General features: G+C 40.1%; 1 protein-coding gene across 1 annotated transcript; it reads right to left on the minus strand.

The window, feature by feature from the left end:
* Nucleotides 1-47041: 47041 nt before the first annotated feature.
* On the minus strand, nt 47042-54067 carry Tollo (Toll-like receptor Tollo). Its single transcript, XM_017138534.3, has one exon. It carries the CDS (start codon nt 53597-53599, stop codon nt 49544-49546), a length of 4056 nt encoding a protein of 1351 aa, XP_016994023.2. The 5' UTR covers nt 53600-54067; the 3' UTR covers nt 47042-49543.
* Nucleotides 54068-72089: the final 18022 nt, after the last annotated feature.

Raw genomic sequence — 72089 nt, forward strand, 5'->3', positions numbered from 1 at the left:
TTCGCAAAGTGCGCGCTGGAAATTTGATTTCGACTGCTGCAGCAGCAGGACGAAGGATGTACGTCTGCCATGTGCCATCCAGTTGGCACACACACACAGATATCTGCACATCCGACGTCACAGACACGCCCCCTTCCGCCCACTCACCGCCCCCTTTTCTTGGCCTTTGTCCTGCCGCTGATGCACATTGTCATATGTGCAATGTCTGGAGACACAAATGGCGGCAAATAGCTTTGACTCTGATTTTGATTCCGATTCCGAATCGGATTCGGATTGGGGCACATCACATCTTAAGCTTCAATTATCAACGCCGCCTTATTGCATTTTCACACGGTAGTTGGGCGAGGAAGTGGGTGAATTGGAGCTGATGATCGCATTCGAGCCTGGTTTAGATAAATTAATTTTTTAATTCTTAAAGGTGCTTATATAAACTTTGAGAAAAATACCGTTTGTAAGAACGTAAAAAACTGAATAAAATGAAAAGTAAAGAAAAATGTGGTAAGCAGTTGATACATTTTATTAAATCATTTAATTCAAAGAAATAAAAATATTATAAACTATTTTACATTATAAGTTTTATTTATTTATTTTACTGATGTGTGAATTTTGTTGAGATTTTTTGGTGTTTTTGAAGTTGAATTATTAAATATTATATATTGTTATTTTTTAGTTTCTCTCAGTAGAAGACTCTTTGAAGTCAAACATTCAAGGCTAAGACAACTTATTTGGTTTGCATTTTTTTGAGAGCTATGCAGGCAAGAAAATATCTGTGCTCAGAAGTCTTTTGACTGTTCAAGACTTTAGTTTCTCACAATAAGACTTTATTTTCCGATTTAACTCCAACACATTCAGCTAATTCCGAAGCGCCAGCCGATTTCTCATTTACATTGCCACCCCATAACCCAACTCACCCCGCCCCCCTCTTTCTTGACACCTTGCCATGAAAAACAAAAGCCAAAATCCATTAACGTTTTGACGCCTGCTCAGCCCTTTTCCCCAGTTTTCCTTCGCTTCTCTCGGATTTCCGCACGCATCGCATTCACTGGCATCATAACTATAACTATAATGCTTATCACGCTCCACACTCCAGCACGCTTAGGACTTTCTTTCGTGCTTTTCCCCTCCCCTTTCCTCTTTTTCCTATCCCATTTTCCATTTCCACGATCCAGCCAATGGGGCGAGAACAAATGACAAACTTTTCAGCGCTCTGGATTCGAATTTAACTCGTTAACAAACCATAAAGTGAAATTTATGTCGACTACGTGTGTGGGCCAGGGAAATTCGTTTCTTCCCCCGAAAAGGATTTCCCCACCAGGTTGGCCGCTCTCTTAACCAGCTATCCTTCTAACTATCAGTATCTCAACGTGTATCTTTATATCTACAGTAAAATATCATTAGCGGGAAGTTTGAGCTTAAATTAATCAACATTGGAATTATATATTTAAATAATTTGTAGCATACAAATTTTGTTAAACTTTAAAATACAAATACATACTATTTCTATAATAATTTCAAATCTAATATAAATTCTTAGCAAGGTCGCCTTGTAGAAGTTGTACTGTTTCTTTATGCACCTTTATTCCATCTATTTGCTCGCAGTTGTCATTTAACTTGGCTGCTGAATTTTCACTTTGAAGTTGTTTTGCAGGGGGAGTGGGATGTGGGTTGTTAAGGGGTTAAACGGCGATCCAATGCCATGGAAAACGAAAGGATAAATCCCAGACAGGAAGGGAAAGGATAAAGTGGGCGTGGTAGGGGAGGCAAAAGCCCTGAACAGAACCAGAACCCATCTCTTTCTTAGTCATTGTTCAAGTTGCATTTGATGCTTTGACTGCGTCAGTGCACGTCCTATGCGAATATATGTTTATATATGTGTATATTCACATCTAGTGTGTAGTCTCCGTGTATAACTGATATTTTACGTGCCACACACGCATTTCCCCCTCTGTACGTGTGTGTGTGTAATGATTCGTTGTATGTTTTATGTCCTTGGGTAACATAAATTGAATTTCACAAAATTGTTCAAGCATAAAACCTGCTCCAAGTGAAATTTTAGCGTGTTCATTCTCGTATAAAATAATGTTTTTTTCTGTCTGTCATTCCAATCAACAAGAAGAAGCAGACAAAGCTAAAGTCGGAGGAAAACCCCTTTCCAGGACGAAAAAAAAAAAAATGCTGCGTCACAAAGCTTGGAAGAACAACAACAAGATGAAGCTAATTTACAAGGCGTCCCATGGACAACATTTAAGTCATGTCAAAGAAAATCCTGGACGGGGAAAGCGGAAAATGCAGGAAGGGAGATCGGGAAAAGGCCAAACTTTAGGCCTTGTGTTGTGTTGGCCACACATCCTGCACTTGGAGTAAAATTGGTAGACATAAGAGGGTTGGGATAATTATCCGTGTTATTTTTCTCATAAACGTCTGAAGATCATTTATATTTATTACTACAAAATATTGAAATATGTAAGTCAATTGTTTCAAATAAAATATTTAATTGTAAACATTGTTTACCAAATTTAAGCTTCTTATAAACTCACTGTATTTGTTTTCTCTGTACCTATTCATCCATCACATACACACGCATCCTGTACGCCGAGCCTCAAACGGCAATCGCCGCTTCCGCATCAATGCTCAAGTTTGATGCAAAGAGAAGAATCAAACCTAAAAGAGTAGTTGTAGAAACAGGAAGAGGGGAATCGAAAAATGGAAAATTACAGGATGGGTAAACAGGACTCGAACTTTCAAAATATAATAATGGAGGATTAGTTCACATATTGAAAGCCGAACATTTTCCAATTAAGCATAAGTATCGAATTACCCATATAATACAGAAAGCTTTTTAAAAAATTTTCTAAAACCAAATACATTTTTTAAAATAACCTCTTCTTTAAATATAACCCAAAACAGGGTATTTTACATCTCTTATCTTTAAACTTTTACTTCTCTCTTTTCTGTTTGTTATTGAATTTTTTGTCCAGTCATTTTGTAAATGTTTTTTTTTGGCAATTAACCAAGAAATCCGAGGAATGGGAAAAGCCAACGGAAGCGAAGGACACGTAATGAAGAGATTTATCATTTCATTGACTGCTGGTGACTCGAAGGTTTCGCATTTGGCCTTCCTCAGCTTTTGGCCTTATGTTACATATAGATTGCTCATTAGGAGCGTAACTCTATCCTTGCCATGAAAAAGGGGAAAATCATTTCGAAGCTTGATTTAATTTGTGCTTCGCTAAGCTTCACACTTAAATTGCTGCCCCCTTTTGTTAGCCCAGCACATATGTAAACTGCCACGCCCCGTCCTTGCGAAACAGGGGGAGTTGGCTTCAACTGATGACGTCAGCTTTAAGGACTCTCGAGGGTTAAGGCAAATGGAATATCTTGGGGTAGGTAAGCGAGTCGAGAGGGTTGAAGGAGTCTCGAGGAACTTCCCTTAAGGAACTCCGCCACTTTCCCCCACATTTCCAGCCATTAGAAGTGCATCTAATTGACACTTGAGTGCTGTTGCCTGACAAGTGTTTCAGCTGGAAGAAAGGTTCCTTTATTTCCGCTCCTCATTTGGGGAAACCCTTTTGTGTTGAGTCCCCTTCTCATATTGTAATTGCCATTTTGGGCGGCATTAAACGTTTGCCACACTCCAAACCCTGGCTGTTTATGGCAAACAATTTTCAAAAACCAAATGAGCGTAAAACAGCTGCTGAGAGGACCCCAAAAACCATGGATGACAGTGATCCTTGGACACAAGACATAACTCACAAAATGACCAGGGGAAGGGTTAAGAAACAGTGATGCCAATTATGATATTTAAGTTCTAAGAAGTGGAACCATATTTACTTAATATTTAATAAATATAAAAAATAACTTGACAATATTACTAAATAAAAATTTTAACGATGATACTTTCAAAATTGAACGGGACTGCCATGCAATTGGAGGGAAAAACCATCAGGTCATGAGATCCCTTTAAATTCTTATTTTTTTGAAAAGATATTTTGCAAACCCTTTACAAACATTACCCTCTAATTAAAAAAATTTATATTTTACTCTTCATCTGAAAAATGTAATATAATATTTCTTTAATTAGAGGCTAGAAAAAAAAGTGAAAAATGTTAAATTGCTCGCCATCCATTAGAAATCTACCAAAATTCATAATCATAAAAAGCCCAAACTGTCATCTCTGCTAAGAAAAATAGGTAGGTGGTTAGGAGAAAAGCATTTTGGGCAGCTTCAAGCAAGCAGAAAAAGGGGCAGCAAATGAGGTGGATAATTTCATAAGCAAATGAGCAGATTACAGACCAACAAAATGGCATATTCCTTGGTCCAAAGGACCCATCACATTCGACCCCCTCCCCGCAAAACAACCCCTCTTAAGTTTTCTCCCTGGTGGTGACCCCAAAAAACAAGGTCGTCGGGCATTTTGTTGTCAAACCAATAAATGTAAAATTTCCTTTAAGTACATATCAAAAAGGATCATAAAATAAACCAATAAATATTGTAGTAGAGCTTCCCACCCTGTCCCCTCGGCTCTTTAAACGCATTTCGGTATTTTATTGTGCAGTTTTTGCTCCTTGAGGCTTCGCCTTCGGCTTCGGCATTGTTGTTATTATTGTTTGGCCGCCATAAACTGAAGGCAAACATCGTCATTCGTACATATGGACAAACATATAATAGAGGAGACATAAAATAAATAAATTCATGCAAATGTGAGTCTCTGAGAGGGTGAGATATGAGCATTGTTTGCTCGAGAAGTGTTTACCTTTCTGCTGATGCTGATGCGTCTTCAGCTTCAATTGAGTTGAGGAATGGCAACTGCATATTAAGCAGGTCCTGAACTCCGAACCCCAATCAATAAACGATGAATGCTCAAGAGGAGTTAAATACTTTGCAACCCTTAAATAAGTTCGAGATTTATGTATTGATTTCTATAGCCTGTGTGGTATTTATATGGGCTAATTATTGTGATTGACTCATATAAATTGGCCAATTAAAAACACATTTAAGCTTAAACTAAAGACAAGGAACAGCTGTATTTAAAACTTGTAGGATATGTACGCCTTTAAAAATGAATTTATTATTTTTACTGCATTTATTAATTTTTTTAAGACTGGTAAACATTTTTTCCCATTTTTCTGAGTGCTTAAAATCGTATTTCATCTGAAGAGTGAGCGTTAATGATATGTTAAGCAGCTTTCCGCGCATCTTGAAGCCTTTATCTTTATCGGTGGAAAAGGATTCAGTTACTTTATATCGCCTCCGTTTGCTTTCCCCCTTTGCTTGCATTAAATTTCAATTTCATTTTATATGCAATTGCTTACCCATTTTAATGACTGCCAAATTGTTTTCCACTTGTGCTGCTACTTTTAAATTTAACATGTCCTGTCCGTGGGTTTTTATGCGTGGGTGTGTTTCTCCTTCGCCTGTCAAATGGCAGTTTAACAGCTTTAACTGCCTCCTTGGCTTTTCGGCATGCACGTGCCCCGTTTGTTGTCTTTGTTCCGGGTCTTTTCCTTATCCCCGTTGGATAATATAACCGGGCTAAATGAGAAAAAAAATGCGATGCCATATATGTGTAGGCCCGAAGCTGCTTAACATTCATTTGGTCAACTGACCAGCCCTCGAAAGCACCCCTCTTCCCTAATTTTTTCGGTTACCACCCCTTCTTCCTCCCAGCTTTCTTATCGCTCGGCCATGCGACGCGTTTTAAGTAGCCGCCAATGCGTTAAATTGTGTTTTGTTATTATCAGAGACTTTGTGGGTCTCACTCCATTTGAGTTCGTCCATATGACACTTTCTCCGGGAAGGGGGTTGAAGGGAGTGGAGTTTAGGGATTGGATTGGTGGTGCACTGAAAGTAAGGCTTGCCTATCAAATGCTATATTTAGTTGGCTTATCGTAAAAAGGCTACATATCTAGGTTTTTTTTATTTTAGAATTTAACTTTTAAACTTTTTCAATATGGACAATTTTAAATGGGCTTCTATAGAAGCGAAAAGAGCATCTTTAACAAATTAGGAAATAATAAAAATTAATTTGTTTTCCAGAATTCAGACTATTTTCAAAGATCAGTTTGTAAATTAAATTTAAAATTGAATATATTTTTTGTTAGTTTAATTTAAGGTTATGGCAATTTTGGTTCTATGACTTAAATAATTTAAATTTTAATAATATTTCCCTTTTTTACAGCCCAAAAAATATAATACAATTGTTTTGTTTTGTGCACTGGTTGTCCGTGAACGGCGTTAAAAGCGTTTACACCTGCGCCTGCAGGGGGTGGCCGCTCCCCATCCCCACCCCCTCGTTGCCGCCCACCGCCCATCACCCAACCTCATCCCTCACTTTTGCAATATGTGTGTGCAAGTGTGCGTGTATTGTGCAATTTATTTTAACGGCTCACGCTTTTGGACCCTGAAAACCGCTTTTAATGCCCCAAACGCGTCGAGCTAATTTTGTGGCATTTTTATGCCACCCCCCAGGAATCGGGCCCCCTGAACATATATCCTTATGCCAAGGTCCCAGCTGTGCGATCGCTTCTCATTTGTGTATATACGTGTGTGCGGGTGTTTTGTTCCCATTTTTCGTTTTTGGACGATATTACGCGGTAATTAGATTATAAAATATCCCATAAAATATGCATGTGTCATGCATTGTGTCTTTTTATGGCACTAAAACACATGTAACCGCATAAATTTTGCACTTGCCGCCGAAAAAAACGTCTCTAAGTGCGATTCCTTTTTATTTGACTCGTTTTTTGTTTTTCGCTTTGGTCAATTTGATGGCAGCGAAAGCGTTTAAAAGCCATGAAAAAGCATATAAAACGCAGATGGGGAGAGAAGTGGCCACCCAACAAATTTACAAATTAAGCAAATCAAAGGCGGTGAAAAGGTGGAAGGGGAAGAGGAGCAGGTGGCAGGGTCAGAGGGCAAAACATAACGCAGTCAGCGCTAAAAGCGTGGCAAATGAATAAGTAATCAGGAAGCAGCGAGTCACTTTTTTAGGACGCCATTACAGGGTACTTTTTGAGCAAGAGCTTTGGGGCAAGCAGGAAATATCTTTTAATTGCAGTAAAAAACTAAAGTGCCTGAATACATTTTTATGTTGGAAAAGTTAACCTATCTTATTTTTATACTTTTGTGTTTTTAGGCAAATAAAAGCCGTTTATATTTATTTACTTACTTATTTACTTTTATTTATTTATACACTTTATTCTAAGCAATTTTGTTATTATTAGATAGCAAAACATTTTGTAAATTAAACAAACAAATTTAATGTACCTTACTGTTAAAAAAATTACTATTTTTATTTATTTTCAAAAATATTGCATCAATCATACATTTTTAGCACTTAATTTTAATGTTTCCTACAAAAATTACAAAACATATTAAAATATTTTTTTTTAATATTTATCTTCTTTTTTAATTCAAAATAAAGTTGAGGGGGTCCTATTGCCTGTCTCGATTTTTTCAATCCTTTTTCTTCACTTGGGAGTTGTGAGAGTCAGATCCAATTGGAGTTTCAAGCTTTGCTGCTCCTTACAGGATATCGTAGAGTCCTTCATAATTTCAGTGCTTCTTTACTTGGCATTCCGTTATACCCGAAAAAACCTTTGATGTATTTGTGTGTCTGGGTGGAAGGTCCATCTGGTGCCCGTTTGGTTTTTCGTCTGGCCTGTCTCTCCATTTGCCAAAAGGCGAATGGCGGCGGCAGCATTAGGACTCATATAATATGGTTATATTCATAAAATATGAACTCACTGCTTGACTCCGGGTGACAACTACCGAGCTCTCCGCTGGCTGCTAATAGCTTTGTATTTCAGTGGCGTTTTGAAGCGTCTTGCGGGCCAACGAAATGCTGGTTGGGGTTTTTGGTGGGAGGCGAAATGGGTTTTTCCGGAGGGTCCGAGGGGTGCTAGCCACATAAGTGTTTGTGTGTGCGGCAAATTATATTTGTACATTAAGTTTTCCCATCCGCGGCAGTTGACTTTGTTCAGCATCCTTGTGGCTGCTTTCTGGCCCCGATTCTCCCGCTCCTCCGTTGTCCTTGCTTGCCACAAAAATTCCTAAGAGCTCATTAATTATTGAGATACTATAAACAAGCCGGAGCGCCTTCTCGCAGGGCTCTGGAAACGAAGTCAAGCTCGTTTGCGGCTGCCTACAGCCCAGACACATTTGCAACGTGCCCCACTGCCCCACCACCACAGCCACCCCTCCAACCCACCAAAAGGCACCCCCCATGGGCACCACCCACCCACTCCTTCGTCACAATTCGAATGAAAGTGGACAGCTTTTCTTTTGAATGCCCTTTCTCTGTTGGCGGAGAGAATGCGATTTCATATTTGAGATTTCTTGAGAAATGTGAATAAATTTTAGATCCTAAATATATGAAATATTCGTTGTTGTCATAAAATACCGATCTAGTTTTGATTATTAAAAGAAAATATTAGGATTCTAAAATTCTGATTAGAAATTTCACATATTACTCCACTTGGAATCATATAGGAGCTATGAAGTTTTCGTAGCATACTTTTTGGGTAGCCAAAATACACATTAAATTAAAGGAAGGGAAAACTTTTAAATTCCTGTTTTTATTGTCAAAATCTAAAGTTATTGTCAGTTAAATGTTATCTGAAATGGTTATTTATATAAAATGAAAAAATATTTTAATTTTCAAATAAAAAATTAAGTTTGAAAAATTAAATTATATATTATAAATACAAATTCAGATCAATTGCTATTTAAACTATAATTTAGTATTTGTCAGAAAATAACTTTATACCTTCTTTTAAACCATTTTCTGCCCTGCAGGAAATCTTTGAAATGCTTGTTAGTGAATTTTTGACTTCGTCTTTCCTTTGATAGTTTTTCAAAGCCTCCTTAAGGCACTTGCTTTCATTTCATTCCCGTTGCCGCTTTTACTTCATTTTACTCACCACAAGCTCACTTACACACACTCATACGGGCGGGCATACAAAACATTCTTCCACACACGCACACTCACACTGGCACACACACACGTGCGCCGCTCGCTTTATTCATAATTTATGCCAAAAGCACATTGGGCTTCACTCTCTTCTTCCCAAGCGCTTCCCTTTCCTCTAACGAACACCGGAAATGCCACCACACACACACGAGTAAGTGTGTGTGAGTGCTGGGGATTCCTTGGGGCATCCATTGTGGAAGGGGCGTGGCAGGAAGGGGGAGTGGCTGGGGCAGACGACAATGCGTGACAATAAGAGGCCACGGCTGACACTTGAACTGCGCTCTTATTGTCATTTATTGTTGTTGTTTGTGCACTGCTAAAAATATCAATGAAAGTGTGTAAAATATAATATAAAAAATAACTCCTAAGCCTTACCATTTTTTTGTACCCACACGTTCGCTTTGAAAAGCTTTGAAAATTACACTCTTGTCGGAAAATGTTTATTTATTCAATCCTATTTATTTTGATACCTTGCAAAAAGCTGCTAATTTAATTTTTGAATAAATGGTTTAAAATAAGATCTATAAAGTGCAAAATATTATACTTTTAAATTGAAGTCAGCTTTATTTTGTATCAAATCAATTAGACATTTTTCTTTTATATATAATGGTAAATTAAAAACAATGAAAATTCTGAAGCCCTTAAAGATTTATTATCCTTGATCATGACTTTGGAATAAACGAACTATTTATTGCAGTGATACATATCTAAAAAATAAAATATATACATAAATATTTTTTCTGGCAGTGTGTCAACGCAACCCCAATTTGCACGCTCTTTTCCATAACGGCGAATGCAGTTAGCCACCCCACCGTCAAACTCCTGCCCCCTGCTGTTTTTTTACTTTTGGGTGTGCTGGGTGGCACCATAATTTTTTTCATCTTCCCTTTTCTTGAATGCCGCAGAGTGCTAAATTGCACACACACACCCAACCCCCAAACACATGTGTTCCCCCCTGGGAGGTCACCAAAAAGGGTGGGGTTCTTGGGGCGGAGAGTTGTGTAGCATTAGTAATAATATTTGACCCATGCACTGCAATTAACGTCGCACACAAAATAGACAACAAACTAAATTGGGACACACAGACATATACGTTCGTACACCCAAACCCCGAGGCTTCCAACTGTATAATTGTTATTACAGGGGTGGGGAGCGGTTAAGTTGGGGGAAATGGCACATAACTTACACGAAATGTTCCTTAAACTATTTGATAACATTTTATTCATACGTATATGATGGGGCTAGCGTTTGGTATAACAAAACTTTCAGTGTTTATGTATGCCAAGCAATTCCAAAACACAAAAGTTTATCTTTCGAGAGGAATTTGACAGAAATTTGGATATAGTATTATAAATAAAGCAAATTAAAGGGAAAAATTGCTGGTCCAATTAGAAACACATTTCAGAAATCAATGTTTGACTAAGTAACATTACATAGTAGTTACTACTAAATAAGTCAACCAAACTTAAAGATATTTTCTTAATTATAAAAAAATTAGGCAAATAAATAAACATGTTTATTAAGTCAAAAATATAAGTACGTCTTTATTTGAATATTTTGCTACTAAAATACACCTTTTTTCCTGCATATAGTAAAATCAATGTATAAATTTTATTACACTTCTATTAAAAAGAAAGTTACATTAAATTTTCCTGATATGCCTTTCACCTGCAGTTTTCCATTAATTTGATATCTTTTTACCGGTATTTCCCAAAGTAATCGCTGTTGTTGATCTTTGGTAGCATTTTCTGCATTTACCAACGAAATCTTAGAATCACAAAGTGTTTTTCCTTACACTTTCCCTATCGCTTTCTCTTTCTGAGCATCACTTTTCCATCTGCAGCTGTTGTTGTATTTGGGCAATAGTTTTCCCCAGACTCCATTTTCCAGGGTGCCATTCAAATCGCCAATCGATTTCGTTTGCTTTTGTTCCTGCATTTCCAGACCTCAGTTTCCGATTCCGTACTAATTCCGATCCTAACTCTCCTCAGCCGTCCCTTTCTGACTCTCGAAGGCCATCTCTTTCGCCCATTAGACTGCCTGTGTAATTTGAGTGCAAACACTTTTTTCGGACTGGGGAAATGTATGCGATTTCCTCTGTGCCGAAACTCACTCGCAAAAATTTCTTTTGATTTGTATGCCTGCCTGAACATCCCACTTTCCCCGCCCTAGGTACACTCGAAAAAACTGACGAAATACGAGGAACATACATATTTTTATATTGTTTGGATTACAAACGAAACCCAAACTCAATTAAAGTCTCTTTAAAACCTTATATATTTTTATATATATTTTTCTTGCTTCAAAACAAATTAATAATTATAAGAAGTGATTGCTATTAAATTTAATGGCAAACGGTACTGCAGTTAATATCCCCTAACAGCTGAAATGAAGATTAAAACAAAGTGGATTAGGAATATGTTAATTTTTAATCCCTGTGTAAACCCACTTCCCTCGCTAACTCTCCTTTCTTCCTGCAATTTTGTAGGTCAATCGTGCTGGTTCTTTTCCCTTTTTTTGCGTATGTGCGTTCTTCGCACACACGTCACTACAATTGGGTTGATGGAGAATCAAGGGGAAAGTGCTGGGAAAGGGGGCGGTGGAAATGTGATTGTGACAGTGGGCGTGCCAGTCAGCCACGCCTACCCACAGTTGTCATGCCAAATGCAGTCCAATCTCCTCTATGGTCCGTTCACCATTTCCCTTTGCAGTGGTCACTCGATAACAACACTGATAAAATCTTTAACAATTCTAATCACATTTTGTAAAACTATTAATTCGTGATCTTCATTAAAAACAGGTTAACTGTTTATTTTTCGATATTTCTAAAAATAGTCTATAGTTTTAAGTATTTGTACGAATCTTTTTTCGTATTCCTTCAAATACTGTAAGACAGCGAAATTATGAACATGGTTAAAATAAGAAAGGTATTTTATCGTAGTGAGTGGCTTACCTATATTTTATAATACTATATTTTTCTTTAACTTTTCAGTAATTCCTTTCTGTAAACATTATTATAAAATCACTAGAGCTAAAATCCTTTGGCGCCTCACTGTATTTCAGTACCGCATCCTCTCTTTGTTTGTTTTGCACGCAAACGTCTCAAACTATAAATTCGGTTGCATTTTTCGAACTAAAAATTTGTGGCTGGTCACCCTGGTGTTGTGCCACCCCCCTTCCGCCGCCTTTCTCAACCTTCGCCCCAGCCCCGCCCCCTGGAACCTCCCCGAAAACGCGCCTGTCGCCTGCTGCCACCGCAGGACATAGTGCATATTTGATTTTATCTGTTAACTCTTTTAGCCACAAATCTACACAACTGGCCCAATGCAGGCCGAAATGCGTTCTGTTGGCTTTGGTTTTGGGCTAAGCCCACTGCCACTTCCTCTTCCCCTACCCCCCAGACCGGCCACCACCCACTCTTCTAGGATACAAGGACTGTCACATCCAGAAGGCCTGCTGCCTGGGTTCCGTTCCTGTTTTCTCATCCGATGATGCCAATGTCCAATGTCCAGCGAACGCTTTTGGCATAACTGCATGCATCCAATCCGTACCGCCACCCACATGCCATATCTATATATATCTATATATATATGGGGCATATACCACAGGACCATGCGTCAGATCTCCCCGATGGTTGGAAATGGCAGTTGCGGCCACCCAATTTGTTTTATGACACACAGAATGCGGCCTCTCATTGTTATACCCCAGAGAAGTGCCGAAGAACGATATGGGGGTCACTCTTCAGGGGAGTCAAATGGATACGTGATGGGGTTTGCCGGCATTTCTCGCAAGGGTTAGTTTCTTGATAAGAACTTAATGGTTCGGGTTCTGCATAGGTGGGATGAATATGTCAGTGCAAATGGGGATGCTCATGAATGGGATTGCCTTAAAAGATTAATAAAGGAGTGTTCGGGGGTGTTGCCAAGACCTCTGGAGATTTAGAAATAATCGTAAAGGTTTCCGAAGGTAAGCATTGAATTCATTTATGCCAGTAATATATTGAAAAAGTTTATTTTATTTTTTGCTCAGTTATTGAATTGCTTGAAAGCCTCTCGGGACTAAAAGAAATGTTTAAAGGATATCCAAGGAGAGAAATAGGTATATTGAAAGAGTTATATATTTAATATTTAATCCACAGAAGCACATAAATATTTATATATATTTTACTCTTTGAGCTAAAATTCCGAATTGCCAACTTTTGCACTATCAACATTGCCTTATCACAATTAAAAGTGCTCTTATCTCTGCTTGTTATTATTAGACATTATTTCCTCTGCGTTCGCTTATTTTAAGAGTGTTTCCCAGTCGTTCACTATCTTTCCCTTTCACTGTTGTTTTTGCTCTGGATTTTTGCGTGTGCGGGTCACTCGGAAATTTATTGTTTATTGTGCAATGTGCAATTCATATTTTGTCATATTTTGCGGCCCAGCGTCGGCGGGCCCTGAGTTTGATTTTGATTTGTTGTTCCTTCGGCGTTGTTGTGTTTGATTCATCCCGCATAAAATGTTGTTCGTGTTCATCAGCATTTGAGCGGACTCGAATATGGCAGCGATTGTTTTTGGGAATTTTCAATTTGCATGGCATGATTTGGCAAAGGATATTAGAAATTTCCGCTTTGTCAAAATGCAATATTGAAATGTTTCAAACGGGACTTGATGCGTTGAAATGAGGCCAACATTGTCAAAGAATAAGCGAAATAATAACAGAAATGAAAATTGTGGCTATCACGATCGCAATGTGCAACGTTTAAAATGAGTGTTGATTTTTCCTTATTAATACATTTTGAAATATTTGTAAGACCTATCAGATTTATTTAAATAATAGAGATTCTTAGATCTCCAACGCTCAGCAGCTCTATATTTTGTATTTTATTTAGAATTCATTTATTTTGCATGCACGTTTTAAACGATTTCGGCAGAAGAGTTGTTTGGAATGCAATAAACCTTAATACTGTGAACCAAATAAATTTAAAAACTCTCTTCTTTTATATTTATTTGTATTGCTTTATATATTTTGTATATATTTATTCTCTTTTGAGTGCCCCATAAAATATAGTTCAACTGCATCAAGTTTCCAGTGGCCGTCATTGTTTGATTTTCAATATGAACGCTTAAAACAAAGAGTAACTACAAAAATAGAGCAAAATAGTGAAATTGTTTTCCCCCAAATGCCACGCCCCCCTTGGGCAGCTGTCCGCTTGTTGTCCTTTGTTTGCAATTTTCTTGCAAATATTTTAGACAAACAGCCGGAGAATGTTTTTTGCTCCAAACCCGAGAAATAAAGTCAATGCAAAGCAAAGAAAAACATAAACAAAACCAACGACCTACACTCGCACTCACACTCCCCTCAATGATTTGTTTGCCTTTTCTTCCAGTCTATCATGTTACAAATTGTTCAAGTGCGCCAGATATTGGCAAAAGAGCCGAAACGAAAGGAGGGGCCAGCGGGGCTTTGACTTGGCCACGTTTGTTCCACTCGCCTTTGTCCACATGCCACGCCCACAGTTGTGTGCGAAATACTAGATCTAAACAACAGTTGGTTTGATAACTAAATATGAAGAAATTACATTTAATTATGTCCATAATTTTATACAGTTTTGGTTTAATTGGAAATAAGACAATATATGAAATCATTTTTGGGATTGAATAAGGGTTGAAAGAAAAATAACGTATTATTTTTAAAAGTGAATTTATAATACCTACATTTTTAATAAGTAAATATTTTTAGAAGAATATTAAATGTTTTAAAAAATATAATGTAATTAAACTGTTTATATTTTTAGAAGATTTATTGTATCATTATAGGAGATATCTTTGAAAAGTAGAACTAATTAAAAATATTAGCTTACTAAATATATAAAAATTTAAAATTGTTTAGTCTAACATTTCCATCTTAAGCACCCACTACTATTATTTTGCATACATCTGTCAGAACTACCACCTCCTCACACACATTCTTTCCTTTGAAATCATTCAAGTGTGTGTATGTGTGGGACTTGAGGTGGGAGGAAAAGCGAAGGGAGGCGGGAACAAAAGTTTTCCAAAGACAAATAAAACTGTTAAGTGAACTCTTGAATATTTGTTGCTGGCATCGTCAAACGAAGAACCTTGCTTAGAAGACAGTAAGGGGTAAAAAGAGGATAGAATGGCTAAGGGGCTACTGGAAAGTGGGGAGCTGCTGTCGAAGGGCTTGTAAATATCAAATTTGTAAATACATATACAAAATACGGGCATGTTTAGCATTTGCAAACATTTGTGCGCTTCAATCGGCTGACCTCCCACCATTTCCACGGTTTTCCACCCTACCTGTCATGTCATCCCATCGGAAAAAGCCGGTAGTTACGTTCAATTCAATTGAAGACTCTTTATGCCTCATCCAAGGGGATAAGATCTTACCAGGTGGAGTTTATGGGGAAAAGAAATATGGACGACTTTCTATAAAAAAGATTAAAAAACAGGGTTTATTAAAATTTATTTTGTTTTTTTCCTAATAGTGAAGTATAAATATTTATTAAAACCGTTCTTTGAATAATATTAATCTATACTTATACTTATTTAAAAACTTAATTGTTTATAGATCTATATTCTATGTAAATAAAAGCCATACATTATAGCCATCCAAAGTATTTTATCAGCGAAGAAATTGCAATTATTCAAGAAGATCTTGTTTCGAATTCAATGAATTTACATATGCTTCTAGTTTCCAGCTTTCCGGGATTAATTCGATTATTTATATGGGCATACGGCCCCACTCGAACCGTTGATATCAGAACATTTCCGCAGGAGTCTATAAATCCCCAGTTCCCGCTGGCTTCCTTGCGTTACCTTCCCGAAACCCTTACCTGTAGCCTGGGCCCTGCCTTTTCCACCTTCCTTCCTTTTCGGCTCACTTCGGTTGCGGAAATAAACTCTCCCTTGACCCGACTTCTTCCGCCTTGGGGTCCTTTGTCCTTGTGACTCGCCATCCTCCCGGTTGCTTATTCTCCTACCTCTTCCGGTTGCTATGACAATGTCCGTATTTTCCGTTGAGTCAATATATTATACATTGTCGTCTCTGTTTCTTGCTGGAATTGAAAGTGGGTGAGGGGTGTGGTGGGTGGGGTGGGGAGGGGAAGGGGACAATAGGGGCCGGGGAAAGTGGACCGCTTAGAGCTTTGTTAGCAGTTTTTCAAGTGAACAATTTGGCCAGTGAGCGGGTTGTGGGGGGAAAAGTGCACAAGTAGCACAAAATGTCAATGTAAATAAATAAATTTTGAAATGTATATCTTTTGGTCTCCCTCCTGCACAGAAAAAAATAGTTTCCTAGAGAAAAATCTAAAGTAATAATTTTATTGTAATTCTGAATCATCTTAATTTTAGCTGTTTACAGATTTCCGTTTAATTAATGTTGTGCTAACTCAAAATAAAATAATAAATTAATCAAATATTTTAAAACTCTTTATTTTAATAAGGGATTTTTGTAACGATTAAGTAAAGATCATATAAATTACCTACCATTTTTATTACAGCCAGAAATACTAGGAAAATAAATTTTAATTGTTTGTAAATAATTAACTAAACTTAACTTTTTTTTTTAATAAATGGTGATCCATTGATCGCAAATAGGGTATGATATTCTTTCTCTGTACACTCAAACTGCCCTGTATCTTTTTCGATATCTCTGACATCTACTACATGCGTTTGCCTTTGTTGTTGTTGGTTCTATTGCTGTGTTTTGCATGTGTTGCCCCTGTCCCCGCCCCTCACGGCCCCCTTACCACCCCCTCTCGCAGTTACAGATAGCTACACATGTTCAGGTTGGCAAACAAACAGGAGCACACACATTGCGCATACGTACCGTTGGGCTGTGGGGAAAGGGAAATTGCTGCTGTTATTGTTGCGGGTGGGTTTTTATATGTTATAGCTTGGGCTATTGGGAAAAGTCGTACATTTCGTCCGCGTGTGCCATTGTGTGTGTCCTTGTGTGGCAGCTTTGTGATATCATTTGTTGCTTTTTTCTCCTTTGTTTTATTGGTTAATTTTTGGTCATGAAATATGGAGCAATTGAGGAACTGACTGCTCTGCGAAAAGGAAGTCAATTAGACTGATGGCCACGTGAGACTCTGGCCAGCGAAATATGTGCTCTTAAATATTCATATTTAAATGTCGGGGCTTTGTTTCCGAATTTATTTGATATTTAAGTTGAATTCATATATTCTGATGGAAGGTTGAAGCTTTGATCGAGTGAAGTGAATTTAAAAGAAAAACGGTTCTGGTCCATGCTAAATATTGAGATTTGTGTACCACAGTTTTAGAGTCATGTTATCGAGGATAAGGATCGTGACACGTGACCGAGAAGGACATGAATTTCGTTTAATATTTATTCTCCTTTAGAAATGAATTTAATAAACAACTTAAATCTATTCTTTCTTATATCTTTACATTTATAACTATGATTTTATTGTATCTTTTTACTATTTTAATGTACATATTCTCTAAAACTTTTATATACCTTGAAATGTCAATAATCCGAATAAAGTTTGGAAAGCATTGCGCATTTTTCGTACCTAAGTGAAGTGTTGACAAGATCCCGATTATAGGTACGGTACAACAGATTTATTTAAACATCGTAGTTTCGTTAAAAATAAAATACAGTTTTAGACTCCTTTACAAAAAATACTGCCTCATTCAAATTAAATACACCGCCACCTATTATTTGGTAGTCAATTTAATAAACCCTTTAGTTTTGCCAGACAACCAAAACTATGCAACACTATTATGGAAATAAAAAAAATTTAAAATTTAATTAAATCGTCGAATATCAACGAAAATGTGATTAGCCCCTATGTTTTTGTTTCAGTGCGCATAAAAAACGACATAAGTTCGCGGACCAAATGTACTGCGCGGAATTATGTCCGCGGAATTATGACGCTATGCCCTAAATACCGTTTTATGCCCTCTGCTCATTATGGACGCGTCGCGTTTGTATCCATTTACCGTTTAACGCGCCCAAATCCCATACAAAATTTGTAGGCGAGGGGTGAGGAGGGGAGGGTGGAAATTTGTCGCGTTACAGGGCTGGAAAGTGAAATTTGTGGTATATTTAAGCAGTATTAACCAGGCATGAACATTTTTCTGGACCCGAAACTGATAAGAGGCTGATAAGAAGCGGGAAATATTAAAACCATTCATTGTTGATATTTACATGAACTTTATTTCGTATAGATTGGTATTTGATATATGATATATGCCAAATGATCTGGCAATAGTTCAGAATTCCGAGGATGATCCAAGCGCATAAAGAGCAGTAGCAGTTCGTTTATCCAATGGAATGGCTCGACTAGAAAGGATCGGAAGCGAAATATTGGTCGTTGCAGCGCAGCCACATGGGCTTTCCCGTCTCCATGATCTTGACGTTTGCTTCGCGTGCGCCTTTCGTCCATTAAGGCGACCTCCTGATTAGACCGTAGATGGCCATTCCATATTCAAATGACACACGTTGACAGGCGACTGCTGGAAAAGGGCACATCTCCCTCTTTCTTGCGCACAATGTTCTTGTAGGACTTCTGCCCCGTATCAGATTCTGTTCAGTGACGTGCCGCCGCAGAAGCTACTGCTGTCGCGGGTCGTGTCAAAGAATTAATTAAATGACTGTTCAAATCTATATATATGAACGCCTTCTGCAGCAGATCCTTTTGCTTTCTGCCGTAATAAATGCTCAAGCAGCGTAACGTGGGATGTTGTTGCTTTCATCATTGCAGCAATGTTTCCACGTTCAAATGCTGTTCTGCGATTACAATTAAATTACAAACTTCAGCTCGCAAATGACAATAGCACAACAGCTGTTTTCAGACGCGTTTGCCAATGGAAACATTTCACGTCCGCCTATCGCGTTGCCAATCGAAAATACACAAAAATACCGAAAAAACCGCATAGTGGAAAAATGCCTTTAGACTCCATGACAATAAACTAAAACAAGAGAGAACGCTATAGTCGGGTGCCCCGACTATCAGATACCCGTTACTCAGCTAAAGGGACTGCGAAAGAGATGGAGAAAAACTTTGATCCGCCGTAACTTTTTAACGAATGGTCCGATTTAAAAAATTTCTTCTACATTTCGATAGGTATTGATAAACACAATAAAACTGCATTTTTACTTTTCCAAAATATTGAAATTTTTAAAATCGTATATTAGCGATTGTGGGCGTTAGAGGGGGCGTGGCACCCTTTTGAAACAAACTTGCGCTGCGTAGGAACTTCTAGAATCTGCATGCAAAATGTCAATCTTCTAGCTTTTATAGTTTCCGAGATCTCAGCGTTCATACAGACAGACAGACAGACAGACAGACAGACAGACAGACAGACAGACGGACAGACAGACAGACAGACAGACAGACAGACGGACAGACAGACGGACAGACGGACATGGCTAGATCGACTCGGCTAGTGATCCCGATCAGGAATATATATAGTTTATAGGGTCGGAAACGCTTCCTTCTACCTGTTACATACTTTTGCACGAATCTAATATACCCTTTTACTCTACGAGTAACGGGTATAAATACTGCCACAGTCAAACTGAATACGGCGCCACCTGTTATTTGATAGCGGAATTAATAAACTTTATGTTTTGACAAACAACTAAAAGTAGGCAACACTACTTGGGAAATTAATATTCGGAATATTAAATACTTAATTCTAAAACAAATCTAATATAGAGTTTTAAAGTATTTATAAATATTTAACGAAATAATTCAAAGATAGTTATATTCGTTTCCGACATATACTATTAGGCACGTACCACAATATTTATCTTTGATAAATTATTCAAAAGCTGTGGCCCACAAATTACAATATTTAGCATGTTTCAACTTATTAAATCGCGAGGGAAGGGAGATAATATAATTATATATAATAATTATCCAAGTCCTCCTTATGGTATGCTACTATTTTATTCTGTTTCAGGATAAATATCTCAATTTATAAACGTCCTTAGCCGAAACCAATATCAAACATCCCCTGATTGAAAGCCTGGCAATTTTACAGTTTAAGAGTCGTTGTCCGATTCATATCTATGTCTATTCAATAAGGCTTATTGTCGTTATAAAGAATTAAAGGTCAAGTATTTGTCGCAATAACTTGTGACTGTCGAGAAATTCTTCCTGACCCTATTCAACAACTTGATATGTAAGTTTATACAATACTAGTTTATCATGTATATGCATAGTTTAATTCAGTTACATTTTATATCATAAGTGGGTGGAAAATTTCACATTATTACATTGAAATCTGATTGATTTTTCTCGCCAAGAAGTTTGTCTAATTTATCATTTACCTACCATTTAATTCGAAATTGCCGTCTGCATCGATTTGATCCACGAGCAGCGAACAGAATCCTGAAAAGTTCCCCGCTCGGCTGCTCGCCCAGGCATCTGCAATCGATGATGATCGGGCATATTTTCCATCTTGTGCAACTCTCCTACGGCCTTGTCGGCAAACCACTTGTTATGGCTACCGTTTTGCAGGCAAGTATTTACTTATCGGCATTGCAGCTGCCCCGGAGTCAGAAGATCTTTGGGCCTCGTTAACGACCGACACACGCAGCAGAAATCGTCAAATGTTTTCCTTAAAATTGATGCTATCATAGTGAAATGATAATTATCAAAAGACAAATGGTTCGCCGTTTGCCGCTCGTTCTCCTTTCCATCTCAGCGGCAGTCCCAAGACAGGATGGATGCTAAAAACCCAAGCCGACTTGAGGGTCCACACTTAGGGAAATAAAAGAAAATTACTATAAAATTATTTAGTAAAAAAAGACGCAATGTTTAATTATGAAATACAAGTATATTGAGTTTATGAAAAAAAATTATCAAAATATTTTAGTAAAAAAATCCAAGAAAATAATTAGATAACTAAATTAAAGTATGATTACAAATGTTATAAGAAAACAAAAATAATACGATTTTAAAGAAAAAATAAATTAGCTTTTTATCGGTATATGCAGTATAAAATCCAAAGAGTTTTCATCAATAAAATTATAATTATTATAACCACAATAAGGAGCAACCAATTTAACCACTTTTTTTTGTTGCTGATTGTTTCTCGTGGTGCAGAATCGAGTCAGGTACCCACAGCACGGGCTCGCTGGAGAGGAATCCATCAACATGTGTACATATTTCAAATCCAATTTATGTACTTGCATAGCCGAAACGCAATTACTTCGCAGTTAACGCCCAGTCTCGGTACCAGTCTTCAGTCTTCCGTCTTCGGCCGTTGCGTTGAAAGTCCTCACTCGCCGCAAGTCAGAGCATAAAAATCAGCGCCCATGCAACAGCAAACGAACAGCCAGCAACAACTAGCAACAGCGAAGACGAAGAGTAACAAACAACAACCACATATAACTGGCCAAGAGTGCCGCCGGTTTGTGTTACCAACTCGTTGGCTTGTAAGCGATCCTGCGCCTATAAATTGCAACCAATACAGCAGAAGCCGCAGCGACAGACCCGCGGCTGCTTGTTATACACCTGATATGTTGATGGGGTATATTGATTATACCAGAACAGTTGATCGTAAAGTTCAGCCAGCGCTGGGATAATGCGAATCGGGGGCAGAAAGAGGGCGAGGGGGGACTTTGAGGGGCATTTTGAGGGATTCCGCCTGGGCAGTGTAAATTAAAGAGAAAGAGAACAGATGCTGGTGGCACTGGCACTGGTTAACTCGATAATTGGCTGGCCCCGCATTTGATGGTTCATTTCAGGGATCCTTTCGCAGGTATGTGGGATAAACGGCTCCGGTGGGATAAACGTGGAGCATAAAACGAGATATAGGAAGTTCTCGAGTTCTAGCTTAATAAAAACACCAGCAAAGGTACCGCTAACCCGCCGAATGGCTAATCAACATTCCTTCTAAGCTCCGGTCAATCGTAGTCATGGAGACCTAAACAATACTATAAAATCAGCTAAGTTTAAATATAAATGTAATAAAAAGAAAAACCTTTGCCATTGTTAAGATCACTGCAGGTGTTCTTTTTACAAGAACCTTAATATAAAAGGATCTATATTTAAATGGTTTAATGGCTAATTAAACAATTTGTCTGAATAAAAACTTTTTTAGTTAGTAATAAATTCATAATATCATTAACGACATATCCAACAATGTAAAAAAGGATTGACTATTTCTGTTGATATATGTTCTTTAATTTGAATTTACAATATGATTTTAAGTAAAAGTTAGCATAAAACGTTACATTATTTAATTTTATATACAAACCTTTTTTAGGATGCCCAAGCATCTAACTATCATATATATATTTTTCCATTTGAATTGGAACTCTAATTTAATTTAATTAATTTAATTAATTTTCAGAATTTTCGTTTTACTGTGTGGTTTAAGTTAGCTTACTTCAATTTAAAGACACATTTAGTATGCTTGTATCTATCAACATTCTTCTTTCGTTTTTTATATGATCCTATATATTACAAATGTGTCATTAGTTTCCAACAAAGTGCCATCTCACTTGCATTTCCGAGGGCATTTCGAATTCGCCAACTTGCCCCCATTTTTTTGCCTGCGTTGCATGCATATGTTGTGCGCACACACACTCTTTTCGCACCGTCTCTTTCTCGCACTGTCGCCCCGTCTCTTTCTGCGTCTCCTGCTGGCCAGGCTTGCATGATGACCATCCATGCCAAGAAGTTAACAAGTTTGCGCCAAATGGGAGAAAGGCCAGCGATGAATACCGACAACGATGATGACGAGGACGGCGCAGACGAAGGCAAAAATGCTGCAGTTGCTGATGTTGCTGTTGCTGTTGCAGTTGCTGCTGCAGTGAAGTTGCTGCTGCTGCTGCGATGCCTGTGTAAATTTTAATGGCTATGGCAGTTGCTGCATCCGCGCTGCGCCTTCCCACTCCGCAACTCCCCCTTTTCCATCCCCCATACTAATTTTCTAGCCAAGATCGTTGCGTAGGGCTCTCATGCACAGAGAAAAATTAATATGCTAGGTTGGTTATTAAAAGTGAGAATTTGTAAAAGTTTATATTAAGTCCCATTTAACAATAATTTTAATATACAATTTATTAAAACAACTACTTTTCAGTGAATAGGTATAACAAATTTTGGAACTATTTAATAATATATTAATCATTTAAATCTGACAACAGTGTAATGCGCCCGTTATATTTATTTGCAATTTATTATGAAACTATGTTCACAAATAGGCAGGACAATATTATTTTTCCCAGTGCACGTCTCTGCTACTTCTTCGGCCGCCTCAGCTGGCGTTGCTGCGTAATTGTAGGCCGCTGTTTTAGCTTGTTGTCGATAATTAGCGCTTGTTACCGCTGCCGCGCCCCTCGAGCCTCGGCTCCCCGAGGAATCCCAATCCCGCAACTAACGCAGCTGAGCTCAGCCTGGTTATTATTTATTATGATCTTGTTGTTTTTCATCCTAGCTCATTGGCCATGACCATGACCATGCCCATGCGCGTAGGTAAAAAGGAAGCAGCTCCCCCGATCACTCACTCACTCCACTCCCCCTGCCAGTTTTCCTCATTTAACTTGGCATTTTCCATAATTATTTTAAGTAAAACGCTGCGCTTTAGCCGAGACACACACCCCGTGGCACACTTCCAAAAAGGAATGTCTATTGGGAAAGTTAAGTTGAATAATTAAAAATTCATTTTTGTAATGAATTTAAAATATATCTATACCAAATAATACTCATTATTAGACATCGGATTTTAGGTGAAATCGTTTTTTTTAAACATGATTTAAAGCCACATTTGATTGGTTAAAATTTTTTTTACAAAAACCTCAATTAAGTTTGACCTAAATCTAATTATAACTTAATAAATAAAATTTGTAACTAATCAAATGTGGCTTTAAATCGTATTTACAAAAAACGATTTCACCTAAAATCCGATGTCTACTCATTATCTTTCCTAGGTTTGAAAAAAGGTGCTTAGCTTATACATTACCTTTCTTATAAACAAACTAATTTCAAAATATTTATTTAAAAAATTTTAAAAATAATTCGATAACTAACCAAAAGCTGTCAGCAATATTATTAATATTAAGTAAAAGTAATTTAAAATTATTAATTATGAAAAGAAGTAATCTAAAAGAAAATAGTTGTTCATATTTTAAAAAGCGGATTTTATATGATCATGCTCACATTGAAAATATTTTTTTTCGAGTGGAGAACCCTGATGATCACCGAGAAATGTAATATTATAAGCGAACAGCAGCAGTTAGTTTTCAATCATGTTCTCTCTTTCTCTTTGGCAGTCTCATCCCCTTCTTCTGGATTTTTTCCCCATGCGCAGGCTTAGTACTTTGTTTTTTTTTTTTCGATTCATGCCCCGCAGTTGTTTGAGCACTGAAAGCCGTTAAGGATGCCAGTCGTTTACACCCAGCTATGACTCCAAATCGAAAGGAGCCCCTGCCCCTGAGAAAGCGAAGAGCTCGTGGGGTTGTGTATTATAGTAATTACAAAATTAAAGCCGACGAGCAGAGAGGATCCATAAAATCTTGCCAACACGATCTGTTTCACTATGTGGCGCAATATCTTATCGAAATCGGATCATTCCAGATGAGATTCGAATCGCTTTTGGCTTGCATGGAGCTACAGAATGCGATGGCTAAAATGGGGAAAAGATTGGAAAATTCTAATAAAGGTGCTTGTTTGGGCATATAAAAAGTTTTCTATGGGCCTTATAAAAATTGATGAGTGACGTGATATATAAACCATTTTGGAAATTTTTTAAGCTTAAACTGGTTAAGATAAGTGTGTTTAATAATTTGATTCAGGCTGTAAGAAAATCAAGCTTAATTTATAGTAGTGTTACAAGTTTGCACATCGTTAGGATTAATGTAATTTTACCTTTTACAAATATTTCGATAGCCCGAATAAAAAATCCCACAATATTTCGTAGAAAGTATTTAGATAGCTTCACATATTTTTAGAATTTTAATCCCTTTTCAGAGGTGTAGGTCATATTTACTCTCCGTTTCTAACCTCGTTCCCACATATTGTTTACCATTATACACATAAAATTCTAATTAATTTCCCGACCTATGGGAACATTCGTTTCCTGCACTCATGTGGGTGTTCCACTCGGACCTTTCCCTTCCGCTCCTCAATTGCGTGTCAGGGAACAATCAAAACAGATGCAGCCACATCCTTCCACTTTACTGAATTCAGTTCTGGCCAAGTGGGCCACAGTAGTTGGCCATTTAGCTTGTCAGCAATAGCTCAGCCCACCTGGATTGTCATGAGAACTCCAGAACTCGGAGCTCGGAATAATATTCAAAAGCAGTCCTTGGGCCATTTTCTCCGTGTCTCCGTGTGTGGACATGTGCAATTTTGTGGAACTATTTGTGAGGTATTTATCCCCTTAGAAAGTAAACGACCAATATTAAGACTGTCTCCGGATAAACAAGAGAAAGGCAGCATAAAGAGTTCTTAAGCCTTAGAAACGATCGATCAAAATAAATCTCAAATGCGTACAAAACACAAACACACGGCCAAGGAAATGAAAGACGAAAAACGAAAGCCTTACAATTGCACAGACAATTTTCCAATTTTCCAAACACTTTGTGTGTGTTTTGGGTAAACAAACGTTTTCTCCTCTGCTATTTTTTGCGTAACAAAAGAGGGAAATGCAGGCCAAGAAAATTGCCTCCGCTGAAAGGTTTTTGTACCTTTTTGAGGCAGCTGTCAAGGCGAGAAGGTCACGTTAACCCAGTCCAGTGTATGGATGGCAAAAAGGAGGAAAAAAGGACAACATCTGCCGCCGTGCTGTGACTTTGACTATATACCTATACGTAGACGTGTAGCGGGGACCCATTTCGAAATGCCCGGCAGGATTCTTTAGTTTTTTCCTTAGGGCGAGACAACATGGGACGAGAAGGCCATTGGGCCATTGTTAGGCACGGCCAATTGCTTGGAAATTTGTGGTGTCCTTTAGGGCCAGGTAAAAAGGACTTGCGGCCAAGATCGATGGCGGAACAAAAAAAATTATAAACATCGGGGATAAACACGAAATTGTGCGGTCGCGGTCGAAAAACGAAGAACGAAGAACGGGAATCGGCCATATATCAATGGCCAGAACCTGCGGTTGACCCGGCCCAAAACCCAAAACTCGGCTTGACACTAATCATAGATCAGGCGTAAAGGCGTTGATTTGTTGCCTTCAGGAAGGTTCTCTTCCACTCTTAGACTTTTCAACTTAACTCATTAGAGCCAGCCGAAGTCAGCGCTTTCCGCCACGAAGAAAATCTTAATAAATTCATCAAAAATCAGCGACCAGCATCTCACGAACGGAGGGGCCGCAAAAAGCTGCAAAAATCAATGCCAGTTGATCGTCAAACAGAGAACTTACAAATATATTTAGCATTTTGTCGCTGCAGCTGGACACGTTTCTGTTTCGCCGTTTTGCTGTTTGCTGTTCGCTTTTTTGGTTTCTTGGTTTCTGGGCTCTGTGCATTCTGGCTCTCCGATTTTCGAGCTCCATCCGAAGCGCGGGCCAACTCGAGTTAGCCGGTTTCTTCCTCTGGTTTTTGGTGGCGGAGGCGTCTTTACACATTTGCATGCTCAAACAGCAATCGATCACAACAGCAACAGCACCGAGGAGCACACACTCGCCGAGGAGAAAAAAGGCCAGCAGTTGGGCAGCAAACGCGATCAACCGTTCACCAAGTTGGCCACAGTGAAAACGGCTTAAGCTGCATTTTGTTGAGCATATTTTCAGGATTATATCTTTTTAAAGTACCTTAATTTCGTGATTATTTAACTACTACTCTATATATAATGTTCATTAAATATATTCATAAATTAAGAATAATAATTTATCTCAATTCTTTACTATTTTATATACCAAAAATATGCTATGGTAATTATTTAAATTCACATTTTAGAAATAATAGAGCGCTTTATATATTAAATGGTTATTTTTATAACAATATTATTATTCTTAAATAAAAGAATTTTAAAATTTATATTAACTTCTTGTTTAGTATTCACTGTACCGGGTGAATGAGGAGCTGGTTAGCTGCAAACTGGTTTAGTCTGCGTACACATGCAATGGATGATGGTGGCGACCCAGGCTGAGATTTTGTTTTGTTTTTTTTTTTTAAAGCTTCTCTTTGCAACGATCGTTGTACGTACGTTTTTGGTAGTGTTGCATGCCACAGTCCCCTCCCGCTACACCGCACCCTCCCCCGCAGGAGCTGGCCAAGTGGAGGTTAAAAAAATTTGCAAAAATATTAACGAAACGTAGGCAGAGAGCCAACGGCGGCTGCTGTTCCTGTTGCCATTTTACAGGGGAAAAAGTTGCAAGAAAGTAATATTAAACTTGAACTAAAAATTAAATTATGTAATTTAAAAATAATCATTTAATTAATATAAATTATTACTAATAATTTACTAGTCTTAAAATTATTTTTTTATCTTCCTACATAGTATTGATTTACTATTTAAGGCTATTATTCTTAAAGTAGTAAGTTGTTATCAAATATTGCTAAAAACAGTTTTTATACATCTTGTAAATGTCTATACTTATGAAAAGCAATATCATTTTCCAAAACATAACTAAATTCATTTAAGGAAAGTATATATATTTTATAAACAAACTGCATATCCTAAAATCAATTAAGGCATAGCATACTTAAGGCTCAAAGCTGGTAATATTTCTCAGTGCAGCTCCTGCTGCAGATCTCCAGCAGAGGCTGAATCTGAATCTTAGCCCGATCCATGGGCTGCTGCTCGCCTTTTTCCACTCGCACACATGCAGGCTGCAATTATAGTGAGCTGGGTTTCAGCTTTTTTGTCGGTTTGCCGGGGCGGTTTGTTGAACTTTGACAGGAAGTCGAGAGGCCCAGAGAGACAGGCGCAACTCAAGTTGAGGAGATGCCTTTTCGGATGCGATGGGACTGGGAGGGAATGGATCGGATTCGGATTGGGATTGGGATGCCTTTGTTGGTCGAAGGCGAAGGTTGTGAGACATGCAGAGTGGCCAGAAGACAATTGACAATGTGAAAACGATGTCGATTAAGTTGCTGCCGTTGCTGCCAGTCGAAATCAGAAATCCGAAAAACGAGAGACGAAAGGGAGATCCAGCCAAAAGGGACGACGATCGTTAAGCGGATCGAAGAGTTATGCGAAAACTCGGGGATGGTCCGCGGGGGGAGGTGTAAATTGTTTTAACAGCCTTGAAGGACGAGCCGTCGGGAGTTGTCGGTTTCTTGGTTCTCTTTTTTTCGGTTAAGTGTGAACAATGCCAGCGGAGGTCACCGAAAGTTGATTGAGGAAATACCTCAAATTAGCAGGGGGTCGAGGTATCAAGCTGAATTAAATTAAATTATGTGTGGTTGGGCAGCTCGTTGGTAGTACATAAAGAAATTAAATCATACAAATCGACGATTGAGTGTTTAAAAACATTCTACAAAATTAATCTGAGGTAGCATCACTCAAGGAAAAAATGAATTCATTTTTAAGCAAATTTGGCAGTAAAATTATTAACATGACAAGGCAAGTTTGGTGCCTGCAAAAAGTTAAGTTAAGGAGTCAAATTATTATTTTGTTTTGCCTTGGAATGCCTGGGTTAATGATGCAGTTACAATCGAATCATAACCTTTCAAATTGAATAATCTTTTGTAAAAGTTAAATCTGTGGGTTGTCAATCACTCCATACCACTTGTCTTCCGATGTATCGACCAGTTTAAGGCATTAAAAGCCCGCTGAATAATTCTCAAGTTGCTCAGCAGAGTGTGAATTAAAGTTCTGAAATCAATAGCAAAATATCCAGACTCCCACCTTATCCACTTAACTTGGAGACCAAGGCGATCTTCAGATTCTTAATGATCCTTTCCTTTGCCACCTCCAACTTAATCCTTTGCTCACTTTTCATAACCATCTCGATCCTTACTCCAAATCAATATCAGATTCTTCCTCTTCTTGACCATTATCCACTTGAAGTCGGAATGGCAAACAAATAAAATTTTTAGCTAAACACTTGAAGGCACTCGAGGTAAAGGACTTTGTCTCATCAACTCCACTTATATCCATCGACTTGAGATTTGCCCCTGCCGAAACCCCCATTCCCTCAATCACTCAATCAATCAGCAGCTGGCTAAACCAATTGTAATCAACCAAAAGGAAACTTAAATCCAACTTATTGAACGGCAAAATGCATTAGGCGGATACCTGCTGGCCCCTCGCATTTTCCCCTTCACGGCTGACAAATCATTTTCCCAGCATTCTCCTCAGTTGGTTAAATAGCTCTCTGGAATCGGAATCCAATAATGCTGTCACATGTGACCAACTCCAGGCGGAGAAACGTTGGATGAAAAAAGCAGCCCAGCTTTTGTGGCACATTTTGTTGTTTTGGTGTGAAAATCGAAAAGAAACTTCACATGTACACGCTGGTTATGTCCCCCATCCCTTGCCCCTATATAACACCCCCCTCATCGCCACCATTCCCAAAAAGTTTCGTGCAAATCTTGTTTGTCTGTATGCAGAACTTAACAAATTTCCATAACATTCACACCACACAATGAAAACCGAAGAGCAGAAAGAAATCCCCAGCTTGGGTGCGGATCTCAATGTCCAGTTTGCTTTTACACAGCGAGAAAAACTCACTTAGCTTTGTATTTATTTATTTTCGGTATCTATTATATGAGGCGATAGACCTGACAAGATACTTTTATTTATTTATATTATTTAACTTATCTACATACAATATTTATACCCGTTACTCGTAGAGTAAAAGGGTATATTAGATTCGTGCAAAAGTATGTAACAGGTAGAAGGAAGCGTTTCCGACCCTATAAACTATATATATTCTTGATCGGGATCACTAGCCGAGTCGATCTAGCCATGTCCGTCTGTCCGTCTGTCTGTCCGTCTGTCTGTCTGTCTGTCTGTCTGTCTGTCTGTCTGTCTGTATGAACGCTGAGATCTCGGAAACTATAAAAGCTAGAAGATTGACATTTTGCATGCAGATTCTAGGAGTTCCTACGCAGCGCAAGTTTGTTTCAAAAGGGTGCCACGCCCCCTCTAACGCCCACAATCGCTTATATACGATTTTAAAAATTTCAATATTTTGGAAAAGTAAAAATGCAGTTTTATTGTGTTTATCAATACCTATCGAAATGTAGAAGAAATTTTTTAAATCGGACCATTCGTTAAAAAGTTACGGCGGATCAAAGTTTTTCTCCATCTCTTTCGCACTCCCTTTAGCTGAGTAACGGGTATCTGATAGTCGGGGCACCCGACTATAGCGTTCTCTCTTGTTTTAATCTTGAACCTTTAAAACAACTAGAATTGGCGGTTTTTAAATAGTACTCCATATACTTATTTAATGGAAGGACTTAATATAGTATTTAAAATATTTTAAATTAAAAAATATTAAAAAAACTTTAAAATTGGAAAAATGAATAATTTTAGATACATTTTTTTTTATTAAAAGAATTAAGAGATTAATAAATATATTTCTGAAACAAATGAACTAGTTTGATTTCTGTCCCTGAATTTAAAACTGAAGAACAGCCGTTCTTAAATATACACAGTTTTTATTTTCAGTGTATCCCTTTCCACATTTCAGGCTTCGCTCTGTTTTATTTGCCACGTCATTTTTTTCGGTTAACTTGCGGTTTATAGTCAGATGCCAGTATGCCAGCCTGTCTTGGAGTTGTATAACTTTTTGATGATTTCTTCCAAGCATTTTTATAGTTGTTGTTATTCGTGTTGTATTTTACCATATTTCTTGCTGTTGTTGCCCCGTTGATTTCTTGCTTAAGTAGACACCTAAATGTGAATAGCGCAGCGAATCGTAGCAAGTATGCGCATCGCATCTGTCAGATATATATTTTTCTGCCTGCTTAGCGGTCCGAGTGTGTAGTTAGGATCGATGGACGGTTCAGGATCGTGAAACTGGAGGGGGCGGAAACGGGGTAAGTCGGGGTAAGGCGATGGGACGGGTCTGCCTTGTTTTCACCTTAACCTAGCGACGGATCATAAAAGGGGGTGGCGGGACCGACTGCCAATAATGCAATGGAGAGGCGTGATAATGCAGTTTAGTCACTGCTGCCGCTATCGAAAGGGGGAGGGGCCGCTCGGCGGAGGGGGCGGGAGCCTTGAGTTGGGGGTGCTGGATGCAGAGTGAGGCGCTCTTCGACTGTCGTTAGTCAGCGCAGAGGCAAAAATTTACAAAAAATGATCGTTAGACGGGGAGAGCTGGTACACTTGAACAAGTAATGTGCAACAAATACCTTTAATATATTTTAATATATATATAAATAAGATAACCATTAAATCTTACATTTAAAAAATAAATATTTCCATGATAAACAAAGTAAAGCTTTATTGTATTTTATTTATTCATAAATATTTAGAAGCTTTCTGTAATCAAATTTATTTTAAAGAATTTTTTAAAGTAAAAAAATATATAAAAACGAATGTCCTTGTTATCAATATATTTGTATTATCTCTTCAAAAAACAAAATTTTAATTTGATCAACATGTATATAAATTTGGGGCTTTCGCCTCACGTTTTAGTTGTCTATATCCAACATTTGTCAAGCATTCTAAATATTAAAGAATATTTGTACAAAGTACTCAGGTTCAAATATTTATTTCCTATTATGTAACCAAAAGTTATTAATTAATTAAAATTACTTCCCAGGGCTTTTCAATGGCTATTGTCAACTTTTCCGCTAACTATCCACTTTTGTCAATGACAGATCGCAGCGGTGCCTCAAATCAATCAAAATCAATCGAACCTGCGCCGAGTTATGGCCATGGAGAGTAACTAAATAGGGTTCTGCTGGCCATTTCTGGTTAATGGGCCGCCAGCAGCTGCCTGTCTGTCTGTCTGGCGGGCTCTACGTAATTCTCCCCCTTTTTTCTCCCGGTGCAATCGATAGTCGGCAATCAGCGCAGTCACAGCTACGTGGCCTCCGCCGTCTAACGGATTGAGTGACTGACTGCCGCCGCCTCAGCTGCAGATTTTAGGGGGCCACGAGGGGCCGAGAGGGGAAAAAATGGGTAAAAGGGGGAAGAACGGCTTAGATCTACGTGCAATATGCAGCACTTGGCACGATATTTTTCGCTGTTGGTTTTAAATCATTTAACTTGGCTAGGAGACGACGACGACGATGACGAGACTGCAAACTCCAAACTCCCAACTCCAAACTACGACTCCGAGGAAGGCGCAAGACACTTAAAACGTGATCGAAAAATGATGTTGCCCCAACCGCAAGCCAGCTCCCCAAACACCCCAGCATCCCATCATCTTGCACGGAGAGAAAAAGATGTCAAAATTCGATCGAAATGGCCTTCTTCTGATTAAATATAAACTACCTTTCTATAATATCATTTTTAACATTTTTATTAAATTTAACAATTAATTCATTGACTAATAGGTAATTGGCTTAAATTTAAAGACAACCTGTATCTTTATAATTTGTTTCTGTAATATTCATAGTAATAACTTAAAAAATAGTTTTTAAGTTCTTTAATATGCATTTAATTTTTATACATTTATAATTTATATTTTTATTTAATTTTTTATATTTTATAATTATTTTTAACACACTTACAATTCTGGCTGAGATCCCCTTACTTTTTCCAGGCTATATTGTTCTCTCTGCAGCATCGAGCTCCCAAAGCTTTTCTAACTCTGAGCCAGGGTCTTGAGTCTTGAGTCCTGAGTCCGCATCTGCATCTGAGCAATTCTGACAGTGCGGGGGAAATAAGGTCACGTGCAAAATATGTTCGTGGTGGTTTCGGCTTGCTTCTCTTCTCCCCAGAGATGTTAATGATTTGCAGCTCTCGACTGCAGACGCTGGACGGTCAGCAATTTTGCATATTTCTCCCGCTCGGCAAGATAGTAGGTAATATGCTCGTTAATGTGCCCAGTGCTCCCTCGACCGGGTTCAAAAACCAGGAAGTGACTCAACAACAGAAACGAACACAACAGTGGAGGTGAAAAATATGACTTGGTTATTTATTGTTGAAGTGTTGCAGTGCAAAAAAGTTGAAGTGAAAATAAAGGAAAAAGAAAAGCACAACAAACACGAGCGGAAAGGGGCCTAAACTTCAGCTTTGGGTATTTAGACTGTGATTTATTTTGCCCGACGCGGCGGGCGGTGCGAACAAATTCAACACCACCGCCGCAAATTGTACTGGACTGCAGCGAAAACGGGGAAACCACATACCACATGCATTCCCCGGCCCCAATCGAACCAAAAAAAACCACCGCATCCATCCATTCTGGCGACTACAATAAGCCATAATTATCAAATGCCAAACCGATCAGATTCCGAGTGGTTCTCTTCTGGGAACTTTAATTCGTTGAGAGCCAATTGCCAATGTCAGAGGGATCATAATTCATTAAAATTAGAGAAGATTTGGGTGCACACCGAATATTAATTGGGGTATAAGGAAAAGGTTGCTCAACGCTCATATCCAACTGGAGCTTTAAAAAGGTGGAGCGGATTAAGATATACGGCCTTAAATTCCCCAATCAGCATAAGAACGATAATTAAGCGAGATTACCTAAGCTGGTCGTAATTCATAAAGATAACCAAATGCGAAAATGAGATGATAAAAAACATTTAGTTTGATTTTATTTAACAAAAAAATGAATGAGATCATTTTTATTAACTTTCAATACCGGAAATAAAGGTAAAAACTTTTCGAAAATGGCTCATATTCATTTTGAGCGGCTCTTTTTCTATAATGTCTATTTAAGCGGTTATTAAAATGTTGGTGGTCTGTATGCGATTTGAATAAACAATTAAAGCTGCCCCCAATTTTAATTAGAAATCGTGATGAATATTTTGAATGTCGTGTAACCAAGCTGAAATCGGTATGGCGCTTTTATTTTAATGAATAAAATTAATGTAACTGAGAAATTAGGTGAGTTTCCTTCTCAGTGAAATTTCAATAATTGGGAAATCAATGAAAAAAGTTATTTACGATAATAATTTCTATGATAATTTGAAAGTTAGACCCAACTTTTTTTGGGAAAATTTTCAGCAAATCTTGGCGTTCATTAGCCTATCTCCTGAGACGGATATCCCGATTACAGCGTTCATTACTAATGCGCTTCGAAAGACCAATCAAAGCTGACCCCAAATCGCATTAAATATTTGAATTGATGTCCCGTTTTCTAGTCGTGTAACCTGGAAGTCCTCGGCAGCCAGAAATCGGATCTCAATAGATAATCTCTCATGCTAATGCCTTCTCACGCCTCCCGTCTTCCCCTGCGATCCGCCGGGATCCTCGAATATATATTCACTGTCACATACGGCATAGACCCTTCTCAATCAAATTCGATTGGTAACATAACTGCAGGCAAACACAAATCGAATGAGCGAGCAAACATCTAAGGTGCTCCGGAGCACCGACATTTTCACGGGGGCAGAGACCGGGAATCGGGGACGGGAGATGGGGGTTCCTGCTCCAAATGCTGATCGCTGTCCGAATCGATAAAATGCACCGCGATCCGTGCGGCACACATCAAATTAGTTATTAATTGAAGTGGAAAGTTCTCAGAATGAACGCTCAGCGGGCGGTCAACGCGCATGCGTCTTGCTCTTGGTAGTGGACTTGGAATCGGACTGCGACTGCGACTTTGTCTGGGACTCGGAGCCGGGTTTTCGGGGAGGAGGATGCCCAACTACCAGGCTAACTCTCCACTACACCGTACCAATACCATGGCGTACCTGCCTGTTAGCCGGGGTCCTCGGTCTCGTTTGTTCGCTGCCTTGTTAACCATTTAACCTGTTTTACCCCTACACTCAGACAAATGTTCTGTTCTAAGGAAATAACAGAGTTATTCATTTTAGTATTCATTTTATAAATAACGTTTTATAGTTATACTTTGCGGAAAAAACTCGCACAATTATTGGAGAATACCTAAAATGTCCATACATATTTAAGTCTATTTACTTTAAATTTTGTAATAAACAATAAGTATTAATAAGTAGAAATTAGAAAAATCAACTAAATAATGAAGAATTATAAAAGATCTATAATTAAATGCTTTAAAAAAATTTCCTTAAAATGTAGTATTTAAATAATAAGTTAAATAAGGCTTATGGTTCTACAAAATACCTTTTTTTTAGCTATTTACATTCAGGATAAAAAAATAGTTTACTAAATGAAAGCTTATGTTTGTTGGAAATTTTAATAACTTTAATAAATTTAAGGTTTCAGGTTCAACCATCTAAACTAGCACATTATGCCACATTTTCGCCGAGTGCATCTTTCCTCCTTCACCCTCATTCGCTAACCATTTCTCTCGTTGTGTGCGCGCATTTAAATTTTCATTTATTATGGAAAATGCCAGGCGCATTTCTAATTTGAGTCATGTGACCAAAAACAGTTTTGTCCTAGTTGTCGCCCGTGTGCCAATAGCTCCTGCAACCACAAAACGTTTTTGAACAATTGGTGAATGGCTGGCCATAAATCTTTTATTTCTTTTGGGGCCCCCTCTCGACTAAATCCATGAGAAAGTATGTGGGGAGCAGTAGCCGCTGTCTGCGGATCTGCAGGTCTGTTTGTTTGCCTGTCATTAGAAAGAGCCGAGTCGCGTTGAGTTGAGTTGAGAAAAGAAAAGATCCCAATCCGAGCCTCGGATGGGGAGACACTAGACCGAAAGTCTACGCTCACTTGTGCTTCTTTAGATTGGACTCGAAACTCGGCTCAAGTGCACTTGTATGCCAAAACAAGCCACGTCACTTTGGCCACTCCACCGCTTCACCGCTCCACCACTCCACCGCTCCACTACTCCACCAGTGGCGCAGCACCACCGCACCACTCGAATCCACTCCATGCAACTCACATGCGGCGTCATCATCGGCGAATGGCCATCACATCAAATCGCGAGGAGATCCCAAGCCACACGGTGGAAAACGAGATTAAAAATCAGCACTAAATAATCTATAGCATCTCACATAGTCCAGAAAATGTTACTTCCATTATAGAAAAATATCTGAATAAAACGATATTTATTTTGTACATCAGATCATAAATAACCAATCTATACGAGTTTCATTATGAAATATTTTGTAAATCATAATTATTATTAGTTATTGTATAGTATATAGTATAGTAGTATACAATTTTGTTTTTAAATTATACTAAATTAGCTGTATAGTTTGCATGTCCTTCAAAACGTTATTTTTATATTTTAGGAGCAGGGAAAACTGAACCCATTGATAAGCTTTTGCTAGCTTATTTTCTCAGTGCAGCTTCCATCTCTGCGCCGGCTGAAAACAGTAACAACGAACGGACAGCTTTTGGCTTTCACTCGACATCTCGTTAAGTGTCTTGTAAATGGCATTGTTTTCGTTTTTCATTCAAAAATGTGTGTGCGTCTGCCAAGTCGGACAATGGCAATGTTTTTCAGTTTCGAAGACGTTTAACAAAGTGCTGGCCAGCATTGCCCTAGACCGTCATCATATTTGTCATAAACTTCATAAATTTCCCCTTCATCGCTTCGCAGCGGAAAAGAGCAGCCAGCAAAAAGTGGGGACCTCGAACCTCGAACCTGGAACCTGTAACCTGGTATCTGGTATCAGGTGTTCCATCTGCACCGCATCATCGGCGTGTGGGGATGCCATTGCATTAGCATCTGGATTTACATAATTATGTTTATCTATATGGCCGGCCTACATATATCAGCGAGCGGTTTGCCCAACAGTTCAAATCAAAATTTTATGCTAAATTATCATAAAACGGCTGTATTAAGATACCAGCGAAGATCACTTGGCCATTATCATACAAATGGTGCACAATATTGACCAGCCAGGGATTTCACCAGAAATATGTAATGGCCAAATCTTATCTCTGATTACGGTGATCTTTGGGCAGAAAGCGTGGCGTGAAATCGAATGCAAAAGGTTATTTAAGAAATTGGAACTAATAAAAAGAAACCATATGCCCATATTTAAATTGAGCGACTGGTAGAGTTTGATACATATAAATTAGCTATTTTATATTACTATGAAACTGCATATGATCAAGACTTTAATTAAATATTTGAAGCTCACTTTAATATGAACAAGCAAATGATCATCTGCTAAATATATTCACCCATTTTTGATTAATAGATTTTTGTACCTTCATTACGACGGTAAATCGAAATCATTTAAAAACCAACTGCACCTTATCTCAGATGAAGGCAGCCGCTGGGAAAGGAAACTGTGAAATCAAGTGCAAAACCTTCGACTGATTGTGATTGATCTTGATTGATCGATCGCCTAGGCACAGATCATTTATATCGCCGGTCTGTCGGCTCCTGAAAGTTCATGACTCAAGGATCATCTGTAATTTGCTTTCTAAAATGATTCTCAGCCGGCCAAATTTTCCCCTGTGATCGATGACAAGGAGTGGATCGCTGTGATCGTCGTCGGTCGTGTGTTGTGCGCTGTTTGCTGTTTGCTGTGTGCTGTGCCATTCATTGAGGCATTTAATTGTCATACGACAAAATGCAAAAATCTTACAAGTAACTGCAGCCGGTGATCTGCGGTTCAAAAGACCACGGACATGACTCCCCGCTCCTCTGATCTTGAACATGACCGTGATCGAGGATCGGCATCGGCATCGGAATCGGCATCGACATCGCGATTTTGGTGATCGGTGATCGGTGCCTTGGCCTCCTTCATGACTTCCACTTTAAATGAGCTCGCATGTTGCAGTCCCCCTTTTTAAAATACCCTTGCGGGGGTATTATAATTTTAATAATGATTTTGTTACACACAAGCCCTATTACTAAAATCTGAAACTTTTAACGGGACCTTCCATTGATTATTCACAAGAAGTAAAAATATAGTTTCTTTTCTTTTTTTAGGTGTTTGGCTAAAATGATTCCACATCTTTAAATTAATTTCTAAAGTATAAGAGAAAGTGATAATTTTTAAAACCTTGTCTGTAATCTTGGTTATACGAATACCATATTGAATATTGAGTTTTATTAGGTGTCAAATATTTCCTGATATCGTTACTCCTTTACCTTACAAGCCCGCCAAAGGTAGTGTAATCCCAGCTCCGACCTCCAAAGCCAGCCTTTCTTTCGTGTCTTATTTTTTATACTTTAGTTAACCCAGACTCTAATTCGAATTGGCGAACTGCATTGACTTGTCCGCTGACTTTTCATACATTCAATTCAATTAAACAAATTTCTGGTCGGTGGCCCGCTCTCTCGCGCGCCAAACTTTTCTATTTGGCCCCAAAAAAATAAAAGAGCGGGGAAACAAAGAAAAACAAACAAGACCCAGGCAACAAAGTGTTAAGACAAACGTGCAACGGTTTGGGGTCAGTACCATTCACTTTTGGCTCGTTTTAAACTGGAGTTAAGTGCTATTTGAGGTAAGAATTTCATTACGTACTCCGTACGTGTGCGCTTTGCGCTTTGGATTTTTGTGACTGTGTTCCGCTGCATCCCCACTTTTCGGGGGGTGGGGCGTAGACTTTCGGGGACTTCCCATAAGTAACCCAACTGAGAAATGCAGGCACTGGGAAAAAATGAGGAGTCAAGAGAATTTAATCTAGTTGAAATATAATTATAGGAATTGTATTAAATCTCTTAAAAGTTATCGATGTCTGTCCTTTGAGACACTAAAATTATGTCATAAAAATGGATTGCTTGTTTTAATATAACTATTATTTGTTAGGTATTTTAAGATCTATGTTCAAAATAAGTTTAACAAATATTAAGAATACAAAGTTTAAGTTGCAATAAAAAGAAAGTCTGGTATGTACTACTATTCTATTCACTGTAAAGTAGTTTCTTAAATGTTAAATCTACAGATTATTTGGTGTAATGACTTTAGAATATTTTTAACTGTCATTTTTTTAGAACTGTCATTTCTTATCAAAAGTACTCTTCCTTAATAAACTTTTCCCTCAGTGGCCGATGGCAGAGATGCAACTCGGACTGCGACTGCGACTTCGACGACGACACGTTTGCATTTTGAAAAGTCACGACCCACTTAGCCAGCCATGAGTAACGTAACGGACGGCAAATGGCCAGCGTCTAGTACCCGGCCAAGTGTTTGTTTTTCTATAAACAAATCGAACCGAACCGAATCGGATCGAATGGACTGGAATCGGAACGCGACGATCTGCTAACGAACCAACGCACCTCATTCCAATCCAAAGGCAAAAAAAAAGCAACAGACCCCAAGACAATCCAATCCAATCCGATCCAATAAGATCTCTGAGTCACCTGGCGGAGATGCGTTGATTAATTGCCCGGCTGACATCACTCTGGAACCGCAAAAAGCTCTAAAAGCACGGAGAAGACTCCCAGGGACGGCTAAAGTGAAATCTCTTATGCTTTATGTTTGTTCGTTTTCAACAAACATTTTTCTTCTCTCGGGGAGCGTGTGAAGAAGAAAGTGAAGTTCACAAGCATCGACACAAAACCAAAGCTGAAAACTGAATACTGAAAAAAAAACCGAAAATAAACCTTTTGGTAACAACAATAGCTGATAAAACAAATACATTTGTCGCCTCGTCTTCGCGGAGAAATGTAAAGATGGTTATTCAAAACCGAAAGCCCCAGTCTGTGATTTATTTGCTTGTCCCCAGAAAACATTGGCTGGGTTTAAACGATGCGGGAAATTCTAACAACAAAGCACAACAATTTGACGTTTAACCACAGACAAAGCCAGAGTTAAAGTTAAAGCCAAAGCCAAGCCAAGCCAAGATTCAAAGCCAAAGCCAAAATGCTCGTGACCGTTAGACAAATAATATTAAAAATCAGCCACGATGGCGGGGCCAAAATTAGAGAAATAGAGACATTGTCGCCGCGGCACAACATCATCAACAGCTATTGAAAGACCCCGAAAGCGAGTTCATTTACATAAACCCAGCCGATCCAAGCGATCCAGCCCCAAGACACCGACGACGACGATGATGATGGCCAAAAAGAAACCCATCAGCCGCGAAAGACTGGGAAGAGTCGGTTCCTAAAACGCATTTTTTCTCTGTCGCTGCTGCACGCACGCGCTCATAAATCAAAAGCCAACTTGTTTATAACTGAAAGCGATCAATTAAAACGTTAACGCAAAAAAGCCACAGAAGAGAATCGGAGGGAAAAAAAGCACACAGCACCGCACAGAAAAATAAAAATTCAGCTGGGAAGATGAGAGCGTTGATCGCTGATCGCGATGCTTGATCGTGCCGAATTTGAAAACTGGCCAACGGATCTCTGAGCCATCTGAGCCAGGTTTCTGTGCATTCCGCCGGCCCAATTCTCTGTAAGAGCCAACAAAAAACCCACAAACGAATCGAATCGAAGCGAAACCCAACAAAACAACACCGAAATTGAGGCGAAATGGGACGGGGACACATTTAAGTAAATTCCACTTAAAAGTTAAAGCTGTTAACTGCATTTCGGTGTCAACATTATGGCTAAATGAATTGGGTTTTATGGTCAGCATCGAAAGCTAATCAATTGTTCGGCCCGAATGAGTCAACACTGCCGGCGAAAAGGTGATGGAATCGGACAATTAAATTGGGGAAAAGTTTGACATGTTGATTTTATGATAATTCACTGGAAGGATGATTAAGATGAAAGTAAGTTTTTAAAAGAAAGGTTCTCTTTCCGCGAAACCAACAAAAAACAAAGCATAGAAAGCCCAGAGAACTATTTAATCCTAAACCCACTTTTAAAAAGCCATTCATTTTATTTTAAATATTTTTACATCAGTGATAAGCCTGCTCAAAAATGATCCATAATTATCACGGCGATCTAACGGAATAAAATGTGGAAAACATTTAAAATGGGCTTCACCCAGAACAAAATCATTCCTTATCGGTCACCGCGCTCTTGACCATCTGAAGATGGGGCTAACAAGAAGAAGCCGAGAACCTTGAAGGAAGATCTCTGCGCACGATCACAAATTCCAGTTGCCCAATCGAGCGCTAAAACGTCGGGACACAAAAGCGCCTCCTGTCGCAGCTTTCTCTTTGCCATTTACCACCATTCGATGCTTATCGGCCCAAACTTGCAACACCCCAAAAACAATGTTGCCTTATCATCTGGTGGGGTGGGGTGGGGGCTTTTCCTGGAGGGGAAAGGCCTGGAGCTGCCTTGACAACACCCCTGCAAAGGCCGCGCAAATATCAGCCGGCACTCATATCGCGCATTATCAATAATGTGCAATGCTACAGCTCATAAAATGCAGCCAGCAAAAATATTAAATATTTTACGCTGACTGAAGACCAAAGTCAAAGTCGAATGGGTTCGGATCGGCTTGGATCGGATCGGATGGGATCGGATCTCCTTTTGCCTTGCCTTGATCAGGTGCCGCCAAGGTAGATCCCCAGTGAACACTTAGCGAAGCAAAGCTCAGACAGCAGATGAGGCTCCTGCCGATGCACTGAGCGAAACCATAATTTAATCATTGTGTCAAATAAATCTTGCAAAAATTAAAAATGTATACGCTTTGTCAACACGCATTCACGCTTGTTAAAGATTGATGCTGTTTAACATAAATATGGTTTCTATTGGTTGTTTGAAAATCCGTTTAAATAACTTTAATCTTGTATATATTTGCATACAGAATTGGCGATGAAAAGAAACGACGATCTTAAATTCAGAGAAAATCAATCAATATGTCAAGCAATATTTAAATATACAAATAATTCATTAAGAAGAAAAATAAATTAAGATCGAATTGTTAAGCATTATTTGCCGCGATATTTGGATTTAAATATTCCCAACATTTTAATTTAAAACTTGAATGTTTTTAGTTTTTAATGGCTAGTGAAAGAAAATTGATTCTCCAACCTTTTTTCATAAAAATTTAAAACCATATTTAATTGTAAAAATATCCGAATTATTATTTTAATATTGATTTCTTAAATATTTAAGTTATCTTATACTTTAGTTAACTACTTCACTTTAAATAGAGATTCTATATTTCCAATACCGTACAGTTTCTACAAGTGCACTGATGATGCTCAGGGAGATTCCCCTGCCCTCTTTCGATGACCAGGACGAAGACGATCCCGATGCGTGCGGTGCGATAAGCAGCCGATGCAAAACCATTAATTAGGAGCTGCAGATACCTGGTACATCTCTCTCTCTCGCTTTATATGTACACGAGGGTATATCCCATCCCGCTCTCCGTTCGGTCGAAATTAAGGCTTTAATCGTGCATGAAAATACGTGAAACTTACGCGTCTTCGGCGACTTCCCCTCCTCTGCGCTGCAGCATCGTCCTCAGATGCAACGTGATCGCGATAAGATAAACTGCATACAAATTTGCTTTTATGCGGAGTCAGCGTTCAAGGGGCCTGCAACTTTGGGGCGAAGTGAAAATGATTATTATTTATGCAGGGTATCAAATATTCCCTCAACGCGTGTGTCAACAGTCCGGTGTCTGTCATTTATTTCAATGAAAACAATCAGCACTGCTCAGGTCCAGGGCCGCTCTTGTGGGCTCATTAATCGGCCGGCAATATGTCAATGTCTCCACTCCGTCGTATATATATCCATATACCTTCCAATTCCAGCCCGCCCGATTTGCCCCACTCGATTCTCTTTCGGTTTTCGATGTGGTCGATGCTGATGCTGATGATGATGATGACGGGGTTGGTCGTCGGCCATAAACCTAAACCCATTTTCCATTTGCTATTTCACAGTTGCATATGACCGTTTGCAGCGCAAATTATCGTAGGTAACTGTAAAAAATTGGTGAAACTGAAAGGCATTAACCGGTCGGTAAATATCCTATATATCACTTTAATACAATTAATGGGAGTGGCTAAAAAAAATAAAATAATTTCTATCCCTAGTGCATTTTATCATAAAAATTGTATGTATATTACATTTTCATATGGCATACATAATATGTCTATAAATATTTCCAATAATAATAATTTGGCATCTCGCTTTCCTTTGAATACTTATAAATTTGCCCTAGCAATTCACAATTTTAAGAATATAAAATACGATCTAATTATAATTAGAGGCCTTCATTTCCATGTTTTATAAATTCCAGGAACAAATAAAGTTTTCTAAAAAATGCACAGCATTAGTGGCGAGTAAATTATGCCCCTAGTTCGCAGAGTATTTCCACATACCGAACTCCCCTACCTGATTGTTTTATACCTCTCACTCTCCGCCAGCTGCCGTCTCCCTCTGCCTGCCTATCCCTCTACGAGTCGACATTACTTCTACCATACCCCTCAGGAACCCCCTCCCAAATCGCCAGCGACTATCTCTTTGCATCTGCGTCAATTTAGTCAATTTTATGTGTCTACCGTCGAATCGGTTGGTTCAGCTCCGCTTGTTTCGGTAACCCCTCTGCACTCCCCGTCCCCGTTGCTGCCTTTGTTCCCGCTCCCGCCACTGGTTACTTCACTGCCCACAGGGTAGACGGGCGGGCAATTTATGGCTGGTAAATTAGCAAGAAATGGAAATTAAGAAAAATGTTGCTTTTATTGCAAACAGTTGTAGTCGTCTTCCAATAAAAGCATATTTATTTATACATAGCCCCGGTTCGGCGGCACAGAGCGGCGAGATCGGGGCCCAGAAACCGAGGAAAAGACCGGGGACCCGAGTTTTACGACTCTCGATTCGTTTGGAGTCTAATGAGCCAAGTGGTGGGTGCAATGATTGGGTGGCTACCTAATTGACGGGACTTCGGCGGATGCACATGGGAAAATATTTCTGCCTTCGAACACTCGGAATGTGTTGATGCGGCGGCAGCAGCCTTCTAATGAGATTGCCTCTTCGATTTTCCTTTTTTCCCTTTCCCTTTCAGCCTTTGATAGATGGCCCAAAAGTTCAGACTGATGGCTCCGGCATTAGCACTAAGCTTTAGCGGGGGCCAAGCACTTTGATTTGACTTTGGGCCCCGAAAAAGGCAAGAAAAAAAGTCCGAAAATGCGAGAGCGAATAAAAACTTCTAAACTGCAGTCAGGGAAATTTTTGATGAAGGTTTCGGCCACGAAGCAAACCTGTGCCGAAAATGGGGTCACAGGAGCGGTTCGGCGGCTCAAAGGCTCAAGGGTTTTTCATAAAGATAGGAAACCAATTTTTAGATTTTCGATATAAACTATAAACTAGAAAATATTACAAAAATAATGGTACACTCAAAAAATTGCAAAGTTTTGATATTTTTTCCAACGTGAAAATTCCTTTAGAAAAAACAGAAATTTCTCAGAAAACTAGGGCTTGAATTTAATCCATTATTACCTCTCCATAAACTTAGAATACACCCCTGCTTGTTGCCAAGTTCAAGCCCAAGTTCTACGAGGGCAATCTATAAATAAAAGGCATCTCTTTTGACACTAAACTGACTTGTAAACCGAAATATTTACGTCGACTTCTTTTCGCTGCGTATTCCAAATGACAGACGGAACCCCCAAAGACCCCGCAGCCGAGCGGGGTTCCGAAAAAAGGAAGCCCGGACCTCAAAAGCGGGCCTCTAAACTTTCCTTACCCGAAAGGAAACAACGTGAACAAAAAAATTCAATTGAAAGTTTGCCTCTTGGATTGGCGGTGTCTGCACTCTTTCCCTTTTTCCACTTCAACTCATCCGTTACTTTGTAACAAATCCCACAGGCAAAATTGATAAAATAAAGGAAAAAGGGGAGAGATATGTGGACGTGGATGTGGATGTGGATGGGTGGCATGTGTATATATATGCCAGCGGGTTTTGGAGAAAGTAAAAGCAAAGAAAAGTTTTTAATATTTGACGTGTTTTTTTGCAAAGTTTTCTAGGTTTTCGTTTTCTGTCTTCTGTTTCGCCCCGAACCGCACCGAATCGAGCGATGAGGGAAATGAAAATATTGAAAAGGGTTTATCCGCCGAATGGTTAGGCCGCAGACATATGTGTATCCACCAGATACCGCATACTAGAACCCATCCCATATTCAATTTCCCCCGCATCCACGTTCCACAGTAAAGTTGCACATCAAAGGCCGTTTGTCGATCCACTGGCCCGCTAATGATTGATTGTAAAATTCGCTAATTTAAGCAATGTGAATTTATGTTTCGGCGGTGGGGGCCCCATCAATTTTATTGCGCATTTAATTGATCATAAAAATTATTCATTCATCGGGAGCTGGGAAAGAACTCGTTTCCAGGCAGCCAGCGGAATCGGCAAAATATTTCGCTGTGGGCTCATTGACTCAAATAAAGCGAGCAGCTAGTATAAACACACGATAGCCAATAATTCCGCACATGAGATACGACTGCCATATAGATATCTTTAAAATATGCATGGGAAGATATTGTCGCATCTTTGGCAAGCATGAATACCAAGGCGCTGGCGGAGGGGCTTTTCTGTTTAAAATTAATTCAAATGGAGCAATCGTGGGATGTGTGGTTCGATGAGCGTATGGATGCGTGTGGCGAGGTTGGTGTAAAGAATTTTGAGAATAGTTGAAACGGTGGAATATTCATATTTGGAAATCGAACCAAAAATGCCAGAAGAATTTACAAAGCTCGGGTTTCGAAATATATTAATTCTATTTACTTTATATCTTGTTAAATAAATTAATTTGTGTTTGTTTGTAATTGAAAAGGAAAATATATTATTATTGAAAAATTTACACATGTTAAAAATGGGCAACAAATTAAAGACCCAGTAAAATATAGTTGATTTTGATTTTGGCGTTCTTGTATACGCTTTAAAAGTAACTTGGCAAGCGTAAACTTAAAGGTCTAAAAAATTCAGGTCACTCAAAAAATCTATAAAAATATTTGCAACAAGAAAGGAAGCTAGCTTCGGCCAGCCGAAGCTTATATACCCTCGCAGATCATTCCTATTAATTAACAAATCGCAAAAATGTTCAATTTTCTAATATTTCTCATTAATTTTCCGATCGTTCCTATGGCAGCTATATGATATAGTCGTCCGATTTTGATCAAATTAAAATTGAAATTCGGAAATATTTAAAAAGAGTCATATCCTAGAGTAGAAGATAATACAATAAAAACCAAAGAAGCTAGAATTTATTTCCTATTACTTTTCCATTAATTTTCCTATGGCAGCTATATGATATAGTCGTCCGATTTTGATTAAATTAAAATTGAAATTCGGAAATATTTAAAAAGAGTCATATCCTAGAGTAGAAGATAATACAATAAAAACCAAAGAAGCTTGAATTTATTTCCTATTACTTTTCCATTAATTTTCCGATCGTTCCTATGGCAGCTATATGATATAGTAGTCCGATTTTTTAAAAAATTAATTCGAAATTCAGGAATATTTAAAAAGTAACATCCCCAAAAGTAGAAGGTAATATTTCAAAAAACACCGAAGCTAGAATTTTTTAAAGTTTTTTTTTCCGATTGTTCCTATGGGAGCTATAAGATATAGTTGTCCGATCCGGTCGGCTCCGACATATATACTACCTGCAATAGAAAGAAGACTTTTGCGAAAGTTTTGTCCCGATAGCTCAAAAACTGAGAGACTAGTTTGCGTAGAAACAGACAGACGGACAGACGGACAGACGGACAGACGGACAGACGGACAGACGGACGGACAGACGGACAGACGGACAGACGGACAGACGGACATGGCTAGATCGACTCGTCTTGTGATGCTGATCAAGAATATATATACTTTATGGGGTCGGAAACGTCTCCTTCACTGCGTTGCAAACTTCTGACTGAAATCATAATACCCTCTGCAAGGGTATAAAAAGCGGAACTGGAATTAATCTATCCGTCATTTAAGCAAGTTCATCATCTGTCGCCGGAAAGTTTTTAAGCCAACCTCTCGCCATAAATCTCGCCTCTTCGCCCGCCGCCTTTCTCCCATCTGTCATGGAATGGTCAAGCTCTTTTAGTGTTTATCTTGCAAATTTTTTATTCGGCTGTAATAGAACACCGCTCTGACATAAACAAAACCAGAGACAAAGCAAAACACCATCGCTCTGTGGAAAAAGCGAACTGCTGGCATTGGAATCCGCATCCGACGTGGAATCCGTATCAAGAATCCATATCAAATGTCAAGGCGAGATAGTTTATGGCTTATCAGCGGCAGACCAAAAAATAATATTACAAATTCAGCTGCGGAATGGAGTGAATAAAAAATCGAGACAGTTTTTGGATTATCAATTTTTTGTCATTTATATATTTTTGTGATTCGTTTTTTCTCTTCGTTTTTTCGCTATAAACTAGAAAACATAAAATTACAAAATACAATACATATTCATAGGTGTGCGGGTAGTTACAATATTTACAACGAGCGTCGGGTAAATCATAATTATTATGTTATGCATATTTATATATAGTACACATGTAATCAGTCGATTTATGTTTTCAATTTGTTTGATTCGTGTCGCATAATTCGTTTTTCATTCAGTTTTTAGTGCATACAGTCCTTTTTCAGTTGTTTTTTATATACAATAATTTTCATAGAATTAATATGGCTGTATCTCGTAGGCGGGGTGTTGTGGATTCGGATTCGATCTATTTATACTTACAAACTAGACTCTAACTAATGAGGATAAGTTTACAGCTAAACATAGGCTGGTAGGAAAATCTTAATAAATTAGGGCTTATTGCTAAAACAAAATATCACAATGATTAAACAAATATACGTACAATTAACATTTAGCTTATATACATTTAACTCTTTACGGTCTAAACAAAGTGAATCCTTCTAGAGTGTGTGTTTATTTCGTTAACTAGTTTCTGGTTTCGTGCTTTTGGAATGCATTTTCAAATTGGCAAGTCGGCGGAGCTGGAGAGCTGGAGATTGTCCGAGATAGAGGTGGAAATGGAGAGGGCGTAGCACACAACCAGGTAGATTTAATCGCCAAGACCAAACTAATCTGTACGGCTCTGTTCTCATGTTCCTCCTTTTCTGGCCTTGTCGATTTTGGCCAAAACACAACTTTGGGGGCCGAGAACTCGGCGCACACACGTGCTGATCTCTCTTTCCTAAGCTTTTCCTTGGCTTTCCTTGTATCTTTTTTTCTCTAGCAGCAAGGTCACCATTGGAGGTTTCACTCTGGGAAATTCTGACTACCGCTTCTTCTTAATCTCTGACTAGCTGGGGAAAAAGAAAGCTTTGTTTTCTAATCAAATCTGGGCATAGCGTGATCTGCACAAGGGTCTCTATCTCTCTATTATAGGGGAACTCTTCTCCTATGCTGCCGGGCACAATTAACTGGCATTAATTGTTGGATGTAAGTCCGTTTTATCAGAGCTAAGTCCCCTACAATTGTTTCCCTTCTCACACAATTGTGTTACTCAGCTATCTATTTTTCTGCCATTGATTAGCACATGTAATTGTGGCTCGAATAGAGAAAGAGAAGTAACAAAAAGCAAAACCAATTTTAACCCGTCGCACAACAAATGTCTGCAGACGGTCTGGGTTTTCGGTTTTCTAACGTCTAAGGTCTGCTTTTTGTTACCATTTTCCTTTTGGCCAGACATGAGCTCTGTGATGTTTTGCCTTCGCTGCCTATTTCTCCCAGCCCGCGCAGTCACATCCACAGAGATACACAGATACGAGTACCTATTCGACTACAGCTGCTGCAGATACAGATACACGGGTGTATCTTCTACACACGTCGAGCTTGTTATAGCAAAATGCAGCAGTTAAGATGAACTAACGACTGAGCGTTGCAAACGGGGAAAACGAGGAAAAACAAAAAAAAAAGAAGGAAAAATGCTGGAAAACGACAAAATAAAGGAGAAGAAGGAGGAAAGGAAAATAAAGCCAAGAGAAATACTTTTGGGCCTGTTGTTGCCTTTTGTTGCTGACTGACTGGTTGGTGTTGGATCTACACAGAAAATAAGTAGGATTCTTAAAAAATTGATAAAAGATCTTTAAAAAAAAATATTTTAAAAATATAGATTTGAAATAAATTAATTAATATAAATATCTGCATAGCTGAATTGCATTTCTTCAAACTTCTTGTTACCCAAACATCTATGTTTTAGATCTTTTAATCCCCTTTAATCTCAAAGTTTATTTTCAATTGAAAAAATATTAATTAGACCTCAAAAGAAATGTCTCAAGTTTTCCCTGTGTAGTTCCGAGTTGCTAGTTGCTGCGTTGCTGTGTTGCATGCAACATCAATTTTCAGAATCTAGCTGCGAGCCAGGAAACTGAAAATAGCTGGCCGTAAGAAAACAGAACAGGGCCAACAAACAACAATTGCCTGGCTCGCCAGCTATTTTACTGTTGTCTGTTGTCTCTGCTTGTTGTTGTTATTGTTGCCTGGTGTTGCCTGTTCTTTCCCCACTCGATTTTTCTTTTACTTTTGCTATTTTAACATGTAACTAGGCTTTTATCGCTAAACGCTCGCATTTGCATATTGAATGCAATTCCCCTTTTTGTTTCCATTTCGAAACCCGAGGAAGTTAAACTTGTTTTTCGCGAGGGTAAGTAGTTTTTTTCGGGCTGCAGATATTCTAGATCACCTTTCATAAGCGAATGGCTTAGTGCTATTTCCTCTTTTTTATGGGTTTCTTTTTTCAGCATCATAAAAATGTATATACCTTTCCTAAATCTTTTAACAATTAGTGAAAAGCCATATATCTCGTAGCTCTCCAGCTCGTTTGACCTTGCCTTTAACCCTCTGCCCAATGGCAGCCCCACTCACATGTGCAGATTTCTGGACGCCGGCGTCGGCTGCTGGGTGGGCGGCAAGGGGAGGCTCTGCTGCTGGATGCCACCCGCCAGGGGGATCATCTGCGGTGCAGGCCCACCCACCGACCCACCGCCCATCAGCAAGGCCGCCTGCTGTTGCTGCTGCTGCTGCGTGGCGCTGTTGCTGCCGCGAAGTTGCTGCTGCTGCTGATGTTGCTGCTGCAACGAAGGTTGCCGCCGGAAGCTGCCCGGCTGCTGTGGTGGCGGTGGCAACATAAACTGCTGCTGATGGTGGTGCACCGAGTGGGGCAGCGGCATCGCCTGCTGGTGGACGTGGTGGTGGTGATGGTAGGCGGCATGGTTGATGGGCACATGGCAACTCTGGCCGGCGACGTTCGATCGCTGGGCGGCGGACGAGGAGGATGAGACATCCGGCAGGGCGAATCGCAGCTTCTGCCAGAACAACTTGTCGCCCCACTGCAGATACGTGTTGGTCTTCAGATACAAACGCAGATCGGGATCCAGCTCCTTCTGCGGCACCTCGCCCAGCACAATGACTATGAGACGCCGGCGACGATCCCTCAGCACCGATTGATGGGCCGACTTGAACTCGAAGCGGCACCACTCCGACTTGATGAAGTTCTCGCTGACCACCATGATGGTCCGCCGGCTGCTGTCGATGGCCTGAACGATGGTCTCCGGCAGGTAGCCGCCCACGGGAAAGTCCCGCTGGTGCAGGCACAGCTTGTAGCGATGCTCGCCGAGCTCCAGCATGGGAGCCAGCTCCTCGTTGACGAACAGCTCGTCCTTGGAGGAGTACGAGACGAAGGCGTCGAACAGTTTCTCCCGCTCGTTCTTGTCCACATCCTTCTGGGCATTGTAGAATAGCCGCACGCCGAACCGCGAGTGGCACCACACACGCATCTCCTGGCGGAAAATGAAGACCAACGAGGTGCAGATCATCACGAACACGAAGGCCGTCAGAATGGCCACCAGGATGGGTATGTAGTCCAGCTTGGGCGGCTGATTGAGGATCATTTTGGTGGAGGTGGCATTCGAGGCGTTCTCGCCACCCGCCTGCTCAGCGTAATTGAAGCTGTTATCCAAACCCAAAGGCAACGTCTGACTGCACTGGACGACGGGCAGGGAGCTGGCCTCTCCGGCTGCCCCCGGGTAAATGACCATCTGCTGGGTGCCATTTCCACTGACCAGGTCGCACTTCATCTTCGCCTTGTCCACCACATACTCGTGGCGATTCATGTAGTCCCTGAACTTGTCGATGAACTCGCACTGGCAGCTCCAAGGATTTCCCGCCAGGCGCAGCTCGTTCAGATAGCTGGGCAGGAAGTTCCAGACGGCAAACGAGGTGATGGCATTATGGTCCAGCCGCAGGATCTTCAAATGATACAAATGCGTAAAGGTGAGCGTGTCGATGGTGGCAATGGCATTGTGCTGCAGATACAGCTCCTGCAGATTGTCCAGACCCTGGAACTCGTTGCCATTCAAAGCCTTCAGCTGATTGCTCTGCAGCTGCAGAACTTCCAGTTCCAACAGACCGTAGAAGGTGCGATTGTGCAGCACCTCGATCCGCGAGTGGTTCAGGTGGAGCACCTTTAGCCTCTTGCGACCAATGAAGGCGTGGCTCTGCAGCTCGCGGAAGTTATTTCCATCGAGGTAAAGCTGCGTGGAGTCCATGGGAATGTGCGAGGGCAGCGTCTGTTCGTAGGAGGCACGGCTGCAGTCCACCACATTCGAGGTCCACGATTGATCGTGGTAGCAGGAGCATCTATCCGGACACTCCATTTTGCAATCGCAGGCCTGGAAGTCGCAGCAGTGACACAAAGCAAAGCAGTGCGAGGCATATTTGCACAGGAAGTCATCCGATTTGGCCTCGATTAAGGAGACATGCGAGGATCCCCTAGCATAAGCCAGTCGGCAGTGAATCTGGTCGAGATCCATGAGTTGCGGCTGGGTGCGCGACTCGCGATTGACCTTCTGCAGCCAGTCCAAGTTGCAGTCGCACTCGTAGGCATTGTGGCCAATGTAGAACTCGGGAATCTCGCGATCCTCGGCAATCGGCGACAGCCGAAGGGCGTTGGGCTCCAGGGTGGTCAGGCGGTTACGCACCAGGTCCACCCTGGTCAGATTGGGCTTCTTGAAGAACGTGTACGGCTGGATCTTGGCGATCTGGTTGTCGTTCAGGTAGAGCACCTCCACGCTGTTCGGTATCGAACTGGCCGTGATCTCCGTCAGCATATTGTAGCTGGCATCGAAGGTGCTCAGACTGAGTTCGCTCTCGATCTCAAAGTAGTTGCCCAGCTGGGTGATCCTGTTGGCCCGCACATCCAGCCACTGCAGGCCGATGGGAATGTGCGAGTAGTCGAATTTCTCGAGACGATTGCCCGAGATATTCAGCCACACCAGATTGGGCAGCTCGGTGAAGAGGCCGGCAATGGATTTCAGTTGATTCCCGTCCAGCCGAATGGCCTGCAGTTGGCTGTTCCTCTGCAGGGAACCCGCCTCGATGGTTTTCAGTTTGTTCTGGGACAGATTGAGGATCTGCAGGGAGCTCATCCGATCGAAGACCCCTCGGCGGATGTGGGTGAGCGAGTTCTCCGTCATCCGGAGGCCGTACAGATTCTCCAGCTGCGTGATGCTCGTGTTCTCGATCTGACCTATCATGTTTTCTCCCACATCCAAGGTCTTGAGCAGGGGCACATGGACCAGAGCCTCCGGCACGGCCTGCAATTTATTGTCATTCAGATGGAGATCCTGCAGCTGGCTGCAGTTGATCAGGGATCTCTGGTCCAGTCGGTTGATTCGGTTAAAGTCCAGCGAGAGCACCAGCAGATTGTTCAGACCCTGCAGAGTGCGCTGCTCGATGACCGAGATGCGATTGCGCGAGAGGATGAGGGTGTGCAGGTTGGTGAGATCCGCAAAGATTCCCCCAGGCAGCTGATCGATGTAGTTCTCCTCCAGCTTCAGGATCTGCAAGCTGGCGAGGGGTCTGAAGATGTGCGCCTCCAAACGACTGATTTTATTGGCCGAAAGATCCAGCATCATCAGTCGCTTGAGACCCACAAAGGTGGCTGCGTTGATCCACTGCGAATTCAGTTCGTTGCTGGCCAAGTCGAGAACCAAGAGTTCGGCCAGCTCACCAAAGATTCCGGGGGCTAAGACATTGATGGAGTTGTTGCGCAGATAGATCTCCTGCAGCTGCTTGGTCTCGGCAAAGAGTTCCGGGGGCAGGGAGGTCAGTCGGTTGGCCGACAGATCCACCACCCTTAGCGAAAGGAGACCCTCGAAGGCGCGATCCGCCAGGAAGCTCATGCTGTTCCTGGCCATATTCAGGTGGGTAAGACGCCCCAAAGCCGACAGCATGGCCGTGGGCAGGCTGACCATCTTGTTGGCACTCAAATCCAGACTCTGCAGCGTGGAGCCGCAAACGCGGGCCTTTCGCGAACTCAACGAGGCGCTGAAGTAGAAGTTGCTGATGTCCTGGATCTTGTTGTACGAGGCATTCAGGTGCTGCAGCGACTTCAGAGGGCACACCATGCCGTCTGGTATAAGCCAGATGTTGTTGAGACTCAGGTCCAAACGCTCCAGCTGGCGGAACTCCACGAAGCTATTGGAGGCCATCTCCAGCGACATCGTGGACCAATCGCCGTTGTGCGTGCGAATGGTGAGGTTCCTCAGCTCCTGGAGACCTCGGAACGAGCCATCCGTGAGGTTGCCTAGCTTGCAGTACTCGATGGTCAAATCCCTGAGCTCCACCAGCGACCTGAAGCTATCGGGACTCAGACTGCTCTGGAAGAACAGAGCATCGTTGCACTCCAGGCGCAGACGCACCGTGTTCTGCGGCTGGATCACACTGAAGTTGGTGTTCTCGAGCTCCGAATTGATCGTCCTCAGGTGGCAGACCAGTGTGATGTCGTGCTCCCCGCCGCCGGACCAGCGGCACTCGTCGGGCGCCTGGTACAACACCGTTTTGCTCAAGGCTGCCCCGAAAATGGGTATCACCCAGGTGGCAATCAGCACGTACAGCATGTGGCTGGTGGCCAGCATTTTCGGGCGGTTCCTAAACTTCGAAAGGGGCTTCGATTTTGGGGGGCTATTGGGGGGCTTCTTTTGGTCAATTTCACTGCTCGTTCTATTTCTCGCCCATTTTGTGTTTGTGTTTATTTGGGATTTTTCGTAGCTTTTTTGGTTTTTGTTTGGTTTTATAGCGCAGCTTTGCACAATCGGCACTTTTCACATTCAACACCACATCAAGCGATTTAATGCTTTATCTAAAACGATTTTCTTGTTTCTTCCCGCTGGCTATTATTTTCTTTTATATCTTTTGATTCGGTTTTTTTGTTTCGATTTCTATATCTTTATTCCGCTGTTGTAGTTTCGCGTTGACCGTAATCCAAGTGGGGGGTGCGATAGCGCGTTTGATAAATTGTGTTCTAAATTTTCTCGAGGCGATATTTCTTCTTTTTCTGTTTGTTTCATCCGCTAACAGACAAACGCGCGTCCGCTCGGCTCGAAGTCAACTCAAAAACTGATCGCTCTCTTCGGCTTTCAGCCAGCAGCAAGTGCCGCTGAAAAGCACTCAACAGGGTGAGTGAGTGTATGAATAGTACCTGGGTGAGTAGGTGCCCTTGTGAGTATCTGAGTAAATGAGTAAGTGAGCACTCATTGAGCACGCACACAGAACCAAGGAACTAGAGCGAGATGCGATCGAGTAAACAAAACTATGCAATCCAAACGCAAACGCATCGCACGTAATGGCCCACAGTGCACAGTGGGCTGAATAGCTTTGAATTGCACTAGGCGGGCAGGTAGAATTTGCATTGGGTTTTGCAACAAATGACAGATGGGTTGGGAGGAAGTGAGATCGCGGGAGATGGGCAGGTGAAATTGGCTTAAGGAAACATGTGGAATTCTAAGGCGAGGACCTTCCGAATCTGCAATGTTCATGGGTCAAGGATAAATGTGAAAAAAGAAGTAAATCGATATGGTTGATCTGTAAAGATCCGTTCCATCTGATAAAAAGAGTTCCCTAGGGAAGTAGATGGCTGGGACAACTATTAAGTAAGTAGAAAATATGTAACAAGTGCGGCACTGTAATCCACAAAGAACACCGAAATCGAGATAAAATTGCATTATTTCGAATTATTGTAAATCAGTTTTTAAGGAGTCGTATAATCGTATATTATAAAAATATTCAACATTTAAGATGTCATAATAATAAAATATTCCAATTTATAATGAGAGCAGTGCCAATAACTTTTTAGATTCCAATAAAACGAAGGGCGTTTTTCCTATTTCTAAAAAAAGCAGCCGTATTTTGTATATTAATTTAAATTTAAAAAAATCATAGTCCGTCGACCTGACGAAATAAAATTAAAGGTTAAACCCGATTTAATTTTAATAAAAATATTAATTTTTGTTTTGCAATAAATGTTATTTTATTAAAAACTAAATAATGTTAAAGGTAGATTTTGATTTTAAAAAATTGTTGTTTTCACATTGGAAATAGCCAATTTGTCATGGATGAAGATACTCAGGAGCGATTTCTGCAAACATCTTATACGACTTCCGGTGTCAAGACTTGAAATACAAATCGAATTAGTCCACACCTCAAATATTTGACACGCCAAAACAACCTTGATCTTCAAACAAAAACTCCTCGGCCCAGCGGGCTCACACCCACAGCTGGCACCTTGCCGTTTGGGCCCACTGTGCGGCACCGTGGGCCTCCCCGCCGCTTCCCGCCTGTCGGTTCCGCTGAGCGTCAAAGCCGAGCAAACAATTCCGATTCCAATGAGACATTGACACTCGTCACACCGGTTAGACGAGTTTTACTCCACAAAAACTCAGCTGAGAGTTGAGTACTCAGCAAAATTGAGTGGTTTTCCCAATTCAGCAGATGAGATAGATCAGCCTTATATCCGAAGAGAGAAAACTGAGAACCGATTTGCTGAATCGACTGAACGGAATCGAGTGCAAGTGGCTGATCTTCGGCTTTTCTTTGCTTGCCTTGCAGACAGCCGCAAAAACCGAAAACGAGACGAAAAAAAGCGGAGAATAATCATAAAAAATTATTGAAATCAATTGTTAATTCAGCCAATGTCAGTTTGATATAGGCGCACACTCACACACGCGAACCCACAAAAAAATTGACTGATTTTTCTTGATTTATGAGAGCAGCCGCAGCAGTTGGTGGGATTGGAGTTGGGCCTCGGCTTCGGACCGTTGGTATTTCTTTTGGACCGGACCGGCTGGGCAATCGAGATTTGTCGGGGAGATCTCGAACTCGCGGCTTACTCATTATGAGGTGGCGGTGGCTGAGCCGCAGATGGAGTCGACTTAAAGTTCGACGGGGTCTGAGTACGAGTTCGAGTCCGAATCTGATATTTTTTTCGCATGATCTGGCTGGCCATATGTTGTAACCGCACTTTCAAACTTTCCCAAAAACACTGCGCCGAGCAAAGCAGATCGCTACTGGATTATTTAGAACGCACAAACAGCTGGGTTCGGAAAAATAAATACTACATGTGTTCTTTAATCAAAGGAAATCTTATTCGACATATATACAAACTAAGTGTTTTTAATTCGATTTTTATTGTGAAACCGTATAATTCAATAAAAATAGTACATTTTCTAACAATTCTTTACAATTTAAAATACACATAACAAAGACTTCATATAAATAAATCATTTTTTATTGCAAGACTATTAGGAGAAAATAATTATTAAGTAAATAAAAGTAAATACAAAATTTATATCAAAAACGCAACTTGAGATAATTTAAAGTTCCTTATAAATAAAAGTTGAACAAATTATCGCAAACGTTGTATTTATTTCAGGCACAATTAATTTGCAGGCACTCAAGGGTGAGCTGCAAGCTAACGCCGCGACTGCCGAACCTTCTATATTATTATCTTAAAAATAACCACTCAAACTGACAAATAAAACCCCTCCAGATGCAACTAAACCCTTGATTTGCAGTGCTATTATTTCGATCGCAACTGTATATAGCGCTCCGTGCGAGTTGTAGTTGTACCTGTCGACGCCCGTTGAGTCGACAGGTGCTGATTAACCAAACACATCCCAGGCGATGCGTATCAGTCAGCCAGTTAGCCAAGCAGCTTGTTTGGACTGGATGGGATCTGATGGGATGGTACGGGATGGGATGGGTCGGTATGGTTTCGTACTGGTCGCTCTGAGATGGATCTCTCCCTTACCCGGTGCTCTGTTCTCAGGAAAACCCACACCCAAGCCTCCGTCTGAGCAAACTGCAGGTAGCCTACAAATTGTGTTGAAAGTTGACCGTGCAAACATCGTCTTTCGGTCCTCACCTCACCCCACCCCACCTCAGCTCTCGCAAAGATCGTCCTCATCCTGATTCCTCAGGTAAACAGATTGGTGCTGCAGCGATATCTTTGGCTAGGATTTTGTTACAATCCTCGCTCAATTGTTTGTTCCTGCCTTGTACCTTTCTTTCTTTCTCTCGTTTTATGATTTTCTTTATCGCTAGATCGATCGATCAGGCCAGTTGGTGTAAGCCAGGAAGTGCTTGGGTATAGAAAGAATTGGCTTAGACCCAGGGATTGCACAATATGTTGCAGGATTGGTGAGGAACACTCAGGAAAATTCTGTGCATCATTGGGACAGCCAAATTGTGGATTTATTTCTTAAAAAATTAATAATAAAAAAATAATTAATAAAATAAATAAATTTATGTCTTGAAAACGTGTAAAAGTGGAGCAATAATATTCTCAATTAATAATATCAAATAATACAATCATGACTGGGTCAAGTATGACAATTTCTTGGCATATCTTCTTATTTATAAATTTCCAAAACAAATAAAAAAATATTTTAAGTGTAGGGATCCTTTTAGTGTACTTTTGGGATCCGTAACCGTATATAAGGGGCGGTCCTGCAGCATTGATTTGATTTGATTAGATTATTTTAGTCTGTAGCTGGCGGAGTTGGGGGCAATATTTCTCTACGATGACTGATCGTTCTCGATTCTCTTTCATTTCCATTTGCGCAAATTATTTTTCTTTGTAATCGTTTCGCTTGTCTTGGGTTGCCAAAGACGTGTACGCCCGAGTATCTGTATCTTGTGGGTGCTGGGCGCTTATATTGCTCATTGGGTCACAGTCACATGAGTCATGGGCACCGATTCTTTTGTAGATACCCGTACAATATTTTTTTTATTTTCCGCCAGCTGCCGGTTGCGAAAAATTCATTTGTTGTGTTTTGTTGGTTTGTAATTGGAATTGCTTTTTTTATTCGTCCGGAGACAATGACCGCTTTGAGGGACGCCCCCGGCGACTGGAGAAAAGAAACCCTTGAGAGTGGCTCCGAAATGGAATAGATTAGGATTAGGATATTGAATACATCTCGTTGAATCACTTGGGAAGATCTGCGTAGAGAAACTTCCTGTTTTGCCTACTCTATAAGGGTTGTTTGCGGATCTTGGTGAAGGGATTGGGAGTCTTGGGAAACAGGTGGCTGACCTTGCTTAACATTGCCAATATTTGGGTAAGTTAACTAGGTTAAAAAGAAGATAGGGGATATTTGTTGCATAAAATATTTAAGTACTAAGCGTTGCAGAAATATCAAACTTAAGATGATATAAATTTAAGAAAAGTAATTCTGGATCTTAAGAAATTAAGGTTCAGGGAGGGAATGGAATATTCGCCCGGAGTATAAGAATATTCAAAAATATTACTTAAATACTAGTATTATACCTGGTTTTCAAGAATTTTATAAAATGTTTTTTATAATATTACCAGCTCTTGAACTGATTGATATATTTTTATGACAGATTCTAATTCTCCATGCCTTTCAAACATTCACATCCATAAACAAACCAGTCTAAAATTTTTCCATTACTCAACCGAAGAGATCCCAACTCTATAGACATGGTACCGCTTTCAGGGCGTTGCAATTAAATTCCCGGGCGATGACATGTCACGGCAATCGGCGATGGAATTCGTCAAGTGTCAGCGGCGGTGAAAAGAACCGAAACGACGGACCGAGAGTGCGAGTCCCGCTTACAAATCAGTTGAGATATGGCTGAGTCCCTCGCTCGGGCGCTGGGTTTACGGAGAATAAGTTGAATAAGTTGCCATTGTTCTTAATTATAACGCGTTGTCATGTGAGCTTGCCATTCATTCATTCATTCCCGCACTCAATTCACTCGACTTCGCTCCGTCCATCCAGCCATCCAACCATCCATCCATCCAGTCATCCATCTCAGCTGTTCTTTACGGCTTGACGCCTAATAAAAATTAATTTAATAATCTCCAACTGTGTGGGAATGAGACGGCAGGAGCGGTGGGACAGAGAGCGAGATAGTGCGGGTGAGCAGTTAACGCTTATGTAAACAGAGCCACCGAGGATGTGTGGATATCGCCTCGTATCTGCTGTGCAAAACATATTAATTAGCATTTCCAATTTCGTATGCATATCTCTGGCAACTATCTCGTGATGCAACGCTGCACACACAAACGAAGTTTCCCCGATCTTAACCCCTTGAAGACCCCCTCCCCCTCCCCCTCGAATGGGGCCCCGAATAGCCCCCCCTCGGCCCACGGGAGCATTCGCGACGGTCAGCAGTGTTTTTTCCGTTCGGTTTCTTTATTTTTTGCAGCCACTAAAGAACTTTGGCATTGCGTCTGGGCGACTTAACGAGAGCGTAAAAGCGAAAACATCAAAATAAATAGCTCAAAAAATTAACAAGACAGCGTCAGCAGCGACGGCGACTTCAGCGTTTCGTTTTTGATACCCTTTTAAATGGAATTAGGGTAGGGTAATATGTACAGAAGATCACCTGGTTTGGAGGGGTAGGATAGTTGGTAGCAAACATATTCCTTTGAATATTTATTGCTTTCTTTACAAGCATTCATTTAATATTAGTAAAGCTACTTAATCTCTAATACTTCCCCAAAAAGTTATTTTATAAATAACGTAAAGGTACATTCATTTTATTTAATAACCCAAACATTCATTCCTTTTGTTATTACATTGGACCACAGTCAAAACCTATGGGTTCTCTTTTTTTCTTTGTCTGTTATTTATAATATTTCTTTATCTCACCATAATTGATGTTAAATAATAATGATTTAAGTAAAGAACATTGGATTATCTCTTTCAAAATAGTAGTTATCATCACTGTAATTTGAAGTTTTAAAGCCGAGCAATTAAAAAGTTGTCTTTTTAAAAGTATATATTTTTAAAAACATTTATGGTCATTTAAACCTGTATTAAAAATACTAATTTTCTCTTGTTTACGACAGGATTCAGGATCACAATAGGCCTTTTCCCTTTTGAACCCCTAATAAAAAAGCAAAAAAAAGCTTGTTAATGAGTATCATTTGGTCGAAAAACTGGTCGGCTTTCAGTCTACTGTTGTTTCCAACTGAACCCGAGTCTGGGTCTGGAACCAAAACTACGACTGAGACCGTGGACCCATGCCCATGGACAGACGGGTGGACGGACCGAGGGGGTTAGGTCTTGAGTGAGCCGAACTGACTGACAGACAGCCGCCGCGTTGTGGCAACTAATCGAAACGCGTTGCAGCTGCCTCGTTCGAGTTTTCGCAGTCAAAGTGGTTGCCCAAGTTGTTGCACGGCACACATACAAACATACTTATAACCCAGGGAACCGAGAACCCAAGAGCTTATAGATATTTTTAGGCGCGAGTGTTTACCTACAACGCTCTCCAAAAACTTGGCAGCACGACAGGCTCCGGCGAAATGGAAATGGAATGAGGATTGGGGGACGGGGATCGACTTTTGCGTTCCGACTGGACGCACATCAAAAAGAGCATAGACTTTAGACGACGTCAGAAGACATGGACATGGACAAACAACAACAGCAGCAAACACACACGCAACATCTAGAGTGAGGTCCAATTGTATTGTGCCCGGGGCCCGACGAATTGAAAGGATATACTACTTCTACGCAATGCAAAGAGGATGGCAGTCGGTAGTCGGCCAGACGAGCTCTATATAATTTGATGAACAAACAAGGGACAGGCAGACAACCTTGGACCGAGACATGCCCCGAACTCAACTCCCCAACTAATCATCTACATATAGGCACTGAGAAGAATTAGACGGGTGTTGGGAGAACTAATCTTGACCCCACGTATTTTTTCTATAAATATTAAAAATAAAGTCAGGTATCCAAGAAAAATATCTGTGAAAACTTCCCACTAAAAATTATAAAAGTTTTCAAAGAAGTAATATTATTTCTTTATTTATTTTCTTATGTTTAAAAAAAAGTGGTTTAATACACTAGTGCATTATAAATGTCAACAATGAGTGTTTTTGTATATCTTATATTCTCATACATTCGTCATCTTGTCAAGTGAAGCATCTAATTATGCTAAGGGCAACTGGCAATTATTTTTCAAAGTGTATGAATGCAAACTAGCCTTAAAGACCCGCCCTGCCTTTGGCCAACCCAGTTCATAATAATAATAAAAAGAAACTACTTAAGTCCATCCAAATGGGCCTACAATTGACTCGATCCGACTGGGCTGGTCCACAGACCGATTCGAATTAGCATAAGCAGACCAAAGTTGATTCATGCAATCCATTGGAATTAGTCAAATTATAACTCAACTGATTTTAGTGGTGACTGGCAAATGACAGCCGTCTTCGAGTTCCGCCGCTATATTTCTGCTAGCCATTCATAAATTTTCGCCATTCGCGACTCGTGCTTGAATAAAAAAAATATGGAAAAGAAAAGGAAGTGGAAACGCAGGGCGGGGAGAACAATGGCAAACATTTGGCTTCTGTGGGACGACGGACTGGAATTAGTCTCGGGTGGCTATAAATAAAGCCCATTTTATTCAATTAGGTGGAATGGAACCATACTACTGACCACAAAAATTCCTTTTTAGTTAGATGAATTCAACACATTGGTTGCTGTCAATAGAGGTTCAGAAAATAATCTTCTGCCAAAGACATAATAACTTTGTTATTCTAAAAAGATAAATCCTTGAAGGTATTTATATCAGTCAACCTAAAAATATTACATCATATGTTATTTTCTGAATTTATACTTCTTACAGCTCGACCTGGTTTTTATAATTTAAAAAATTGGAAAATATTTAACTAAAATTTATTTTTGACTTACTTAATCTTCTTTTAATTTAATTGCACTTCATGAATATTACCCATAATTATTTACAATTATGTTTTCAAATAAAATGTTATGACTTAGGAAATTGCTGATCATAGGTATCAACGTTTATACTAGTGAACCTAACCGAGTGATCTCCTTTCGCTGCATTCCTAGCCAACTAAAATATTCAAACGAAATACAAAAGTATCTTTTAATTTATCGATTTCAATGGCACCCAGTATCGGAAAGTTCAAGATAAATAAACCTAATCTAACGACATTTAAATACAAATTTGAACAGAAATTTCTCATTATCAATTTGAAAGCGCTCTCCCGCCACAAAGGGCCATTGGAATTCCAAGCTGCTCTATCTAATCCCATAAACCAGGTTATCTCCCACCTACTTTGGATAAGACAAGGCGGAATCTCCCGAACGCCACTTCGATGCAGGTTTTATTAATGCCCGGCCCCGAATTCAGCCCTATATCTTCACTAATATGTCATCTATTTGCAACTAAATGCAATTAAAAAGGCCAGAAAGACAAAAGAGCGTCAAATCTATTGTGGGAGATACAGATCCCGATGCCCACTAAAACGAATACATGACCGAGACAATCAACTGGAATCACATTTTAAAGTCGATCTCGAAGACTACTTGATGAGTGGTCAAAGTGAGGCGAGATTGGGATCAGATCAGCCCTGGATATCCGTGAGATTAAATTACCATGTTTCGTCGAGATCGGAGGTTTCTCTTATGGGGCTCCGGCTGGTGGGTTGCTAATTAAAAGCGAGTAAAACTCAAACGAAATAAAATAAATTCCCCCATGGGCTGGAATGGGAAAAAGGGTAATAATTTCACAGACATTTCACATAAATAACATCAATCGAGAGCGCAGGCGACTCCAACGAACTTCTTCTAGGAACCCGAGTCTCTGGGCCCATAAAGCAAACGTTTTTCTTGTTTCTTTTCTTTTTTCTTTTTTTTTCTGTGAGGAGTGGAAACATCATTAACATGTCGTAGATACGCGATGAGATTTCGTTGTTCTTTTTTCGTTTTTTTTTTGGGTGTTGTAGGAGAAGAAGATTCCTCTTCTTTTATTTTGTTTTATATCTAACTGATTAACAATCGACGGGTATTGTTGTTGCTCCTATCAGTCAGTCAAGGCGTTAAGGCCGAAATGTTGAGTGAGGTGAGGTTGCCCCGTAGACCCGCTCGTATATCTCGATCGCCGTTCGATCGCCGTCATCATCATCAGCTCGATCTCTCCGCGTTTCGTGTGAAGCTGCATTGGCTGAAATTTTATTTTTCCGTTTTTTCCCCTTTTTCGGTTTTGTTTGGAGAGGCAACAGGTTAACACGCCAGGTTAAACTGACCCGAGGGGACCGCAAAACTGTTGCCTTGGCCCGAACATTTTTGATTGCTTTTTTAATGTTTCCAATTTATACGAATCATTGTTGTTTTATAGTCCGCCACGAGAGTCCATAATTTAGCCAGAAGAGCGGTGGTGCTGTGAGCCCGAACCCGAGCCTCAGTCAGAACATGAAAAAATGTTCTTAAGAAAAATTACAAAATAAATAGCAAGTTCTTCGGCTTCTCGGCCGCCTTCAGATGTCATAAAGTCAAAACGCTTTTGTCGGCATCATCATGCAGCATCGCGACTCGTTCCCATTGATTTCTGTTACGCACTGTGGCAATGTTTTTAATTAGACAGTTTTGATGTTTGCGTCAATTGTCAATTGGCCGAGGAAAGGTAGCAACAAAGGCTGGCGCAGGAGCCGAGGATCCTTTTACAAGTCCCGGCTTAGACGCCTGGGCCAAAAAAGGCGACGACGTTGTCGCCAACTTTGGCCAACAAATCTGTGTCAAGGCATGGGGCAACATGCAACATTCAGCTGGATGTTGCTGCTGTTGTTGCTGATGTTGCTGCTGCTACTGCTTCTGTTGTTGCTGCTGCTGCAGCCGGGCGGATGATCTGAAGCGCGACAAGTGATTGCCATCAGTTGTCAGGCCGCTATCGTTGATCACAATGTCAACAGCAGCAGCAACTGCAACAGCAATAGCAACAACAGCAGCAACTGCAACAGCAACAACAACAACAACAGGCAGACAGTCAGACTGGCGACAGCATATTCCCGTGGGGAGCTGCATTTAAAAGGCATTTAAGCCACAAAATCTCAAGCAGCCACAGAAGCAGCAGCTCCACCAGCAACAATTACTGCAAGTAGGGGAGATCACTTAGGCCTTGGATGAATACGGGGCAACTGAAAATACCCTGCAAAAGTTGAGGTTATAAAAAATGGTTAAAGCCTTTCGAAAATCTTTTAAATGATGAGTAAGGTGTTCTTGATATATTTATGATTAAATTGCTTCAATTATTTTTCAAGAAGTACATTTATAAAAATTAAAAATATTTAAAATCAAACCCCTGAGACCATCATATTTTCCAAACATAAGTGGGCAGCTTTATTAATAGAAATTAATTTGAAAAAGGCCTTTATAAATATTCCTTCCCACATGAATAGCCGCCCTTTCATTTGCCCAACCAATAAAAACTCTTCTTCAACTTCTAAATGATATCAGAAAATTGTCCAAAATATTTATAACATATTGTAAAGCCATAAACTATATTGCCAGTTTTCCTTTATGCTAATTGATTCGAGGAGAGGGTAAGTTATCCCGAGCCAAACCCAATTATAAAGTGGCCGTGCCCAGTGGGGCAAGGGCCAAATAAACACTAAAAACAAAAAATGTGAACCACAATAAAGCTGAGCCGCCAGCGGACTACTGCAACCACTGAAACCACCGCAGTAGCCACTGCAGCAGCTGGGAGCTAACTTTCGTGACATGACAATTTCGATGACGACGATGATGAGCCGAGCTGAGCTGAACCACCAGCCACCAGCTTGGGCCGATCAAGATCAAGGGGCTATATCCAGGCCTCCAGCCTTGGGTTGGCTTTAATGCACTGAGGATAAAATATGTAGACTTAGGTGTTTATTTACATAATATTCAAAAGAATTTTAAATTTACATCTTAAATAAATAAATTTTTAATATCTCCACGATAAAAACTAAATAGTTCACTTAAACCCCTTAAATAGGAACAACATTTTTTAGCGCAAAATAACTATAAAACTATTTTGAAAACATTTGGACCCTTTTACTTTGATAGTAAACTGTGTTAATTCGTAATGTGTTAACGAGATATATATTATCATGTAATCTATTGATTTGTCAATTATCTTGTCTACAAATTAAAATCATAACTTAAACAATATTTTTTTGTTGTGTTGCTGCTGCAGTATTTGGTGTTGCTGCTGCTGCATGATGATGTTGTCGGTTGACAGTGACGATGACGATGACGACGAGGAGGATGACTTCAACTGGGACCGAGACTGAAACGCAGACGACGCACGTTGACGATATGATAGACGCACTCATCACATCAGATCACATCACATCGCATCGCATCGCATCAGCCCGTGGACGTCGCCTTGATTGTCACATCGTTCCGTCGTCATCGTCGCATCGCTGAATTGCCGGCTACCGAATTGGATGGATCGGATGGGATGCTATAGAATGGAATGGGTTGGGATCGGATCGGATCTGGTCGTCGGCATGCGGGCACTGAAAATTGCAATTTGCCGTCATTTTGTAATGAGGGAGCGCCAACCGCCAACCGCCAACCGCCAGCCTCGTCGTCGTTCAACAAAATTATGGCAAATTGTTTATGGGGTGTTTAAATGGCCCTGCAACAGCAATGTTGTTGCTCCTGCTTTTGCTGTTGTTTTTGCTTTTGCCTTGACTTTGAGACTATAATTTTATTTGTAAATAAATTCATGTGGAAAACCAACAGAGGTTAGGCCACGGAACCGCCTAAGAGTGAGATAAACAGAGGAGGTTCCCTGGTCATTAATCATTTGCTTACTGTCGCTCCCTCAACTGGCGATATCGTGCGTGTGTGTGTTTAACTAACTCATTATAAGGCAGGAATCCCTAACATGCAATTAAATAACGTGGGTCTAATCCTAATGAGACGACAGGCACTATGTCATGTAGTCGTTGTTCTCCTCGCCTTCCATGCAACATTTGCGTTTGCGCATGCGCATTTCCCAACTCGGTTCTCCGGTTCTGTAGAACCTATTCCTATTCTCCGATTCCCGGCCTTCTCTCTCGGGAGAACACAGAACCCTCCACGCATGAGTGAAAGCTGCGATTTGGGTTCGGGGTTCGGAGTTTGGGGGAACGGAAAGAACCAACCGAACCGACCAAAAACAAACACGTGTTCCAGACCAATTGCAATGGGCATGACGGTTCGAGAGAGATTTGTGCTGTCAGAGCCCTAAAGGAAAAATTAATCATATTTGATTCTGAGCCAGAAATATGCGGTATTGTGGGCTGTTCCGGGAAAGATGTATATGTTGTGTGAGCCGATCATTAGAGCAATCTTTTTGGGGAGCTGCTAGCCTTGGGAGCCGGAGGAAGTGGAGAGTCGTGTTTCTGAATCACCTTTCGGGGGAGCTTAGGGAACAAATATTGAAAGATCAGTGGATCTTCGCTTGATTAATTAGTCACTTTTAACTGGGGAAAGGTCTTGATCGATTTGATTGAGCACAGCTTAATCGTTGTTGCCATTGAGGAAACCAAAACTAACGGAAAGTAAACAGATTAGGTGGCGAAGATCTACTATGTTCGTGTAAATTTATAAAGCAAAATAGATTACTGTCGAAAAACTATAGAAACTATCAACATAAAGCTTTGATGTACCTACCGATGTAATATGTCAAAGAAGTTGACAAAATATAATAATTGATGTTCTGCTTAGCTTTAATCATTTATTAGATCAAATTGATACATAAAGTAATATTTTAAAATAATAACATGTATTTTGGACATGTATTTTTGCAACGTTGCTTAATCCGTTCTGTACTCTATAATAATTCTTTGTTTTATTCAAACGAACAAAAGGCCGTGACATATTCTGAAGAATAATATTTTTGTTTAGGTAGACTTTTATTTAAATAATCCCCAAAACAAAAGGATTCATAGTTGTTCCTTTTTGGATTAGCTTTGCAGTCTAAAATCTTCGAGCTTCGCCCCTTATAAAACCTTTTTTCAGACCGCCTCATATTTTTCCTCATTTTGATCATAACCAAGTACTAAGTACCAAATATGGTGTCTGCACCTTAATGACACACATAAAGTAATCCGACCAATATCCATACAGATCCTCTACTGATCACCCTGGTCTAGGTATTTTATACACCCCTGCAGGTACAAAAATAAACCCTTGCCGACCTTGCTTTAACTGTTTGTTGACTTTAACCCACCGCTGGCCACTGGGTCTGTTTAGCATAGATCACTTCCGTGAAAGAGCACGCCGATTATTGCACATTGTGCGCCGACCTAATTGGGCCAGCGTTAAAGTTCAAGGAATAATCCCATGATCCCGAAGGTGATCCTGTGATTCACATCCCACGCCGGATTCCTGGGTAACTAATGATCCGCGGGCGGAGCGACAGCGAATTCCCTGGAAGATCTTTTACGATCAGCACCCAAGTGGGAATGGGAAGGAGGCAACCTTCGCTCACCCAACTCTAATTGCTTGGCCAGAAAAAGAAGAAGAAGAGGCCGAATAGAGAGGAAGGGTCGTAAAAATTACAACCGCAGGATTTTCTCTGTCAGCGCAACCATTAATCCCGGCGATCTCTGGGTTCCAGTTTGGTTCTGGTTCTGATTCTTTTCTTAACTGCTTGACAACGCCCTTGTAAAGTGTTCTTTTTGTTCTGTTTGGGTCCAGTGATGCAACTTCGGCCCTTTTTATCGAGGCTATTTCTGGTTGTAATCATATAAATCTTAGAAAATCACACATGTTATTGAAAAGTTTTACAATTTTCGTTTTAAATTATTTTTCAAGGATTTATTTTAAAGCCTGTAAACATAAAACTTAAAAATGTATTGAATAAACTACTATTATGCAGTCATTTAATAAGTAATAAGGAAATAAATGAACAGAAACTAAAAAATTTAACAAATATATTTATTTTACTTCTGATATTTCTTTCGTTCATATTTTTAATCGAGATGTGCCCCTTTTTAAATGGGCCTTTGCCATCACTGTTTGGGCCCCAATAAATGATGCAGGCCGGTGCGATTGTACATTGGCCTTCTCTTTCGGCGGTTAGGCTCTAATAATTCTGTTCATTATGAATTAATTTAATTCGAGATCGGCTGGGGGAAGAAGTGAAAAGGTTGCCCTCGAATTCCCAACGGGTGGGCGCCACGGATTGTGTCAAAGATATGCGACGCATGCGGCGCAAAGTTCCGCCAAATGCACAGTTGGTAGTCGATTCGGATCGGATCAGTTGGGAGTTTGGAATTTTTATATATCATTTCATAACCCATTTTCTACAGGTTTCTGCGGCCGCGACCGGTCTCCCCTTTGCTCTTTATTTTTGTGTGAATTTCATATTTCATTTTGTTTTGAAAAAGGTCAAACGCACGCAAAATTCGTTCACAATCTTTTGCCTGCCCGCAGACAATTTTAATGCTCGGAGTAGTGGGGATTTCTGGGGGCTACGGGGGGTACTGAAACAAGGCAAAAGTTTATCGCATCCCAGAAACTCGGAAACTCTCAGGCAACGTTGCGTGTTTGGCCGGCTTTGACCCAAAATAAAGTTGGCATTTTGAGTGTTTTATTGCATGGACACAAGTTTCAAGCAATCAACAAAGCGACTGATCAAATGCAAGATCATCCAAATGGGACAGCCAAGAGCCGAAGTTATTGGGTTCGGGGGTCTTACGAACGGGGCGAGTTCAGGGGGCTAAGAAATATGTTTATAAACATGCACATTTGGCACGCGATCATCAATTTTTGGTCCGTAACTGCCTTATGCGTACTGTAAGATACATTTTCTGTGTCTGCCTCCGCATCTCTTGGCCTTCTTCTTCCTTCGGTTACCTTATTTTCGGGCGCTTTCCAACTGCAGTCGGGAGAGAAAAATTGTTTTGGGTAAACATGTGATAGATAATGGTTATTGATATGTGAAAAATGGAGAGAAAGTCTAGAAGAATTCTTGGCTGGAAAGCAAGTTTCAATTTGCTTTTCTCAGGTGGGTTGAAAAAGATTATCCGATTAATAGAAAGGAAAAGGCATTGCACTGGGACTTAATCGAAATGGAAGAACTGGGGTACAAGAACAATTTGCAATTAAGCTTAAAAATTTAACACTAAAATTAATAAATATTTAATTCTGGAAAAAAATCAAACTGAAATGTGCTTTGAGTCTTTACCAAATCAAATTAAATTGTATTATTACCAATTTTATGTGGAGAACAGCTTCCAGGTCAATAAACTCGAATAGTTCTGAAGTATTCCAGCAATTACTAAACAATATCTTGATTTCAAATTAGATTTCATGCCTTAATTCCAGCGATATTTTGTCTAATTCAAAATACCCACAAATGCATCCCAGCCACGGATCAGCGCAGAACAAAAGATTGGTAAAAGTTAAAGAACAATTACGATCTCCACATGCTGGAGATTGTTGATCAGTGTTGATTCCTTACCTTAATTGTTACACAATGATCGGGCTGAATCTCTCCGTGGGTCTCCCTGCCGGTTACCCACCAATTATAAAGGCCGATTAGATAACCAGAAAGGAACCCCGCTACCTCCGACCATCCAGTTTGCCCATCATCATGTTTTATTGTTTGCCCGCGACTCCAGACTCCCGACTCCCGGCTCGAAAATCCGATCCCAGGGCTTTAGCTTCGGTCGCAAATCGAATGTGGCACTGTTTTTGGAGGTCCCCAAACGACAACGAGAAAACACACCAAAATGTTCAACTCATTCGATGCCATTTAGAGCAACAATAGAGAGCACAAGCCCGGTAAAATGTAAACAGAATCACCGGCTTACGTATCGATACGAAAATGAGCAATAACCAGGTTGGAAAAAGGCCAAAATCGAGAAAAACAACAGAGGAGGTAAAAAAGCAGACAGCAGAAATTATACTGCGGCCCAATCGAGGGAGCCCAGTAAAGTGGGATAGAGGTACGGAGCGACCTTCTCTTCGGATAAAACAACAAGCATACCCAAATATGCGATCATTACTCATGCGCGATTTCACAATAAATCAACGAGACGTGTTCACAATAATTTTATTCAACTTATTTTCTTGTCGGTTGGTCTGGTCTGGTTGGCCAGCGTTCAGTTCGAGTCCCCAGATCCCCGGTTCGGCTCCTCTGGTTTCAGTCCTCCATATCCATAGTGCTCACCATACCATGGTCCCTCTGTTCTTCTGTGTCGATTGTTATTATCGGCATCTGTGTGTGAGTGGCTGCGGGCGGAGACTGAGAATGAGACTGAGACTTCGACTGAGACCTGTGTTGGTAGGACTGCAGTGCTGTTGTGTTGGCCACCAAAAGGAGCGCAGGCTTTCATGTTGTTGGCGGCAACAATGAAACCGTTTTCGCTACGAGCCAAGGCAATGTGTTTGCTAAATATGCAAAGCACCAGAACTCGAAATCGAAATTGCCGGGGCAGCCAAACTGGTGGCAGTTGGGAGTCGAATCGAGTCGCTGTTGCCAGTTGCTATTGCTTTAGCTATTGCTGCTTGCCATTAATACACTCAAAACTATTTCATTCTAGAGTTTAATTTGCCACAGAAATCTTTTACATCACCAGAATCACAAAGTATTTCTAAAAAGCTTAAAAATGATAGCACATATTTGATCATAAAAATTGTTAAATATTATTAAAATGATTAGACTGGAAATAAATTTATGCAACAAAGGATAGTATATTTTTCTTCTAGTTCCCAGTTCATAACCATAAATATTACCAAAGAATTCTTTAATTCGGATATGGATATCCGATATTAAGAATATCACTTATCCAATATAAATGAAAATTGTATTTTTGTGGACAGTTGTCAGTAGTTTAGAAAATTGGTCTTATTCTCACTGGATTTAATATAGAAAAAACAAAAAAAAATAATATTATTGTATCCTTTAGTGGAGATTTTATTTTTTTAACAAGAATTTAAATAATTTTTAATTTTTCCAAGTGTTTTTCTGGCTGCAGTGGCGTTGGCGTCGACTTCGTGATGTGACGCTTCCCACCCCAAGAAAAGAAGGCTCCTTCGCATCGAGCGCCGCCGTCTTTGGGAGGAGTGCAACTATTTTCGTGTCGCGGATCGTGATGAAGTTAGGTGCATGGGCCACGCAATCCAATCCAATCCCATCGAGCACTAGCATCCTGTGGGCCAAGCTAAAGCCTAGGCCTCCGAACCCACGGCGACCGATCATTTGCAAATTGTCTGCAGACAGAAGAGGAAGCCACACGATTTAATTGTTACGCACATTGACAGCAGATTCCAGGGGGCGAGGGCCTGGGGATGGGGGTTTCATTGTCTGGCCCTGGGTTATGAGACCATTGCAAATGCCACCGAATGCAAAAATGGTAAGCTCAATGGGCTAGTTCACTCGCTGCTTAGTCAGAATTGCCCTTTTGCCGGGTTTCAATGGGTTGATCGCCAAATTTGGACTTTTTGGAGAAGATTGGTACCAGCTGTGAATATCTCAAGGATTTTGTTAAGGGATTCTAGAATGTAAGTTTGTAAAACCCTAAAGTCAACGCAAATTTAGATCCTGAAATAAACAGAATTCACTTGTTAATAATTTAAATAAAAATATATCGCTTATAGAAGCCAACAATTTAATTAACAGTTGAATGTTTTTTAAACTAATTAATTTAGTATTATATTCTTGATAATGTATTGTTTACATGATAAAAAAAAGAAGAAATTATTGAACGTCCTTTAAGATATTATAATTTTATACTTTCAGGAATTTTTTTATGCATTTGTAAAATTTGTACATAGTACAAGACTCCAAAAAAAGTTTCATTCGCCATGAAGTTCTTCGCAAAGCACTTTAAGAGATTAATGATTGAGCCATCGACAACTTGAACATATCGCAGCTAAAAGATCACAAACCAGATGTGATCAGTCGCGTGGCTAAATAGTGGATCAAGAGCAATTGTAGATCACTCAAACACAAAAAGAAAGATAAGCGATCTCCTAAAAAGAATAGAGATCAACAGGGAGAGCTTCAAATGAAATGATCTTGACTCGATCACAACCGAAGTGTTTACAAACAATGATCACTGGCAATGATCGAGTGTGACAAAGTGACAATAAGCAAGTGTGACATTGTAGATGATCAAGAGATGATCAATCAATTAAGTGCATTGGGTGAACAGAAAATAAAGAAATACTTACAGTTTGGATAATTATTTTGAGTTGATTTCCTTGTTACATTTTTGTGGTATGCTAATTTTGGTAATGTAAGATTATTCTGTAAATTATTAAATATTCTTTAAAACAGTCACACAATAATTATTTTTAATTG

This window comes from Drosophila takahashii, chromosome 3L (assembly GCF_030179915.1).
Source record: "Drosophila takahashii strain IR98-3 E-12201 chromosome 3L, DtakHiC1v2, whole genome shotgun sequence".
Lineage (NCBI taxonomy): Eukaryota > Metazoa > Arthropoda > Insecta > Diptera > Drosophilidae > Drosophila > Drosophila takahashii.

Bases quoted from the DNA above. Each gene is read 5' to 3' on its own strand.
- Tollo (XM_017138534.3), bottom strand. From the start codon at position 53,599: ATGCTGGCCACCAGCCACATGCTGTACGTGCTGATTGCCACCTGGGTG.